At 45.5% G+C, this 72,089-nt stretch overlaps 1 protein-coding gene across 1 annotated transcript; it reads left to right on the forward strand.

Annotated features, from left to right (window-relative positions):
* The first annotated feature begins 3,117 nt into the window (after positions 1–3,117).
* LOC119970907 (probable G-protein coupled receptor 139) lies at positions 3,118–54,689 on the forward strand. The gene is made up of 2 exons (XM_038806016.1): positions 3,118–3,178; positions 53,764–54,689. The coding sequence occupies exons 1-2, from the start codon at positions 3,118–3,120 to the stop codon at positions 54,687–54,689; spliced, it is 987 nt and encodes a 328-aa protein (XP_038661944.1).
* Positions 54,690–72,089: the final 17,400 nt, after the last annotated feature.

The following is a 72,089-nucleotide window of genomic DNA, read 5'->3' on the forward strand; positions in this document are numbered from 1 at the left end:
CTCCCTATAACTCCTCTCAATAATCCCCTCCGCCTCCCGAATGATCCGAAGTTCTTCCAGCTCCAGCTCCAGGTCCCTAACGCGGTTCTCGAGGAGCTGGAGTTGGGTGCACTTTCCGCAGATGTAGTCAGCAGGGACACTCGAGGTGACCCTTTCCTCCCACATTCTGCAGGAGGAACATTCAACTGCCATAACCTCCATTCCCACTGGACTAACGTCCCAACTACTGAAAACGAAAATAAAATAAATAAAACTTGTTAGTTTAGCAATCCGACGGACAGAACTTTTTTTGGTTAGAGGAGGAGGATGGGTGGGAGACACTACATAAATAGTGTTTCGGGTTTCACTGTCACTTGACAACAGCCCCTTCACAAACCACCTTCAACTTACACTGACCATACTGCACGTATGCAAATCTCCCTGGAACAGCCAATCAGAAGCTCTGCTGCCCTCTGCTGGATGCTTGCCTTCACTTGACCCCCTCGGGTCACTTGTGCAGGTACACCTTCAACTTCCACTGACCGCACTGCACGTATGCAAATATCCCCAGAACAGCCAATCAGAAGCTCTGCTCTGCTGCCCTCTGCTGGATGTCTGCCTTCACTCGACCTCCTCGGGTCACTTGCGCAGGTACACCTTCAACTTACGATGACCGCACTGCACGTATGCAAATGTCCCCGGAACAGCCAATCAGAAGCTCTGCTCTGCTGCCCTCTGCTGGAGAACATTTGGAGAATCAGAGATTCGAATATTATAATGTTTAGGCTGTTTATGGAAAATGACAACAGGGCAATTTTGAGTATTGAAGAAGGACGATCTTTATTCGGATTTGAAAAGTTCTGGACCGGGGGTAACAATCGGATGAATGCTCCTTTTGAATTTCAAATTGACTGTGTAGCGGACTTCAGTGATTAGAATGTTATTTTATGAGCATAAATTTAATTGATGTTCTGTTTGGTTTCTATGTTGACACTTTCCGTGAACATTTGTGGCCTGGTTATTGTCAGTGCAGAAATTGTCAATTAGGTCTCTGGATTGCATTTTGACAGAACAAATTGTTATAAATTGAAAACAGAATTGTGTTTGCGTTGAGTATTAACAGTGTAGCTGAAATCAGTGATGGGTCTGTCTTGAGTTCTCATCTTTTGTCTCCAACAATCTGTTATTGTCTTATTTATTTCACTGTCTAACTTCTTCTCTCTACCTCATTCTGCGTCTGCTTATCTCTTTTCATCTAATCACCTCCACTACTACCTCCCTTCCGTCTTTCTCTCTCTGCATTTCTCTGTTTCTGGCACTCCATCTCTCCTACTCTCATGCATACTTCTCCCCTCTGTTTCTGGATCTTTCAATCACTTTCCCTCTTTTCTCCTTCTCCATCTCCCTCTCTTTATCTATCTTTCCCTTTGCCTCTCCATTCTCCACCCCTCCTCTGTCTGTCTGTCTGTCTCTCTGTCTATCTGTTTGTCTATCTATCTGTCTGGTCTGTCGGTGTGTTTCCCTTTCCCTCTCCATTCTCCACCCCTTCTCTCTCTCTCTATCTATATCTATCTATCTTTCTTTCTTTCTATCTATCCATTTCCCTCTCCGTTCTCCATCCCTTCTCTTTCTATTTATCTATCTATCATTCCATTTCCCTCTCCGTTCTCCCACTCTCTTTCTCTTTTCCTTTAATTTTCCGTCCTCCTCTCTCCCACTCTCTCTTTCCCTTTCCCTCCGCGTTCCCCTCCTCGCTCCCTCCTGCAGTGGTTCCTGTTCAATGAATTGCCGTTTCTGATTTTGTCACAGTTGTTCTCCTCTATCCAATTTCTCTCTCCATCTGTGGCTCTTTTCTGCTTTGCAATGATCCCTATGCAATGTCAGTTTGTGCCTGGGTCAATGTTAATGTTTCCCTATCTGGCCACTATTCTCTGCCCGACAATGTCTCGACACTCACCGGGGCTCCTGGTGAGTTAGTAACAGATTGTCTGAAAAGAAAGAATGTACAGAGCGACGGCAAGCGGCACAGGATCATTGGGAATGACAGCACTGTGGCTGAATGGCTTCCGGCTGTGCTGTAACCAGTCTGTGGTTCTGGAAGATGCTGGTGTGATCTGCTTGCTGAATTCAGGAGCTGGGCTGTGTTTGAACAACATATGTTTTAGGATCCTGTCACCATTCATAAGAACATAAGAACTAGGAGCAGGAGTAGGTCATCTGGCCCCTCGAGCCTGCTCTGGCATTCAATGAGATCATGGCTGATCTTTTGTGGACTCAGCTCCACTTTCCGGCCCGAACACCAGAACCCTTAATCCCTTTATTCTTCAAAAAACTATCTATCTTTATCTTAAAAACATTTAATGAAGGAGCCTCAACTGCTTCACTGGGCAAGGAATTCCATAGATTCCATAGAAGAAGTTCCCCCGAAGCTCAGTCCTAAATCTACTTCCCCTTATTTTGAGGCTATGCCCACTAGTTCTGCTTTCACCCGCCAGTGGAAACAACCTGCCCGCATCTATCCTATCTATTCCCTTCATAATTTTATATGTTTCTATAAGATCCCCCCTCACCCTTCTAAATTCCAATGAGTACAGTCCCTAGTCTACTCAACCTTTTCTCGTAATCCAACCCCCTCAACTCTGGGATTAACCTCGTGAATCTGGGTTAATTCCATTGAACAGGAATTCGCTGTGAGTGTCTTGCTGGCATCGTCCACCTGCCCAATGCTATTTGCATTTAGGAATATCTTTAATTCTTCCCACTCCATATTTCCATCCTCGCTAGTGAAATGTGCAATTTCTCATCACCTGGTGAAATATTGTTATTTTGAAGCTTAATTGACAGAATACAATGACTGAATTTCACAAGATTTACCCACCTGTGTTCCACCCACTTAAACATTGTGTTGTCTGTTATCCCCTTGACAGTAGCTGCCAATCTGCACCTGACTGTAAGTAATATGATGGATGTTGTAACCTTCCCCTCCCTCTCCCTGTCTCACTGGGCTTTGCTCTGCTTTAGAAATAGGAGCTGCCCTTAGTGAATCGCCTGAGAGGGGCTGGCAGTGGGAATGAAACGGGGACTGGGTGTGGGAATGCCAGTGCGTGTTACAGACTACAGCACCAAGCTATTCCCGACATGGAACTTACACAGGTTCGGAAGATTTTCTACCCTGTTCTTGCTGCTGTTGCTATACCAGGTAAGTGACTGTGTGTTGCTGCTCTTCCTGATGATGGAAGGATGTTGTCTTTATCTGTCAATTTCCTGCAGGTGATATTGGCTCAACGAATGTCACATTTCCAATTTTCACTCATCTCCTTTATACAAAAAATGATAATTTGAATCTGGACTGTAAGTTCCGCACCCATATATGTGCTAAATTGACATAGATCTGGCTGCGGGGGTCAGTTTAAGACTGGGGTTGAGAGCCACACTAAAAGCAACAAACTGCTCCTAATTACTAACTTTTTAGTAAGAAGTCTAGGAGCAGTGCTCCGAAAGCTCGTGTTTGAAACAAACCTGTTGGACTTTAACCTGGTGTTGTAAGACTTCTTACTGTGCTCACCCCAGTCCAACGCCTGCATCTCCACATCATGACTAACTTTTTATTCATTGCCGCTGCTCACTGAATTGTACCATATCAGCTGAATACATCCTGAATACCCCGCTCTGCACTCTAATGTTGAGTCGGATTCAGTTCTATCCTCAATCATTGCGTTAGAACTCCACAACACTGTGACCACTTGACGCTGCTCCGCATCTGCTCATCTCTGCAGATTGATTAGTACCTCCCATCTCTTTCTGTCTCTACCTCTGTCGCCATCTGTCGCCAAGAAAGACAATTGTCATTCTTCTTCACTGATATGTGTAATGTGTTCTCCGTCTCGCAAAGTCTCTCCCATCGTGTTACTCTGATTATCCACGTATGTGCCGTTCTCTGTCTTTCTCTCATTGTCTCATTGACACTCTGCCTCTTTTTTTATTCTGGTTCTCTCTTTGCTGTTATCTGTCTCCGTCTCTGTCCTGCCCTGCGAGAGTGTGTCTGAGTATTATTGTCAGTTAGTGTGAGTGTGAATATGTGTGCAACTCTATCATTCGCAACATGTCTTTTTTCTCTCGCTGTCGCTCTGTTATCATATTTTTGCCTCTCCATCGCACGCATTTTCTCTTTTCTCTTGCTCTCTGTGCCTCTGCCTTTTGTAATGTCTTTCTGACTCACTAATGTGTCGCTGTCTCCCTGCTTCGTCGCCTTGCCTCACGCTTGCAGAGTGATGTCCTTCAAGCTCTGCTTCATGGAGTGAGACGCCGCCGCTCTTTGCGGGCTATGGCTAATAACCTCAGGAAACCCGTCATTTTAGCTTGTTTGTGTTGTCCTGTGTATGTCACTCGGAAGCTGAAGCACAGAAAGTGAATGTGGGCATGATATTTGTGCTGCTACTGAGGGAGAAGCTGCCACTTTTTAGGCCACTGCCCCAGCAAGGAGGAAAGCAGCTGGCGATGCGTTGTTGAAAGCGGAAATCGGGATGCTGTCAGCGATTCTGGGTTTCTCCAGAGGGGGCTGTGCTGAGCTGCCTGCACACAACTAGTAATAGATAATCAATTGAATTTACCGGAGATTCAGGGTACTGTTAGTCATGTTACAAAATCCACGTGAAATTGTCAAATGTTATCAAATCAGATGAAACCGGGATTTTAATAGTGTAATAATTTCATAAATACTGCTAATCCTCTCACTAAACCTCAAGAATTAATTTTACATTTATGTAATGACACATCTCGCCTTAATGATAAAAATATCCGTATTGTTTTGAATAATACATTTTAAGTTTCATCTATTTTCACTAATCTTATATAGCATTTATCGTGCCCATTTATCTCACGACGTGAAATTTTAAATTTGAAGTGAAAGGTATGAAGCACTTTAAACGTCCTTGTTTGCTTTGTGTCAGTGCTTCAACGTGGTCAGCGGCGGCTGCCTTGGCAATAACCATCCAATCCTTGCCAATGTGTGGATTCCACTGTTTATCATTTTGTGCCGTGCCCTATTAAAGTGCTCCAGTGACCAAACATAATGGGTTCCCTACTTTTATCTGAACAGGTATAGAACATGTAAATCAGGATGATCCACACAACCGTCAGTTGGCGAACTGTCTGCAGTTGGTTGAGCAAGTTTGAAACCATTTGGATTAAGAGGCAGCTTGGATACAAATTTTACTGAGGAACAAAGATCAGTGGTGGACTATTGTTTTACAGACTGAAGGGAAGCATGTAATGGTGTGCCGGAGAGATTGGTATTAAGACGATTGATTCTTTTGATCTGCATACATGGAATTGTGTCCATGGGGAAACTTTAGAAAGTTTACAGATAAAGAGGGTTTGGGAAAAGATAATATCAGACTTCAAGAGGACATATGCAACCCTGCAAACTGTACAGATGGACTGCAGAGGAATTTTACTGCAGGGCCACGGGCAGAATTTCCGGTAATGCGGAGAATGGTTTAGTAAGAAGTCTTCCAACATCAGGTTAAAGTCCAACAGGTTTATTTGGAATCATTAGCTTTCAGAGCGTAGCTCCTTCATCAGGTGAGTGAAGAGGTAGGTTACATAAACACAGCATATAAAGAAAAAGCCAATGATACAAGATGATAATTTGAAAGCGGGTCTTTGCAGGTAATTAAATCTTTACAGGTCCAGACGATGTGACTGGATAGAGGGATAAACACAGGTTAAAGAGTTGTGAATTGTCTGAAGCCAGGACAATTGGTAGGATATTGCAAGCCCAGACCAGATGGTGGGGGGTTAAATGTAGTTAAATGTAGTGAGACATGAATCCAAGGTCTCAGTTGTGCCATGTGAGAGTACCTTTAAGAAATGGGTGTTTATTACCACAGTGATGTCAGAGAGTGGGTGGAGCTGGGCTGCCGGTCAGCGTTTTACTTTTGTTTTAGGTTGTTTGCTGCAGGGTGTGTTTTCATTTCGTTTTCAATGTTGGAGCTGAAGCCAGATAGAGCAGGTGTACTGTTGATCTCTCTGCCACAAAAACATTATTTCTTGATTATTTAGTGAATTCAGAATTATACATTTTCTCAGCAGTGAATGTAAAATTAATGTGCTTCTGTTAAATGGTGTTTCTTTTGTCTTCTGGATATTGTTTGGGAAGTTATTAAGAATTACTTAGTGTTGTATTCTTTGGGGGTTGTATTTGAATTGATGGTTGTTAAAATGTTCACTGTATGTTTTTAAAAGGTTAACTTGAGTTCATAGAATAAACATTGTTTTGTTTTTTAAAATACTTTTCCATTTCTGCTGTAACAAACCTGTAGAGTGGGCCGTGTGCTCCCCATACCACAATCTATTAAAAGTTGTGGGTCAGGTGAACTCCATGATACACTTTGGGGTTCTCTAAATCCTGGCCCATAACAAATTGGGGCTTGTCTGGGATAAAAGTCTATCTATTGGATTGGCTTAGTGAATGTAAAGACCGTGAGGGTTGAGCATATTGTGGTTGCTTTTCAGGTGTGGTATTCTAGTTTAAGTGGGGATGTGTTGTGGACAATGGCTCTTTCAAAGGCTGTGAAGTTTTTGGGGGTGGAGACGGTCACACGAAGTACCAGAGACTAAAAGCAAAAACATTGCAGTTAACATTACCAGAGTACCAGAAGTACACGAAGTACCAGAGACTAAAAGCAAACTGTTAAGATTTGGCAAAGACATTGCAGTTAACATTACCTGACAAAATGCGAAAAGATGAGGTAATTATGGCAGTGGCTAAGCATTTAAAGTTGCCTGAGATACAGTTTCACTCATTGGAAATTGCAAAAATTCAGTTACAAATTAAAGAAATAGAACATGAGAAAGATTTAAAGCAGCTTGAATACGAAGGAGAGGAAAAAGAAAGAGAGAGAGCGGAAAAAGAAAGAAAGAGAGAGGAAAAGGAAAAGGAGAGAGAAGAAAGGAGAAAATAAATAATAGCCCTAGCAGAACAAAAAGAAAGAGAAAGGGAGATACAGATCATGGAAAAAGATAAAGAAAGAGAGTTTGAACTTCAGAAAATGGCTATGAAACATGACAGTCAGTTAAAATTGGAAGACGTAAAGGGAAGCGTACAGTTCGTGGTCAGTGATGAGGATAGTGAGAAAGAGCATCATAATCGAAGGCTTGGTGAGAATCTATTTAAATATGTCCAAACATTGCCAAGGTTTGACTAGACGGAGATAGAAGCCTTTTTCATTTCATTTGAGAAGGCAGCTAAACAAATGAGATGGCCAAAGGACATGTGGGTATTATTAATTCAAACAAAGCTGGTAGGTAGGGCTAGTGAAGTGTTTGCATCACTTCCGGAGGAGGTATCTGGGACATATGAGGAAGTGAAAAAATCCATCTTAGGTGCATATGAATTAGTGCCTGAAGCCTACAGACAAAGGTTTAGAAATTTAAGGAAATAATTTGGTCAAACATACATGGAGTTTGAAAGGCTCAAACAGAATAATTTTGATAGATGGATAAGGGCTTTGAAAATAGGCCAAATGTATTAAGCCCTCAGAGAAATTTTACTTTTGGAGGAGTTTAAAAATTCAATTCTTGATGTAGTGAGAACTCATGTGGAAGAGCAGAGGGTTAAAACTGCGAGATTAGCAGCAGAAATGGCAGATGATTATGAATTAGTTAATCAATCAAAGCTTGGTTCCTAACATCAGTTTCAGCCTGTGAGGGATAGAAACTGGGGACATGAGAAATACTCACGTGGTAAAGGTAAAGGTGATCTGATGGGAGATAATAAGGAGAATGTACCTCAGATTAAAAAATAAATCCAGGCGGGTGGAAAAGAAATGAAAAGTTTCAAATGTTTTTACTGCAATAAACTAGGCCATGTAAAGTCACAGTGTTGGTGGTTGAAGGAAAGCCCTGGGAAGGCTGATGTGGTAAAACAGGATAACACAGTGGGGTTTGTTAAAGTGGTAAAGGAAAGCCCAAGCGAAGTGAAAGAGGTGCAAAAGATTGTACAGCCTAATCAAGAGGTGATTGCTAAGAAGGTGCCAAATCTCTTTAAAGAATGTACTTGTGTGGGTACAGTTTACTCATGTGTATCAGAAGGAGCAGGTAAATAAGTCACAATTTTAAGAGATACAGGATCTAGTCAATCCTTAATGGTAAGAGTTGAGGAGTTATGTAGTTTGGGAAGAATGTTGCCAGAAAAGGTGGTAATATGTGGAATTCAGGGTGAGAGGAGTAGTGTTCCATTATATAAGGTAAGGTTGGAAAGTCCAGTGAAGAGTGGTGTAGTGGTAGTAGGAGTAATAGAGAAACTATCTTGTCCAGGAATACAGTTTATCTTGTGTAATGATATAGCTGGATCGCAGGTGGGAGTGATGCCTACTCTGGTTGAGAAGCCAGTGGAAAATCAGTGAGAAATCGAAGAGTGAAGATGACATTGAAGTGCAATTATAGACATAGACATAGAACAGTACAGCACAGAACAGGCCCTTCGGCCCTCAATGTTGTGCCGAGCCATGATCACCCTACTCAAACCCACGTATCCACCCTATACCCGTAACCCAACAACCCCCCCTTATTTATCAGAAACGATTTTTGATCAGATGGTTTAAAAAGAACAACAACAGGTGGAGGATGAGGCGGATATTTTTAGTTCAGGAAAATTGGCGGAGTTACAACAGAAAGATGTAAAAATAAAACAGATGTATCAGAAAGCATACAAGGAAGAGGAATATGAATATATACCAGAGTGTTATTACCACAAAAGTAATGCCTTGATGAGAAAATGGAGACCTTTACATATGCAGGCGGATGAAAAGTGGGCAGAAGTTCATCAAGTAATATTGCTGGTAGGGTATAGAAAGGAGGTGTTGTGAGTTGAACATGAGGTACCAGTGGGAGGTCATTTGGGAATAAGAAAAATTCAAGCTAAAATCCAGAAACATTTTTATTGGTCTGGACTACATAAAGGTGTAGTTAAATTTTGTCAATCATGTCACACATGTCAAGTGATAGGGAAACCTCAAGCAGTGATAAAACAAGCGTCCTTAATACCCATTCCAGCATTTGAGGAACCTTTTACAAGGGTCCTAATTGATTGCGTAGGACCGCTTCCTAAAACAAAAAGTGGGAATCAATATCTTTTGACTATAATGGATGTGTCTACTAGGTTTACAGAAGCCATTCCAGTACGTAATATTACAACTAAAAAGATTGTGGAGGAGTTACTTAAATTCTTTCTAGATATGGACTACCCACAGAAACACAATCAGATCAAGGATCACATTTTACCTGCAGGTTATTCAAAGAAGTTATGGATAGCTTAGGAATAAAACAATTTAAATCAATTGCATACCATCCAGAATCGCAGGGAGCATCAGTGTGGCATCAGACATTAAAAACAATGTTGAGGGCTTATTGTCATGATTATCCAGAGGATTGGGATAAAGGCATTCCATTCATACTGTTTGCTATTAGGGATGCACCTAATGAGTCAACCAAATTTAATCCTTTTGAACTAATGTTAGTCATGAGGTAAGAGGACCACTTCTAAATTGATTAAGGAAAAAATGGTGAGTGAGAAATCAGAATTCAGAATTATAAATGTTCTCAGTAGGGAATGTAAACCTAACGTGCTTCTGTTAAAAAGTATTTCTTTTGTCTTCTGGATGTTGTTTGGGAAGTTATTAAGTTATTAACTTAGTGTTATATTGTTTGGGGGTTGTATTTGAATTGATGGTTGCTAAGATGTTCACTGTATGTTTTTAAAAAAGTTAACTTGAGTTCATGGAATAAACATTGTTTTGTTTTTAAAAATACTTTTCCATTTCTGCTCTATCATACCTGTAGAGTGGGCCGTGTGCTCCCCATACCACAATCTATTAAAAGTTATGGGGCAGGTGAACTCCATGATACACTTTGGGGTTCTCTAAACCCTGGCCCATAACAGTTGAGGCCATACTCATGCATGCGGAACTTGGCTATCAATTTCTGCTCGGCGATTCTGCGTTGTATTGCATCCTGAAGGATGCCTTGGAAAATGATTACCTGAAGATCAGAGGCTGAATGCCCTTGACTGCTGAAGTGTTCCCTGACTGGAGGGGATTTTCAAGAGGAAGAAGAAGGCTTATGTTAGGATGAGACATGAAGGCTCAGTTAGGGCACTTGAGAGTAACAAGTTAGCCAGGAAGGACCTAAAGGGAGAGTTAAGAAGAGTGAGGAGAGGACACGAAAAGTCATTGGCGGATAGGATCAAGGAAAACCCTAAGGCTTTCTATAGGTATATCAGGAACAAAAGAATGACTAGAGTAAGATTAGGGTCAATCAAGGATAGCAGTGGAAAGTTGTGTGTGGAATCAGAGGAGATAGGGGAAGCGTTAAATGGATATTTTTCATCAGTGGTTACACTGGAGAAAGACAATGTTGTCGAGGAGAACACTCAGGTTCAGTCGACCAGGCTAGATGAAATTGAGGTTCAGAAGGAGGAGGGGTTAGCAATTTTGGAGAATGTCAAAATAGATAAGTCCCCTGGGCCAGATGGGATTTATCCTAGTATTCTCTGGGAAGCCAGGGAGGAGATTTCAGAGCCTTTGTCCTTGATCTTTATGTCGTCTTTGTCGACAGGAATAGTGCCGGAAGACTGGAGGATAGCAAATGTTGTCCCCTTGTTCAAGAAGGGGAGTAGAGACAACCCTGGTAATTATAGACCTGTGAGCCTTACTTCGGTTGTGGGTAAAATGTTGGAAAAGGTTATAAGAGATAGGGTTTATAATCATCTTGAAAAGAACAAGTTGATTAGCGATAGTCAACACGGTTTTGTGAAGGGTATGTTTTTTAAATTCACCTATATGTTTTAGAATTCCCTTTATACCAAAGAACCTTAATGGCCAATATTCTAAAAACGGCGACCAGGGAACTTCCTCCCTGACTCCAGTACAGGCCTCTGAGAGTGCGATTCGGGTCAAACTCTCCTTTCAAGTTATCCCCCGGTATAACTCCTACCTTCACTGAAGAATTTTACTTACTTACCCCTTAATGGCATCGATGTCACGGGTCCTGCGTTCTTAAGGAAGTGAAGTAAGCTAATAACCACTTTTTCAGGTTAAATTATTTTATTATTAACATACTCTTTTTATCTCATTAAATTAAAAACATTATTTACTTTTTGATGTTGTCTGGTTGGTTGGTGAGGCCTTCAGACTCTCTCTCTCTCTCTTTCACTTTCAAGCCTCCTGGTCATCTCTCCTGGTGCAGTTTTCTCTTTTCCGGCTGCTGTGGCTGCTGCTGTCCTTCTTGCTTCTTCGGGTGCCGCTGGTGTTCTGCTCCTGGTGTCTTTGTTCTTGCTTCTTGCCTCGTGGGGAGAAAAAGGGGAGGAGTCTGAAGTCCACGCTGGTTTCTTTGTTTCAGCTGTTCTGATCGGGACCTCTGATAAGGATCGGACTTCGGGTCTTAAAGGGGCAGTCCATCACAATTTTCCAACAACACAAAGAGATTTTTTAAAACTTTTTTTCTGTTGCCTTTCTCCTGCTGCAGGTTGTAATAACCATTCTGATAGACTGAAATTGCTGCCCACAGTTTCTGTGCCCTTCAGCTGCCACCAACCTCTTGTGGGATCTTTCCCTGCACTCTCCTCGATCAGATGTTGGCAGACCTCTATGTTTCAAATGACACATTCTGTATTTTCCAGAACACCCCGTCTTGACATTTGAAACATTACTATAATTTGGTTTATTGTCCCCCCATCCAATTGTACTAACCTACATCCCTGATCATTGTCATTTGTATGCATATCACCGACCAGTGTCAATACGAGTCTTGTTTTCCGTTCCAGTCCAACTTGTTTTCCATTTCTGATTGGAATGTGGTAATTGTGATATCTTTTACCCCCCACTGATCCCCTAGTCTTATTAATTTAAAATGTTCAATTGATCCTGCTTGTATTCCTAACTTCCCCATTAATGTCTAACATTGTCGTGAATCATGTAAGTCTGCCAACCCCTGGTTTACATGAGAGAACATCTTTCTGACAACGTGTATATTTTTCATTTCAGCATTTACAAAACCGCATTGAACCGTCTCTTTTTTTTTCTTCCCAAACAAATTCTCCCTATTGTTCTATACATAGTAAAATTTTTATCTTATCTTAACACCTTATTCATTACCTAACCAATAGACTGTGTGTTACACTTTACATATTTTCAACTGTTAACAATTTAATATCAATATCGAAACATCGCTTCTTGGCTTTTGGAACAATCATTATTACATACTAACTAACCCTCTATTAAAACATTCACAGTTTAGAAATGCGGATCAAGTTATTTACCGACACACATACCCCCCTTCTCATATATATACAACAGTCCCTATCAATTTACATGAAAATAAAAAAATTTTTCTTATCAACGATTATAGCTCTTCAATGCAATATTGTTTTGTTGCATTGGTAACAATTTTCCCGCCGTAGTATCAAGCTACTGAAATTCTTAACCTATTATCATTGATCATATTGGGGTTCCTCGTCAGTCGCTGCTATCTGCTGCCGAGACCTTAATGATTCCACTGCGTAGTACATACCCCATGGAGACCACAGATCATCCATCAACTAATGTCCAGTTAGAGATGTCTGACCGGGGGTTTCACTGTCCAGTTATAATTTGATATTCTAATTTGCATTTAATTCCCTCAAATTTGTAGCCAATTATATCATTAGTTTCCCCCCAATCCTGTCGAACAGATTCTTCTCTGGAGTGTAGTTCTCTTCCTTCTTGCGACCTGGTTTGTTATTAATTTTTTCCACCTGAAAAAGCAAATGAACAGATCAAGGGTGGAGAGGGCCCTATTCTTTAATTCGGATTATCCCAGAAGTGCCCTCTCCAGGACTTCCGGATTCCTTTTGCCATCATTTCTTTTTGAACTGGTTTATATTCCATATCCTTGATGTAGTCAAGCCTCCTTCTGTCATTGCACCCCTGAGTGAGATTCGAAGAATCTCAAACTCCTCTGATGCTCACTGGGTCGTGTGTTTCAAGCGTGACACAATTTCTTTTGCTCCAGACACCATGCTTCTCTAATTCAATTGTATGTGTACCCAGAATCTGAACAATCTTGTCTTTACATTTTACAGTCTCGCGAATGATTTTCCCCGCAGTCTTAGTTGGTAACTTCACCCAAACTTCGTCTCCTACTTGATAATTCCCAGATTCACTTGGGTCTCCTTGTCCCTGGGGGACAGAGGTTCCAAGGTTGCTATTAAGATCAAATACTATTCTTTCAATGTCTTTATCCCAGCCTTTATTATTCTGATTCTTTATGATCCAATCCTTTACTTTTCTTACAGACCTCTCAGCCATTCCATTACTCTCAGGTGCATATTTCACGGCCCAATTGATTGTTATTCCTCTGTCAGCACAAAAGTTAATAACAGTATTGTTTCTAAAGTGTGGCGCGTTGTCCATTCGGATCGATTCTGGTCTACCCCTGGAGGTCATCATTTCTGCCAATACCCTTTTGGTTGTGGCTCCATTTGCTTTGCTGGTTGCTCTAAGGTCAATTTCTCCCGTGCAGCTATCAGCTTTGACTAAAAAATACAAATTACCTTTGCTGCTTCTGGGAAAAAGTGGTCCTGCATAATCTAATGACCATTCCTGCATTGGTTTCTCAGTTTTTATGCTCCCATATGTTTTATTTCCTCTCTGTCCTCCACAGGCCATACATCTCTCACATTTTCTCCTTACTGCAGTTAAATGTTGTCTCCAATAGGCTATTTTAAGTCCCAACTTCTTCAACTCCCTTGAGACTACAACATGACCCCCATGTCCTGTGGCTTCATGTACTTGCTTAATTATCATTTGATGGTCGGCTGCTGAGTTCCCAAGAGTCCCCAAGATTATTGTCCTAAGTCTGGCTAATTCATCCACTTCCTGATTCCCCTTACACAGTTCCCCAATTCCTTTTGTGTGTGCTTTTTGATGAATTGTCTGGATCTCCATATCGGCTAAAATTTTATCTATCTCTTCCCACTGTTCTTTCTGTTCCAGTAGTTTATTTCTACCGTTCGTCCAACCGTTTAGTTTCCAAAACTCCAAATCTTTCTCCAATCCTTGCTGCACGAAAAAGCTATCGGTTACAACGGTAACTTCCTGCAGCTTTCGCTGGTGACACTCCTTCAACCCTTGCAATACTCCCTCTACCTCAGCTGTCTGAGCTGATCCAATGATTACTCCCTGTTCCTCCACTACTATGTTTCCTGAATTTTTTAAAATGAATGCCCATCTGGCTTGTTCTTCGTCCTTCTTGACTTTACTACCATCAGTATATAATACCCAAGCATTCACCAACTCCGTTTTACTAACTGGCTCATCAAGTTTCTGTCCCTTTTGAATATTATGAACAAACATTAAGTCAGGGTTTAGAAGAATGGTTTCCCATCTTTCCCATCGAGCTGTATTCGCGCCTTGCTGGCAAATCTGTCTCTTGGTTAGCTCCTTTAACTCCAAAAACTCAGTGGTGACATAAATTTTCTTACCACCCGACAAGTTTTCTATCTCTGCTATTCTCTTTGTTATAGCTGCTAGACATTTCTCGATGTTTGAAAACTTTTGTTCAGCTCTCGACCAGTTTCCTGTCAGATGTTTGATAGGTGTCTGATTGCTAAGATTAGCAAGTACCATACCATATCCATTTTTATATATGTCTAATTTAATGCTTAAATCATCCTCTTCTTGTCTCCCAACTAATGACCCCGATATCGCAATTGCTGCCTTTAACTGATCTAACCCTCTCTGGGCCTCGCGGGTCCAAATAAAATCCCCTTTCAAGGTTTGATAAATGGCTTTAGCATAGAGACTGAAGTCCTTCACTACTGGCCTTAGATATCCCAACATTCCCATTATTTTTTGAACCCCTTTTTTCGAAACCGGCGCAGTAATTTCAGCTATCTTCTTCCTCATTTCAATACTGGCCTCTCTACCTTCCTTCGATACTGAATAACCCAAATAGTTGACTTCGCTTCTCCCAATTTGACATTTCTTTAGCCCTATTTTAAAGCCTGCTTCACCAAGTGTCTTAATGATCCTGGCCACTCTTTCCACATGTATGTCCTGATCGTCATCTCCAATTAATATATCATCGATATATACTAAGGCCAAATCATCTTGAATCAGCTCCCTGATTATTGCCTGAAAGTGATTTGGAGAATTAACATATCCCTGTGGAAGTCTACAATATACATAATGCTTAGTTCCAAAGGTGAATGCTGTTTTCTCCCTGCTGTCTGGGTCTAATGGAACACTCCAGAATCCATTCGCCAAATCTATACTAGTTAAGTAAGTTTTTCCCGCGACTTGCTCTAAGGTAGCTTGTGGATTTATTAAATATCTCTTGTCCTTCTTTGTGACTTTATTTAAAGCTTTGTAATTTGTTACCATTCTAAATGTACCATCTGGTTTTCTTACTACCTGAAGTGGACTATTTGTTGAGGCATATGTGACCCCTTGAATAATCCCCTGCTGCTCCAATTCCTTGATTATTATCTCCAGCTCGCTCTTAGCTCCTCTAGGCAAAGGATACTGTTTTTGAGGTCTGTGTTGTCCCCCGTGAATTGTGTGTTGAAATTGCTGGCTAAGCAAACCTGTGTCATTCTTACCTATCGCTAGGTTTGCTCCCATCAGTACTTCTTCCATCTTCTTCCAAGCTTCGTCATTTAAAATACTTTTCTCTTTCTGTTTCCTTATTTCCTCCATGTTATCAATTGGTTTTAATATCCTTATTTTTCCAGTATCTATTTTTATTAAATCTTTCCCTGCCATCAGATTATCAGTTCCTGATATTGCCAGTAATTCTCCCAATCTAACTTCTGGTCTAATATCCTTATTCCCTAATGCTCCTTCTACTATGTATTTCTTTCCTGTCGGATTTCCAGCTTCTTCCCTTATCATTGATATCTCAGCCCCTGTGTCCACTATACATCTTTCCCCCTTGTATACTACTACTAATTCTCCTTTGTCTGTTTCTGTTGTTAGATTTTGTATAGCCTGTTTAAGGGGAGAAGCCGAATCCTGTCCATATATACCGGGGCCTCCTCTGCCTCCTCCTCGGAATCCCCCTCGCGAGCGTCCCGGATACCCTTCTGGTGGTTGATATCTACCTTGCTCAATCCTCCCCTGACCAGCTGCTCTTCTTCTCCTATCCTCAATGAATCTGTCTCTTTCCTCCCGACTGAGGGCTAGGAATTGTCCCCTTGGTAAATAATCTAGATTTTGTGGTGGAGGTGGCCCTTGTGACCGCAAATTATACCCATGTTGTGGCATTGCTGGTTGTGCTGGATTTTGTTCCGATTTGTCAGGTATCTGTCGGTTTGGTGGTCTAATCTGAGCATTTTGTGTTGAAACATTATTTTGGGCAGCTGCTCTTTTTTGTTCCCCTTTTGTGTGTTTATCCTTAAATGCTTTGCCTGCCAAATCAAATTTAACCAGTTCTCTTCCTATTTCTCTTCTAGAGGTCGTTAACAGTATTATTGAGAGGCTTTTTCCTCCTGGAATCTTGGGTCCTAATTCCCTCAGGAATCTGACTACATCGACCCCCTCTTCCTTATTAACCTCATATATTCGGTCGATATATGGTGTGAGGTGTTCCCCTGCATATGCTGCCTCTGTCATCTCTTTCATTAAATTAGCTCTCTCATTTCCCAAATCTAACTCATTTATTAAATCTGCGACTTCGCCTGTAACTATTTCTCCCACTGTATGTAAATCAATCAATTTGGTGGATTCTCCTGATGCCCCCATTTTCTTCGCTAACTGTTTTAACCTCTGTGAATACTCAATTCTACTCTCCCCATGTTTCTTTGGGCCTGCTGTCTTCATTACGGCTGCTACTATTTTATACGGTACCATGCCTCCCTGTCCTTCCTCTGGACCTGGTGTAAATGACTGAACTATTTTCTCACTTCTGGGGCATGGTGTTCTCAAAGGGGCACCTCTATCTGGGTCCCTATATTCGGAGAAATGTATCCGTCGTCGTACCGGTTCTTCCTCAAAATAGGGGGTACCATGTTGTGCAAACTCTTCCACCGATTCTATATATTCTTCAAACCTTGCACTTGGTACCTGGCTATCTCGTGGAGCATAACTTGCCCTATCCATTGGAGTAGGAGCAGTTTTTTGGGGTCTTGGACGATTCTGTATCCTTTCCTGTGGTCTTAGTGCTGCTATTATCTGGCCTTGTGTTTCTGTGCTGTTCCTTACCCTACTCATGGCTCTTCCGAAACTGTCATACCCTTTGCTCATTTGCCAAATTTTAGCTTTGGGGGTAACGTTTGGTAATTCTAGTAATTTCGAAGAATCAATTTGTTGACTTCCGCCTAATATTTCTCCTATTTTAAGTCCCCTAGCTGTAACCTCTCTTTCCCATCCTTCCTGATCTCTATGGTGTACCATTTCTGCTTCTGGATTATACATATAATACGGTACATCCTTATTTACTGGTTGATAAGTGGAAGGTTGTTGGTGTTTCCAGTGATCGCTATAATCCCCTATTTCTAATGGTTTAGAATTTTTTCTATTCCCTATTCCTCTCTTTGGTTTGACTATTTCCTCATTCTCGGATGAGGATGATAATTCTTCCTGTCCCATCACAGGAGGCGCCATAATCCCAACTATGCCTTGTTCCTCTTCACTTTCTTGTGGTTCAACGAAATGATCGATAAACGCTTCTTTCTTATGTGTGGCAGATTGCTGAGGCCAATTTTCTTCCTGAAACAGACTTGGATCTGGGTATGGAAAATTGTATCCCGTTGGGAAATTTTCACAGGAGTCCGAATTCTCTCGGCTATCTGATTCTAGGCCTGATTCCTCGTCACTTTCCATTTCTAATGGTTCATTTTTCTGCAGTTGTTTTATATATTTGCCTACCACTTCAGAGTTAATTTTGTGTTTACTATGGATCTGTATTATTTCTGTCCTGTTTACTCCGTCAATGATTTTAATCAGTTTGGAACACACTTTGCCCACTTGAGCAGCTGCATGCTTCTGTCTGTGTCCAAATACGATTAGTGATTCAGCTCGCTTTTCAAATGCAAACTGACAAAGTGCTTTAAGGACCCTGACTGAATCTGTATATTGCAGGGCTTTTGGCACTCTAACAAAGAGGGAGATATCTCCGTCTGGATACATATCTCCTGTCCAGGATTTCTTTTGCTCTTTTAATTTCTTCCATTCCCTTTTCATTTCTACATTTCTCTTGACCGTATCCCAGGGCATGAGAATTACCCTAATTGCCATTTTCGGATTTTTAGTTCTGTTCCTGGTTGTCCCTTTCAGGTGCACTCTGAAATTAAGGATAAGTACCCTTTCTGGGCCCTATCCAAGGCTGACCAAGGCACTATCTTCCTGCTCTAGTTAAGGGTCGATTGATTATTGGTTTCTGAATATAAGCGTCCCTATTTTCCAGAAAATGTCCGCACAATCCGCCTTACTCTGAGGATGATTTATTCTTTAGCCCCTACTCTGCTTAACTAGAAACTTCTAATATTCTAGCCTCGCTTTACCTAGAAACTTCTAATATTCTAGCCTCGCTTTACCTAGAAACTTCTAATATTCTAGCCTCGCTTTACCTAGAAACTTCTAATATTCTAGGCTTTTCTTGGGAACTAGAAACTTCTAATATTCTAGCCCCTACTCTGCTTAACTAGAAACTTCTAATATTCTAGCCTCGCTTTACCTAGAAACTTCTAATATTCTAGGCCTCCACGCTGGGCGCCATGTTTTTTAAATTCACCTATATGTTTTAGAATTCCCTTTATACCAAAGAACCTTAATGGCCGATATTCTAAAAACGGCGACCAGGGAACTTCCTCCCTGACTCCAGTACAGGCCTCTGAGAGTGCGATTCGGGTCAAACTCTCCTTTCAAGTTATCCCCCAGTATAACTCCTACCTTCACTGAAGAATTTTACTTACTTACCCCTTAATGGCATCGATGTCACGGGTCCTGCGTTCTTAAGGAAGTGAAGTAAGCTAATAACCACTTTTTCAGGTTAAATTATTTTATTATTAACATACTCTTTTTATCTCATTAAATTAAAAACATTATTTACTTTTTGATGTTGTCTGGTTGGTTGGTGAGGCCTTCAGACTCTCTCTCTCTCTCTTTCACTTTCAAGCCTCCTGGTCATCTCTCCTGGTGCAGTTTTCTCTTTTCCGGCTGCTGTGGCTGCTGCTGTCCTTCTTGCTTCTTCGGGTGCCGCTGGTGTTCTGCTCCTGGTGTCTTTGTTCTTGCTTCTTGCCTCGTGGGGAGAAAAAGGGGAGGAGTCTGAAGTCCACGCTGGTTTCTTTGTTTCAGCTGTTCTGATCGGGACCTCTGATAAGGATCGGACTTCGGGTCTTAAAGGGGCAGTCCATCACAATTTTCCAACAACACAAAGAGATTTTTTAAAACTTTTTTTCTGTTGCCTTTCTCCTGCTGCAGGTTGTAATAACCATTCTGATAGACTGAAATTGCTGCCCACAGTTTCTGTGCCCTTCAGCTGCCACCAACCTCTTGTGGGATCTTTCCCTGCACTCTCCTCGATCAGATGTTGGCAGACCTCTATGTTTCAAATGACACATTCTGTATTTTCCAGAACAGGTAGGTCATGCCTCACAAACCTTATTGAGTTTTTTGAGAAGGTGACCAAACAGGTGGATCAGGGTAAAACGGTTGATGTGGTATATATGGATTTCAGTAAGGCGTTTGATAAGGTTCCCCACGGTAGGCTATTGCAGAAAATAAGGAAGTATGGGATTGAAGGTGATTTAGCGGTTTGGATCAGTAATTGGCTAGCTGATAGAAGACAGAGGGTGGTGGTTGATGGCAAATGTTCATCCTGGAGTTCAGGTACTAGTGGTGTACCGCAAGGATCTGTTTTGGGGCCATTGCTGTTTGTCATTTTTATAAATGACCTGGAAGAGGGTGTAGAAGGATGGGTTAGTAAATTTGCAGATGACACGAAGGTCGGTGGAGTTGTGGATAGTGCTGAAGGATGTTATAGGATACAGAGGGACATAGATAGGCTGCAGAGCTGGGCTGAGAGGTGGCAGATGGAGTTTAATGCGGAAAAGTGTGAGGTGGTTCACTTTGGAAGGATTAACAGGAATGCAGAGTACTGGGCTAATGGCAAGATTCCTGGTAGTGTTGATGAACAGAGAGATCTCGGCATCCAGGTACATAAATCCCTGAAAGTTGCCACCCAGGTTAATAGGGCTGTTAAGAAGGCATATGGTGTGCTAGCCTTTATCAGCAGGGGGATTGAGTTTCGGAGCCACAAGGTCATGCTGCAGCTGTACATAACTCTGGTGTGGCCGCACCTGGAGTACTGCGTGCAGTTCTGGTCACTACATTATAGGAAGGATGTGGAAGCTTTGGAAAGGGTTCAGAGGAGATTTACTAGGATGTTGCCTGGTATGGAGGGAAGGTCTTACGAGGAAAGGCTCAGGGACTTGAGGTTGTTTTCGTTAGAGAGGAGATGGCTGAGAGGTGACTTAATAGAGACATATAAGATAGTCAGAGGGTTAGATAAGGTGGACAGTGAGAGTCTTTTTCCTCGGATGGTGATGACCAACACGAGGGGACATAGCTTTAAATTGAGGGGTGACAGATATAGGACAGATATCAGAGGCAGTTTCTTTACTCAGAGAGTAGTAGGGGTGTGGAACGCCCTGCCTGCAACAGTAGTAGACTCGCCAACTTTAAGAGCATTTAAGTGGTCACTGGATAGACATATGGATGAAAATGGAATAGTGTAGGTCAGACAGGCTTCAGATGGTTTCACAGGTCGGCGCAACATCGAGGGCCGAAGGGCCTGTACTGCGCTGTATTGTTCTATGTTCTATGGGGTAGTTGATTCCGACATCAGGGTCCTGAAACTCAATAGAGGTAATGGTGATTGTATGAGACATGAATTAGCTATGATGGACTGAAAATCATTACTGAAAGGAAGGACAGTAGACCAGCATTGACAGGTATTCAAGGAGCAAATAGGAGAACTCCAAAAGTTGTTTGTTCCTATTTGGTGCAAGAGTAGAAAGGGAACCGTGGCCAAACCATGGCTTACAAAGGAAATCAGAGATATTGGATTCAAAGAAGAGGCATACAAATCAGTAAGAAAAAGAAATAGACCTGAGAATTGAGAGTAGTTAAAAATTCAGCTAAGACGGACCAAGGTATTGATTAAGAAGGGGAAAATACAATATGAAAGTAATCTAGTGGGGAACATAAATTTTAATGAAGAACTGAAGGAAATTACTATCAGTAGAGAGAGTATTTGGGGGAAATTAATGCGATTGAAGCTGGATAAATCCAGAGGGCCTCCTAATCTTCAACCCAGAGTTCTGAAGAAAGTGGCACTAGAAATAGTAGATCAATTGGTGGTCATTTTCTAAAATTCTTTGGACTCTGGAATGGTTTCTACAGATTAGATAATATTACCCCGCTATTCAAAAAGGAGGGTAGAGAGAAAACAGGGGCAGGGATTCTCCGAGCTTCCACGCCGCAATCGGGGGTGGAGAATGGGGCATCAGACCCTCGATTGGGTCCGACGCTTTCGCCGCCAATCGTGCGCGTGCAGTCGACGCGCGCCAGTCAGGGGCCATTGAAAGAGGCCCCTGTGCCAATCCTCCACCGGCAACTGGCCGGGTTTCCGCCAGTGTAGTTCATCCATGATTCCAACCGGCAGACACTCAGAGTGATCCGCAGCCGCACTGGGGGGGAGCAGCGAGATCTGTCACCGGTGGGGGAGTTCCAGGACGGCCAGGGTTCCGATGGGAGGCCACTACAATGAAGTTACTGTGAAAAGCCCCTAGTTGCCACACTCTGATGTCTGTTCGGGTACACAGAGGGAGAATTCAGAATGTCCAAATTACCTAACAACATGTCTTTTGGGACTTGGAGTGAGAATGAAAGATGAATCATAGCCACAGAAACCCAGGGAAACTGGATGCTAATGGCCACAGAAACCAAAGGGAAAGAGTGTTAATGAGTGTAATCGTACAATACGGTCCGCTGAACTGTCTGCATTTTATAGCAATGCCCAGGGCCCTAGATCAGTCTTCTTTAGATAACTCTGTCCAACTCCATTGATCAGTCTCTGTTTGATAGCACCTTCCAGCTTCATTGATTAATTCTGTTTGATAGCAATGTCCAGCTTCATTGATTAATTCTGTTTGATAGTCCTAACTATAATAAGAATAATAATCGCTTATTGTCACAAGAAAGCTTCAATGAAGTTGCTGTGAAAAGCCCCTAGTCACCAAATTCCAGCACCTGTTCAGGGTGGCCAGTATGGGAATTGAACCTGTGCTGCTGACCTTGCTCTGCATTAGAAGCCAGCTGTTTAGCCACTGTGCTAAAACACAGTCCAGCCATGTCTCTGTTTGAAAACACCTTCCAGCTTCATTGATCAGTCTCTGTTTGGTAACACCTTCCAGTTTTACTGATCAGTTTCTGTTTGATAGCCTATCCAACTTCACTGACCAGTCTCTGTTTTATTGCACTATCCAGGCCCAAAATTGCACATGTTTGGAAATTAGTGCCCATTTTTACAGAAAAAGGAAAACACTGTATACTGGAAATTAGAAATGAAAGCACAACTACAAAACGTTCTACAGGCTAGAGACTGTGAAAATGACGGGCCTCCCCAGATTTTTGTTTGTCTTCCAGTGCATACCCATCTTCATTCCTAAGGCCTTTATCAAGCGGGGCTTTGTGTGGGCAAACAAAACCCCGCGGGTGAAGAAAATGTTGTTGGAGCGCAGTCGGGGGGAGGGTGGGTTGGCGCTGCCGAACTTCTGCAATTACTACTGGGCGGCTAATATAGCCATGATTAGGAAGTGGGTAGTGGGGAGGGGTCAGCATGGGAGCGGATGGAGGCGACGTCATGCAAAGGCACCAGTTTGGGAGCACTGGTAACCGCATCTCTGCTGTTCTCGCCGGCCCATTACTCTACTAGCCCGGTGGTTGTGGCGGCATTGAGGATCTGGGGGCAATGGAGGAGGTATAAGAAGGTGGAGGGTGCATCAGTCTGGACCCCAATTTGCAATAACCACAGGTTCGTGCCGGGCAGGATAGATGGCGGGTTCCGAAGTTGGCAGAGAGCAGGAATTAGACGGATGGGAGATCTATTCATAGACTGGAGTTTTCCCAGTCTGAAGGCGCTGGAGGACAAGTTCAAGCTGCCGCCGGGGAATGGTTTCAGATATTTACAAGTCCAGGACTTTCTGAGGAAACAGTTGTTGGCTTTCCCACTGATCCTGCCACGGGGGATACAGGACAGAGTAGTGTCTGGAACCTGGGTGGGGGAGGGGATATCTATCAGGTGTTGTTGGAGGCGGAGGGATATCTATCAGGTGTTGTTGGAGGCGGAGGGGATATCTATCAGGTGTTGTTGGAGGCGGAGGAGACCCCAATGGAGGAGCTGAAGGGCAAGTGGGAGGAGGAACTAGGTGGGGAGTTAGAGATGGGTCTGTGGGCAGATGCCCTAAGCAGGGTTAATTCCTCCTCATCATGCGCTAGGTTCAGTCTAATACAGTTCAAGGTGGTACACCGGGCACACATGACGGCAGCGAGGATGAGTAAGTTTTTTGGGGTAGAAGATAGATGTGCGAGGCGTGCAGGAAGCCCAGCAAACCATGTCCATATGTTTTGGGCATGCCCGAAGCTTTGAGGATTCTGGCAGGGGTTTGTCCAATGTGCTGGGTGATGCTGAGTCCAGAAATGGTGATCTTCGGAGTGTCGGAAGAGCCGGGAGTTCAGGGAGTGAAAGAGGCCGACATTCTGGCCTCTGCCTCCCTGGTAGCCCGGAGATGGATCCTTTGAATGTGGAGAGTCTCGAAGCCCCTGATTGTAGAGACCTGGATTAGTGACATGGCTGTGTTTCTCAGGCTGGAGAAAATAAAGTTTGCCTTGAGAGGGTCAATGCTGGAGTTCTCTCGGAGGTGGCAGCAGCTCGTCGACTTACTCGGGGAAAGTTAAAATGTCAGCCAAAGCAGCATTCTGAAGTGGGGGCGGGTAGGTGCAATATGGTTAAGGGGTGGACAGAAAGGGTTGGGTGGGATATGTCCATTTTACCATGTTGATGTTTATGTTATTACTGTTTTGTTTTTATTGTTATAAAAATTTTGCTAATACTTCAATAAAAATATTTTTAAAACAAGTTCCAGGGGAGGAATACTCTTTTAGCCGAAGCTGAAATTGGAAACGCGATTGGTGGAGAATCATTTTTGACATAAAATCGCAGCAGACAGCGATTTGACGCCATATCGCAATTCTCCATCACCTCGGCAGTGGCGTCAATGTGTTTCGGAACGCATGTACAGTAGGCACCATTTGCATATCATTAGTGGGCCCAACCCGGTATTCTCCAAGGCCTCCATGATTCTCCTCCTCCGATGGCCCGAGTTCCCAACAGCGTGGTTCATTTGTGCCTTCAAAAATCGTGAAACCCACATGCAAGCTGCTGAGGGAAAGAGAGGGGGTGCAGAAGGTGTCCAACATTGCCATGGCTTGACAGTTGTGCCATTGGCCGGGGGCTTCTGCCAGAGGCGGGGGGGAGTACGAGGGGTGGCCAGGAGGTGGGCTGTGCTGTCGGGATGGACGGGTATGGAGCACCATTGTTACAGCTGGCAAGGACGGTAGCATGGTGGTTAGCATAAATGCTTCACAGCTCCAGGGTCCCAGGTTCGATTCCCGGCTGGGTCACTGTCTGTGCGGAGTCTGCACGTCCTCCCCGTGTGTGCGTGGGTTTCCTCCGGGTGCTCCGGTTTCGTCCCACAGTCCAAAGATGTGCGGGTTAGGTGGATTGGCCATGCTAAATTGCCCGTAGTGTCCTAAAAAGTAAGGTTAAGGGGGGGGGGGTTGTTGGGTTACGGGTATAGGGTGGATACGTGGGTTTGAGTAGGGTGATCATGGCCCGGCACAACATCGAGGGCCGAAGGGCCTGTTCTGTGCTGTACTGTTCTATGTTCTAAGGCAGCCGTGCTGCTGCGCACACTGCTGAAAGCCTATTATGAACTTAGTGCATGAGTCGTATAGCTGTTCCCCCAGGGCACCCCTCCAAGGTGCCCTATGGCCCCAGCCTATCCATCAGCTGGAGCACTCCAGCACAACCAATGCCATCTTGTTGGCTGAGGTAAGTGTGTGTGGGGAGTGTAATGTGTTTCTCCGACTGTAGCTTGTCAGCTGCCTGAGTGTCAATCACCGACTCCTGAATCCAGCACTGCTTTTCACTGCAATCGATTGCGGTACCAGTGCTCGCACCTCAATAGTAGCAGAATCAGTCCAGGTGTGGGGCCAGATTTTCTGTCGTGAAAGTCCACGAATTCTGCCTTGGCGTCCCATAAAAGGAGAATCCCGGCCCATATGTTTAAAGCAGGTTGTGAGTCAAAGTAGCCACAATGAGGAAGAAATAATAAAAGGGAGGAATTGTAGTCATGCGGATAGCAGAAATGATTAAATGCAACACGAATCATGCTGCAAGATGGAGTGAGATGGTATTGGGACAAGAAACAAAACAAAATTATGTTTTGATGCGTTTAAATGACAAGAGTAGTTTCATCACCAACAGCTGCTATCTGAAAGAAATGGGAGAATGGGCAAGGTGTGAACTAATTGTTAATTGGTAGATCATAGATCATAGAATTCATACAGTGCAGAAGGAGGCAATTCATCCCATTGAGACTGCACCGACCCTTCTGAAAACTACCCTACCAAGGCCCAGTCTCCAGCTCTATCCCTGGAACCCCAATCAAAGGGAAAATTTAGCCTGGCTAATCCATCTTTGGAATGTGGGAGGAAACCAGAGCACTGAGGAAACCCATGCAGACAAGAAGAGAATGTGCAAAGTCCACCCAAACAATCACCTGAGGCCGGAATCAAACTTGGATCCCTGGTGCGATGAGGTGCTCGTATGGCCTGGGGGACTGCAGTGTTGATCAACAAGAATGTGTCCTTTTCATCTTCTAAAATATTGGTGAACTCATCAGTTGGTGCTTTGCAGTGGTCCTGGTTAACATGTATTCACCAAACTGGGTTGATACGAGATTTATGAACAGGTTTCTGGCTTCTATCATGGACCTGAATTCACATCAGCAAGGGTGTTGACTTCAATTGTATTTTGGATCCCAGGTTGGATATTTCAAGTCCCAAGTCTCTAAGTCCATCAAGGGTAACAAAGACGATATTGGTCTTTACGGAACAGATGGGGGAGGGGGGACAGATCCATGGAAATTTATGTATCCAGGCAGAAAGAGTTTTCTTTTTTTCCCACATCCTTTTGGTCTACTCCCGGATTGAATTCTTCATCATGGATAGATCTCTTTTTCCTGGGGTGAAGGAGTGGGTTATTCATGATCTCGAAAAATGCAATCGTTACCTCAGAACATGCTCCATATTTGTGGAATTGATGTGGGAACTGGACCCCTCTCAACGACCTCATAGAGACTGGACACAGCTTTTCTGGTGGACAAGGGATTCTGTGAGCGTATATTTCCTGCCATCGGGGAGTACATTGCATTCAATAGGAGTGAGGCGGTCTCGTCTTCCACACTGTTGGAAGCTTTGAAGGCGGTTGTTAAGAGGGTGCTTTTGCTAACACTGTTGGGGAGGTTTTAAACTAATGTGGCAGGGGGATGGGAACCAGATTAGGAAGTTAGAGGTCAGTAAAGAGGCAGCAACTAAAGCCAGTAAGGTACTAGATAATAAACTCAATGTGACTAAGGGGAAGAGTAGACAGGGAAGAGATGATGAACACAAAGGGACAGGTGGTCTGAGGTGCATTTGTTTTAATGTGAGAAGTGTAGCAGGTAAGGCAGATGCATTTAGGGCTTGGATTAGTACCTGGGAATATGATGTTATTGATATTACTGAGACTTGATTGAGGGAAGGGCAAGATTGGCAACTAAATATCCCAGGGTATAGATGCTTCAGGAGGTATAGAGAGGGAGGTAGAAGGGGTGGAGGAGTTGCATTACTGGTCAGAGATGATATCACAGCTGTGATTAAGGAGGGCACGATGGAGGATTCGAGCACTGAGGCAATATGGGTAGAGCTAAGAAATAGGAAGGGTGCAGTACCATTGTTGGGACTTTACTCCCAAAAGCGAGTGGGAAATAGAGGTACAAATATGTATACAGATTATAGAAAAGTGTAGGAGCAATAGGGTGGTTGTGATGGGAGATTTTAACTTCCCCAACATTGAATGGGACTCATGTAGTGTTGGAGCAGAATTTGTAAAGCGCATCCTGGAGAGTTTTTTAGAGCAGTATGTAAATAGTCCAACTCGGGAGGGGGCCATACTGGGCCTGGTACTGGGGAATGATCCCGGCCAGGTGGTTGAAGTTTCAGTCGGTGATTACTTTGGGAATAGCGATCACAATTCTATAAGTTTTAAAATACTGATGGACAAGGACAAGAGTGGTCCTAAAGTAAGAGTGCTAAATTGGGGAAAGGCCAAGTATAACAAAATTCGGCAGGAGCTAGGGAATGTGGATTGGGAGCAGCTGTTTAAGGGTAAATCCATTTTGAAATGTGGGAGTCTTTTAAGGAAAGGTTGATTAGAGTGCAGGACAGACATGTCCCTGTCAAAATGAGGAATAGAAAGGGGAAACCATGGATGATGGGTGGAATTGTGAGACTAGCTGAGATGAAAAAGGAAGCATGCATAAGATCTGGGTGACTTAAATTGATGAAGCTTTGGATGAATATTGGGAAAGTAGGATAAATCTCAAACGCGCAATAAAGAGGGCTAAAAGCTGTCATGAATATCTTTGGATAACAGGGTTAAGGAAAAACAGGGAAAAGCCTTGTATTCATATATAAAAGGTAGCATATAAAAGGCAGCACGGTAGCATAGTGGTTAGCACAATTGCTTCACAGCTCCAGGTCCCAGGTTCGATTCCCGGCTTGGGTCACTGTCTGCACGTTCTCCCCGTGTGTGCGTGGGTTTCCTCTGGGCGCTCCGGTTTCCTCAAACAGTCCAAAGATGTGCAGGTTATGTGGATTGGCCATGCTGAATTACCCTTGGTGTCCGAAATTGCCCTTAGTGTTGGGTGGGATTATGAGGATAGGGTGGGTGTGTGGGCTTGGGTAAGGTGCTCTTTCCAAGACCCGGTGCAGACTCGATGGGCCGAATGGCCTACTTCTGCACTGTAAATTCTATGATGATAAGGAGCAATAGGGTAACTGGAGAAAGGATTGTCCCACTAAAAGACAAAAGAGGGAATTTATGCGTGGAGTCAGAGGAGATTCTTAATGAGTACTTTGCATCGGTATTCACCAAGGAGAGGGACATGACGGATGTTGAGGTTAGGGATGGATGTTTAAATACTCTAGGTCAAGTCGGCATAAGGAAGGGGGATGTGTTGGGTATTCTAAAAGGCATTAAGGTGGACAAGTCCCCAGGTCCAGATCAGATCTATCCCAGGTTACTGAGGGAAGTGAGGGATGAAATAGCTGGGGCCTTAACATACATCTTTGCAGCATCCTTGAGAACGGGTGAGGCCCCGGAGGACTGGAGAATTGCTAATGTTGTCCCTTTGTTTGAGAAGGGTAGCAGGGAAAATCCAGGGAATTATAGACCTGTGAGTTTGACGTCAGTGGTAGGCAAACTGTTGGAGAAGATACTGAGGGACAGGATCTATTCACATTTGGAAGAAAATAGACTTATCTGTGATAGGCAGCATGGTTTTGTGCAGGGAAGGTCATGTCTTACAAACCTAATAGAATTCTTTGAGGAAGTGACAAAGTTAATTGATGAGGGAAGGGCTGTAGATGTCATATACATGGACTTCAGTAAGGTGTTTGATAAAGTTTCCCATGGCAGGTTGATGGAAAAAGTGAAGTTACATGAGGTTCTGGGTGTACTAGCTAGATGGATAAAGAACTGGCTGGGCAACAGGAGACAGAGAGTAGTGGTGGAAGGGAGTGTCTCAATATGGAGAAAGGTGACTAGTGGTGTTCCACAGGGATCCATGCTAAGGCTACTGTTGTCTGTGATATATATAAATGATGTGGACGAAGGTGGTCTGATTAGCTCGGACCACTGTTTGTGATACATAAATGATCTGGATGAAGGTATAAGTGGTCTGATGAGCAAGTTTGCAGATGATACGAAGATTGGTGGAGTTGCAGATAGCGAGGCGGACTGTCAGAGAATACAGCAAAATATAGATAGATTGGACAGTTGGGCAGAGAAATGGCAGATGGAGTTCAATCCAGGCAAATGCAAGGTGATGCATTTTGGAAGATCTAACTCAAGAGCAGACTATATGGTCAATGGAAGAGTCCTGGGGAAAATTGATGTACAGAGAGATCTGGGAGTTCAGGTCCATTGCACCCTGAAGGTGGCAACGCAGGTCGATAGAGTGGTCAAGAAGGCATACAGCATGCTTGCCTTCATCGGACGGGGTATTGAGTACAAGAGTTGGCAGGTCATGTTACAGTTGTATCTGACTTTGTTTAGGCCACATTTGGAATACTGCATGCAGTTCTGGTCGCCACAGTACCAGAAGGATGTAGATGCTTTAGAGAGGTTGCAGAGGAGGTTCACCAGGATGTTGCCTGGTATGGAGGGTGCTAGCTATGAAGAAAGGTTGAGTAGTTTTCATTGTTTTCATTGGAAAGACGGAGGTTGAGGGAGGACCTGATTGAGGTCTACAAAATTATGAGAGGTATGGACAGGGTGGATAGCAACAAGCTTTTTCCAAGAGTGGGGGTGTCAATTACAAGGGGTCACGATTTCAAGGTTAGAGGAGGAAAGTTTAAGGGAGATGTGCGTGGAACGTTTTTTTACGCAGAGGGTGGTGGGTGCCTGGAACACTTTGCCAGCGGAGGTGGTAGAGGCGGGCACGATATCATCATTTATGATGCATCTAGACAGATATATGAATGGGTGGGGAATAGAGGGCAGTAGATCCTTGGAAAATAGGTGACAGGTTTAGATAAAGGATCTGGTTCGGCGCAGGCTGGGAAGGTACATAGAACATAGAACATAGAACAGTACAGCACAGAACAGGCCCTTCGGCCCTCAATGTTGTGCCGAGCCATGATCACCCTACTCAAACCCACTTATCCACCCTATACCCGTAACCCAACAACCCCCCCCTTAACCTTACTTATTAAGGACACTACGGGCAATTTAGCATGGCCAATCCACCTAACCCGCACATCTTTGGACTGTGGGAGGAAACCGGAGCACCCGGAGGAAACCCACGCACACAGGGGGAGGACGTGCAGACTCCACACAGACAGTGACCCAGCCGGGAATCGAACCTGGGACCCTGGAGCTGTGAAGCATTTATGCTAACCACCATGCTACCCTGCTGCCCCTAATGTGTTGGATTTCGACTGTCAGTTGAGGGATTTTGAAACCATCATTCAATTCAAGGTTACCAGCTGCACTTGCGATTACTGGAACTCAGTAGAAATTTAAGTTAAAACTTGTCAGGTGCAAATAAGAATTGTTTTATTTGTCTTCTACTGATTACAACTTGAAAGTCATTTAAAAGGCAATTCGTAGACAATTTGAAGCTTTCAAAGAATCACAGGAATTATCTTCTTCGACAAACAGCTCGAAACATAACTTTTAAAAGTCAAAGTCTGAAGTCAAAGTCTGAAAATGAAATATGAATACAGAGAGACAGTGAATAATTCAGATCAAAGTATAGATGCTTCTAACCTACCAACAAAAACTATCCTAAAACTCTTTCTCTCTCTCCAACCCTCTCTCTAACCTAACCTAATATGGCGGCAAAGTCTTCTATTGTTATACTGTTCATATCTGTTTTAAGTAATCTGATCACACCCCAATATAATCCTAATTGGTTTGGGTTAGACTCAAACACATTTGATTTGATGGCAAGCTGTCCATCTTCAATATGTAACATTACTTCTAATTCTTGCCTGTCTGCCTACTTGTGCATGTTAAAAATGTGATATTGTGCTTTATCAAAGCCAGCAAAAACTGGTTTTATGCTGACCTGACTACTGCAACAATGGAGGCCTCATGCCATCTCGTCATGCCATGCTGGACATGACTCCAAAAATATAATTCAAACTGCCTATTTCAATCTAATAAAGTAAATGATGCTGCTTTTATAAAAATGTTGTTTTGAGAATGTTGGAATCAAATATATATTTGATTCGATGTTCAAACTGTCCATTTATTAAAAACAAGGCAACATAGTCGAAAATGTTTTAGCTTGTATAAGTCATGGGATGTGATTCACCCTAATCTCAAACCGTGTGAGAACAGTAGAACCTTCACTCCTGCCACCTCGTTGCCATGGATTCAGCCCTTGTCCTTGGAGAAATGTAATGAAAAGTGTTTGTCTTATCAGACTTCTGTGTTACTTTAAAATTATGACAATGAGTTTGCAAAATATGTGTTTTCTTTAATTTTAAAACTGGGGCTTAATATTCATGCTTAAACAGCTATCTTTTAACTATATTGGGTGTATTAGAAATGCCTGGCTTCTACAGAGGGCCGAAGAGCCTGTTCCTGTGCTGTCATTTTTTTTTCTTTGTTCTTTACAAAGGATAAATCTGGAAGGGTGGAGAGGCAGAGGCTGGTGGATTCCCTCCTCCGGTGGACCGCCAATACTCAGTTGCCCAGATTTTGAGCTGCTCTCGATGGGTAAGAGGGTGAAGCAGCTCTGGTACGCGAGATGGACCTTTTACAAAGGGAGAAGGCCAGTCGACTTTTAGCACACCAGCAGAGGTGGCAGGCTGCCTCCCGGGAGATAGTGCAGATAAAGGATTCGGGTGGTGGGTTGATATCCCACCAAGGAAAGGCTAATGCAGCATTTGAAGCCTTATATCTGGAGTGAAAAAGTCAGAGCCTCCAGAGGAGAGACAGTCAATGATACAGTGTTTGGTCGGGTTGCCCTTCCCGATGGTGAAGCGGGGGGCGGGGGGGGGGGGGGGGGGGGGGGGTGGGGGGGAGTTGGAGGTATGATGGGACCACAGGAGGTTACAAATTGTATTGGATTAATGCAATCAGGTGAAACTCCAGGTCTATATAAATTCCCTATTGAATTCTATAAAGATTTGTGGATCAGTTGATGTCAGTATTGCTGGATATGTTAAATGATTACTTGTCGGGGGAGGGAGGGGGGGCAGTGTAGGCATCGATTTTACTGATCCTGAAGAAGGATAAGTATCCTATGAGGTGTATGTTGCATCAACCCATTTTGTTGTTGAATTCTGATGCTACGTTGTTGGTGGAGGTGTTCGTAATGCGTTTGGTGTCCTGCCTTCCAGAGGTGACTTTGGAGGAGTATACTGATTTTGTTAAGGGCCGGCAGTTATCAGCCAACATACAGCGATTGTTAAATGAGGTTCTGACCCCCTCCCCAGTGTCCGAACCAGAGGTGATTATTTAAATTGCTGCTGAAAAAGCGTTTGATAGAGTTGAGTTGGGGCACCTACTTGAAATTCGTGGAAGGATTGGCTTTGGCCCAAAATTTATATAATGGATTCTGTTTTTGTACAGAGCCCCCACAGTTAATATGTCTAAGAATGTCTGAGTTCAGGTTACGTCCAATTGAACAGAGGTACAAGAGAGGGTTGTCCATTGTCTCCATTTATGTTTGCCTTGGCAATCAAGCCTCTGGCCATTGCATTGAGGTCATCCATTAGCTGGAGGCGGAAGCAGAATAGGATGTCTTTATAATTGGATTATCTGCTTATATATCATGGACCACTCTCCAACATACAGCAGACAATGAAACTACTTCATAGTTTTGTTCCTTCTCGGGCTATAAGCTGACTCTGGGCAAAAGTGAATATTTCCTGGTGAATACCCCAAGAAGGGCGACTGATCCTGGGAAGTTGCTGTTTCACCTGTCCAGAACTAGCTTCCATTATTTGATAATCCAGGTGGCCCATAATTGGGCCTCGCTCCACAAATTTAGTTTTGCTAGTCTGCTGAATGCAGTTAAGGCCGAATCAAAGGTGGGATGTCCCCCCTCTGTCCTTGGAAGGCAGGATGCAGATCGTGAAAATGAACATGTCTTTCTCTGACTCACAGTCTTTCTCCTGTTACGGGCCAGGGTTTAGAAAACTTCAGGGTAGCATAGTGGGGGGCAGCAGGGTAGCATGGTGGTTAGCATAAATGCTTCACAGCTCCAGGGTCCCAGGTTCGATTCCCGGCTGGGTCACTGTCTGTGTGGAGTCTGCACGTCCTCCCCCTGTGTGCGTGGGTTTCCTCCGGGTGCTCCGGTTTCCTCCCACAGTCCAAAGATGTGCGGGTTAGGTGGATTGGCAATGCTAAATTGCCCGTAGTGTCCTAAGGTTAAGGGGGGGGTTGTTGGGTTACAGGTATAGGGTGAATACGTGGGTTTGAGTGGGGTGATCATGGCTCGGCACAACATTGAGGGCCGAAGGGCCTGTTCTGTGCTGTACTGTTCTATGTTCTATGTTCTATCATGGAATTTACCTTACCTGACCTACAACTTTTAATAGATTTTGGTCATGAGGAACACAAGGGCCTACTTTCCAGGTGTTATGCAACAGAGACCTTAAGTATTTTTAAACAAAACAATGTTTATTCTATGCATTCAGTTAACATTTTATATGCACACAGTATACATTTCATCAACTACCAACACAACTACCCCCCACAGTTACAGTACTCGATATGTAACCCTTAATAACTTTCCCAACAACATCCATAAGCCAAACACCCTTTTTAATAAAGCAGCAGGTATAAATTCTTTACACAAGACAGCTATCACTTTTAAATTATCAAGTGATCTGGACACGTTTTAACATACAGAGAGGGAGACAAAATAAACCTTCCTTGTCCGAATTCAGCTTTCAACTGCCTAAAACGAAAGTGAAACACAAAGCTACAAACAGCTTCCAGCTCAGAACGAAAGTAAAAGCCAGAGACACAAACCAGTTCCACTCACACAATGGCATCACTTCAGCTATGTGATAAACACTCATTTCTTAAAGATACAGTCCCATGACACTCCCCAAATCTTGCTTTTGTACAGTCAACAGAATGGTATCCTCCTTTATTTGGGAGGGCAAGGATCCACGGAATCATAGGATGAATCGTAGGAGAGAGGGACAGCTGATGGACTTGGCGCTACCTAATTTGATATTTAATTATTGGGTTGCAAATATTTGAAGGGTGCAAGGGTGGCTGAGGGATTCAGATTTTATATGTGGGTCAGCGGGTGGTGGCAGGCTCACCTAGAGGTTCAAGTCTGGCGGTCCTGGTCACGACTCCCATTTCCATCTTTCCCTGCATAATTTACCTCGAGTCCGGTAGACATTTTGAGGATTTGAGGCAGTTTAAGCAGTATTTTAGCTGGGTTCCATGTTAATGTTGGCCCCTATTTACAGGAACCATCTGTTTGTGATGTCTGGCTTGGAGTCGGCATGGGGGAGGGAGGGTTGGAGACGTTTGGGGACATGCTTATTGAATGAACGTTCACTGGTATGAAGGAGTTATTGGAGAAGTTTCAACTCTCAAGAACAAATATATTTAGCTACTTGCACGTTTGCAAATTTTGTGTAGGGAGATTCCTTCATTTCCCCTGATGTGGAGATGCCGGCATTGGACTTGTGTGGGCACAGTAAGAAGTCTTACAACACCACGTTAAAGCCCAACGGGTTTGTTTGGAATAATTAACTTTCAGAGCGTAGCTGCTTCATCAGGTGAGTGAAGAGGTGGGTTACACAAACACATATATCGACAAAGTCAATGATACAAGATGATACTTTGAATGCGAGTCTTTGTATATTGTGAAAAGTTGTGGTCCCAACACAGACCCTAGAAGCACACCATTAGTCACCGGCAGCACAGACATGGGATACTGAATGGCTGTCACTTTAACTCTGTCCATGTTTCTGTGTCAGCATCATGTGTGGACGTTGTCGAAATGGTGCAGTGTGATCGGATTAGTGTAAAGGCTGTTGGGTGTAAGATCAGGAGAACTAAAATTCGACAGTTGTTCTTGGAGTAATGGGAAAGAACTGTGTGAAAAATGAGAAACAAGTATAATCTCAACCACATGTGCAGAGGAATCTTCACCTTGTAAGGGCCTCTTTCTTTCATTTTGTCATCCTTATGTTGATGCATGGATGATTAATGGACATATGTCTTTAAGCCTAGACCTTTATTTCAAGCAGAAGAATCCAGGAGCAGATCACTTTGCTGGTCAGTGCTGGTTTGAAAAGGAGACCAGAGACTTAGCAGCACCAGTGAGAAAGATGGGTTGAGATTCAGTTTGATTGAATTGGCTGAAAAGACTTCATATGCCCGGTAATGGGTGGTGATCCTATCCCAGTGAAATGCTTTTAAGAGAGCTGAAGGTTTCAGTTCTGGTTCTGCAGAATGGAGGGAAATATCCACTAACTAACTCCGGAAATGCTGCTGAGAGCCCTATCTCTCTCTCTGGGGACCAAGCTGGATCAAGCTAGGTCTACCAAAAGAGTTGGTGGAGTTGACCCTGTGAAGAGCCTTAGTCCACACCCACCCCCCGTCAAAAACAGTTCAGTCTCCCACTCCTCTTTGTTTTCTTCAACGAAGCCTACTCTGTTGACAGGATATGACCATAGATAGCTGAAATCTTCCCCTCACCCAACTGGGCCAGAGATGGGAACCTGTCCAAGCGTGAGGGTGACGTTGTCAGGGGAAATGAACAGTAATAAGTCTTACAACACCAGGTTAAAGACCAACAGGTTTGTTTGGAATCACCACCTTTCAGAGCGTAGCTCCTTCATCAGGTGAGTGAAGAGGTGCGTTACACAAACACATATATACACAAACACAAAGCCAATGATGCAAGACAATGGATGAATGGACATTGTGTGACAATCACCAGGCAAGAATGTTCCCTTCCAGTCGGGGAATATTTCAGCAGTCAACGGCATTCAGCCTCTGACCTTTGGGGAACCATTCTCTGAGGCGGCCTTCAGGATCCAAAACAACACACAATCGCCGGGCAGAAACTGATAGCCAAATTCCACACGTATGAATACGGCCTCAACTGGGACCTTGGATTCATGACTCACTCCATTTAGCCCCCACCATTTGGCCAGGGCTTGCAAAGTGCTACAAACTGTCCTGGCTTGAGACAAATCACACCACTTTAACCTGTGATTATCCCTCTCCCCACTGTCGCACTGTCTGGAACTGTAAAGACTTAATTACCTGCAAAGATTGAGGCGACTCAAAACTGATGAAGCTTTGGAGGAATATCGGGAAAGTAGGACAAATCTGAAACGCGCAATAAAGAGGGCTAAAAGGGGTCATGAAATATCTTTGGCTAACAGGGTTAAGGAAAATCCCAAGCCTTTTATTCGTATATAAGGAGCAAGAGGGTAACTAGAGAAAGGATTGGCCCACTCAAAGACAAAAGAGGGAATTTATGCATGGAGTCAGAGGAAATGAGTGAGCTTCTTAATGAGTACTTTGCATCGGTATTCACCAAGGAGAGGGACATGATGGATGTTGAGGCTAGGGATGGATGTTTAAATACTCTAGGTCATGTCGGCATAAGGAAGGGGGAGGCTTTGGGTATTCTAAAAGGCATTAAGGTGGACAGGTCCCCAGGACCGGATGGGATCTATCCCAGGTTACTGAGGGAAGCGAGGGTCAAAATAGCTGGGGCCTTAACATATATCTTTGCAGCATCCTTGAGAACGGGTGAGGTCCCGGAGGACTGGAGAATTGCTAATGTTGTTCCTTTGTTTAAGAAGGGTAGCAGGGATAATCCAGGGAATTATAGACCTGTGAGCTTGACGTCAGTGGTAGGCAAACTGTTGGAGAAGATACTGAGGGATAGGATCTATTCACAATTGGAAGAAAACAGACTTATCAGTGATCAGCAGCATGGTTTTGTGCAGGGAAGGTCATGTCTTACAAACCTAATAGAATTCTTTGAGGAAGTGACAAAGTTAATTGATGAGGGAAGGTCTGTAGATGTCATATACATGGACTTCAGTAAAGCATTTGATAAAGTTTCCCATGGCAGGTTGATGGGAAAAGTGAAGTCGTATGGGGTTCAGGGTGTACTAGCTAGAATGATAAAGAACTGGCGGTGTTCCACAGGGATCCGTGCTCGGACCACTGTTTGTGATACAGTATACATAAATGATCTGGACGAAGGTATAAGTGGTCTGATGAGCAAGTTTGCAGATGATACTAAGATTGGTGGAGTTGCAGATAGCGAGGCGGACTGTCAGAGAATACAGCAAAATATAGATAGTTTGGAGAGTTGGGCAGAGAAATGGCAGATGGAGTTCAATCCAGGCAAATGCAAGGTGATGCATTTTGGAAGATCTATCTCAAGAGCAGGCTATATGGTCAATGGAAGAGTCCTGGGGAAAATTGATGTACAGAGAGATCTGGGAGCTCAGGTCCATTGTACCCTGAAGGTGGCAACGCAGGTCGATAGAGTGGTCAAGAAGGCATACAGCATGCTTGCCTTCATCGAACGGGGTATTGAGTACAAGAGTCGACAGGTCATGTTGCAGTTGTATCGGACTTTGGTTAGGCCACATTTGGAATACTGCGTGCAGTTCTGGTCGCCACATTACCAGAAGGATGTGGATGCTTTAGAGAGGGTGCAGAGGAGGTTCACCAGGATGTTGCCTGGTATGGAGGGTGCTAGCTATGAAGAAAGGTTGAGTAGATTAGGATTGTTTTCATTGGAAAGACGGAGGTTGAGTGGAAACCTGATTGAGGTCTACAAAATTATGAGAGGTATGGAGAGTGTGGATAGCAACAAGCTTTTTCCAAGAGTGGGGGTGTCAATTACAAGGGGTCACGATTTCAAGGTGAGAGGGGAAAAGTTTAAGGGAGATGGGCGTGGAAAGTTTTTTACGCAGAGGGTGGTGGGTGCCTGGAATGCTTTGCCAGTGGAGGTGGTAGAGGCGGGTACGATAGCATCATTAAAGATGCATCTGGACAGATATATGAACGGGTGGGGAACAGAGAGCAGTAGACCTTGGAAATAGTCAACAGGTTTAGATAAAGGATCTGGATCGGCACAGGCTGGGAGGGCTGAAGGGCCTGTTCCTGACTGTAATTTTCTTTGTTCTTTGTTATTAATGATCTGGAAGAAATGAAATGAAAATCGCTTATTGTCACAAGTAGGCTTCAAATGAAGTTACTGTGAAAAGCCCCTCGTCGCCACATGGAAATAGAACATAGAACATAGAACATAGAACGATACAGCGCAGTACAGGCCCTTCGGCCCTCGATGTTGCACCGACATGGAAAAAAAAAACTAAAGGCCATCTAACCTACACTATGCCCTTATCATCCATATGCTTATCCAATAAATTTTTAAATGCCCTCAATGTTGGCGAGTTCACTACTGTTGCAGGTAGGGCATTCCACGGCCTCACCACTCTTTGCGTAAAAAACCCACCTCTGACCTCTGTCCTATATCTATTACCCCTCAATTTAAGGCTATGTCCCCTCGTGCTAGCCACCTCCATCCGCGGGAGAAGGCTCTCGCTGTCCACCCTATCTAACCCTCTGATCATTTTGTATGCCTCTATTAAGTCACCTCTTAACCTTCTTCTCTCTAACGAAAACAACCTCAAGTCCATCAGCCTTTCCTCATAAGATTTTCCCTCCATACCAGGCAACATCCTGGTAAATCTCCTCTGCACCCGTTCCAAAGCTTCCACGTCCTTCCTATAATGAGGCGACCAGAACTGTACGCAATACTCCAAATGCGGCCGTACCAGAGTTTGGTACAGCTGCATCATGACCTCATGGCTCCGGAACTCAATCCCTCTACCAATAAAGGCCAACACACCATAGGCCTTCTTCACAACCCTATCAACCTGGGTGACAACTTTCAGGGATCTATGTACATGGACACCGAGATCCCTCTGCTCATCCACACTACCAAGAATTTTACCATTAGCCAAATATTCCGCATTCCTGTTATTCTTTCCAAAGTGAATCACCTCACACTTCTCCACATTAAACTCCATTTGCCACCTCTCAGCCCAGCTCTGCAGCTTATCTATGTCCCTCTGTAACCTGCAACATCCTTCCGCACTGTCTACAACTCCACCGACTTTAGTGTCATCTGCAAATTTACTCACCCATCCTTCTGCGCCCTCCTCTAGGTCATTTATAAAAATGACAAACAGCAACGGCCCCAGAACAGATCCTTGTGGTACGCCACTCGTAACTGAACTCCATTCTGAACATTTCCCATCAACTACCACTCTCTGTCTTCTTTCAACTAGCCAATTTCTGATCCACATCTCTAAATCACCCTCAATCCCCAGCCTCCGTATTTTCTGCAATAGCCGACCGTGGGGAACCTTATCAAACGCTTTACTGAAGTCCATATACACCACATCAACTGCTCTACCCTCGTCTACCTGTTCAGTCACCTTCTCAAAGAACTCGATAAGGTTTGTGAGGCATGACCTACCCTTCACAAAACCATGCTGACTATCCCTAATCATATTATTCCTATCTAGATGATTATAAATCGTATCTTTTATAATCCTCTCCAAGACTTTACCCACCACAGACGTTAGGCTCACCGGCCTATAGTTACCGGGGTTATCTCTACTCCCCTTCTTGAACAAAGGGACCACATTTGCTATCCTCCAGTCCTCTGGCACTATTCCTGTAGCCAATGATGACCTAAAAATCAAAGCCAAAGGCTCAGCAATCTCTTCCCTGGCTTCCCAGAGAATCCTAGGATAAATCCCATCCGGCCCCGGGGACTTATCTATTTTCACCTTGTCCAGAATTGCCAACACTTCTTCCCTACGCACCTCAATGCCATCTATTCTAATAGCCTGGGTCTCAGCATTCTCCTCCACAATATTATCTTTTTCTTGAGTGAATACTGACGAAAAGTATTCATTTAGTATCTCGCTTATCTCCTCAGCCTCCACACACAACTTCCCACCACTGTCCTTGACTGGCCCTACTCTTACCTTAGTCATTCTTTTATTCCTGACATACCTATAGAAAGCTTTTGGGTTTTCCTTGATCCTACCTGCCAAAGACTTCTCATGTCCCCTCCTTGCTCGTCTCAGCTCTCTCTTTAGATCCTTCCTTGCTTCCTTGTAACTATCAAGCGCCCCAACTGAAACTTCACGCCTCATCTTCACATAGGCCTCCTTCTTCCTCTTAACAAGAGATTCCACTTCTTTGGTAAACCACGGTTCCCTCGCTCGACCCCTTCCTCCCTGCCTGACTGGTACGTACTTATCAAGAACATGCAATAGCTGTTCCTTGAACAAGCTCCACATATCCAGTGTGCCCAACCCTTGCAGCCTACTTCTCCAACCAACACATCCTAAGTCATGTCTAATGGCATCATAATTGCCCTTCCCCCAGCTATAACTCTTGCTCTGCGGGGTATACTTATCCCTTTCCATCACTAACGTAAAGGTCACCGAATTGTGGTCACTGTCTCCAAAGTGTTCACCTACCTCCAGATCTAACACCTGGCCTGGTTCATTACCCAAAACCAAATCCAAAGTGGCCTCACCTCTTGTTGGCCTGTCAACATATTGTGTCAGAAAACCCTCCTGCACACATTGTACAAAGAACGACCCATCCAATGTACTCGAACTATATCTTTTCCAGTCAATATTAGGAAAGTTAAAGTCTCCCATAACAACTACCCTGTTACTTTCGCTCTTTTCCAGAATCATCTTCGCCATCCTTTCCTCTACATCTCTAGAACTATTAGGTGGCCTATAGAAAACTCCCAACAGGGTGACCTCTCCTTTCCTGTTTCTAACCTCAGCCCATACTACCTCGGAAGAAGAGTCCCCATCTTGCATCCTTTCTACCACCGTAATACTGTCCTTGACTAGCAGCGCCACACCTCCCCCTCTTTTGCCCCCTTCTCTGACCTTACTAAAGCACCTAAACCCCGGAACCTGCAACAACCATTCCTGTCCCTGCTCTATCCATGTCTCTGAAATGGCCACAACATCGAAGTCCCAGGTACCAACCCATGCTGCCAGTTCCCCTACCTTATTTCGTATACTCCTGGCATTGAAATAGACACACTTCAACCCACAGACCTGAACACTGCCGCCCTCCTGCAAAGTCAAAACTGTGCTCCTGACCTCTCTACTCTCAATCTCTCGCACCCCAAAACTACAATCCAGGTTCCCATGCCCCTGCTGAATTAGTTTAAACCCCCCCAAAGAGTACTAACAAATCTCCCCCCCAGGATATTGGTGCCCCTCAGGTTCAGATGTAGACCATCCTGTCTATAGAGGTCCCACCTTCCCCAGAAAGAGCCCCAGTTATCCAGAAATCTGAATCCCTCCCGCCTGCACCATCCCTGTAGCCACGTGTTTAATTGCTCTCTCTCCCTATTCCTCATCTCACTATCACGTGGCACGGGCAACAACCCAGAGATAACAACTCTGTTTGTTCTCGCTCTGAGCTTCCATCCTAGCTCCCTAAAGGCCTGCCTGACATCCTTGTCCCCTTTCCTACCTATGTCGTTAGTGCCAATGTGGACTACGACTTGGGGCTGCTCCCCCTCCCCCTTAAGGACCCGGAAAACACGATCCGAGACATCACGTACCCTTGCACCTGGGAGGCAACATACCAAACGTGAGTCTCTCTCGCTCCCACAAAATCTCCTATCTGTGCCCCTGACTATTGAGTCCCCAATTACTAATGTTCTACTCCTTTCCCCCCTTCCCTTCTGAGCAACAGGGACAGACTCCGTGCCAGAGGCCCGTACCCCATGGCTTACCCCTGGTAAGTCGTCCCCCCCACAAGTATCCAAAACGGTATACTTGTTACTCAGGGGAACGACCGCAGGGGGTCCCTGCACTGACTGCTTCTTCCCAATCCCTCTTACAGTTACCCATCTATCTCCAGTCTTTGGTGTAACTACTTCCCTGAAGCTCCTATCTATGACCCCCTCTGCCTCCCGAATGATCCGAAGTTCATCCAGCTCAAGCTCCAGGTCCCTAACACGGTTTTTGAGGAGCTGGAGTTGGGTGCACTTCCCACAGATGAAATCAGCAGGGACACTGACGGCGTCCCTCACCTCAAACATTCTGCAGGAGGAGCATTGTACTGCCTTCCCTGACATCCCCTCTAGATTAAAAAAAAACAAGAAAAAGAAAAAGAACGGAAGAGCTTACCTGATATTACCTCAAACCCTGATCCCGCTGAAAGGTAAGCAAATTTAAAGGCACTCACTCACCTTCACGACAGGCCCCTGCTCCCGCTTCCCAACCACCGTGGGGTGGGGGGGTTGGTTAGAGGAGGAGGTAAGGTGGGAAACACTCACAAAGTGTTTCGGGTTTAACTGTCACTTGCCAACAGCCCCTCCACAAACCACCTTCAACTTAGGCTGACCGCACTGCACGTATGCAAATTTCCCCAGAACAGCTGATCAGTAGCTCTGCTCTGCTGCCCTCTGCTGGTTGCTTGCCTTTATTCAAACTCCTTGGGTCTTCTTCGCAGGTTCACCTTCAACTTAGGCTGACCGCACTGCACGTATGCAAATTTCCCCAGAACAGCTGATCAGTAGCTCTGCTCTGCTGCCCTCTGCTGGTTGCTTGCCTTTATTCAACCTCCTTGGGTCTTCTTCGCAGGTTCACCTTCAACTTAGGCTGACCGCACTGCACGTATGCAAATTTCCCCAGAACAGCTGATCAGTAGCTCTGCTCTGCTGCCCTCTGCTGGTTGCTTGCCTTTATTCAAACTCCTTGGGTCTTCTTCGCAGGTTCACCTTCAACTTAGGCTGACCGCACTGCACGTATGCAAATTTCCCCAGAACAGCTGATCAGTAGCTCTGCTCTGCTGCCCTCTGCTGGTTGCTTGCCTTTATTCAAACTCCTTGGGTCTTCTTCGCAGGTTCACCTTCAACTTAGGCTGACCGCACTGCACGTATGCAAATTTCCCCAGAACAGCTGATCAGTAGCTCTGCTCTGCTGCCCTCTGCTGGTTGCTTGCCTTTATTCAAACTCCTTGGGTCTTCTTCGCAGGTTCACCTTCAACTTAGGCTGACCGCACTGCACGTATGCAAATTTCCCCAGAACAGCTGATCAGTAGCTCTGCTCTGCTGCCCTCTGCTGGTTGCTTGCCTTTATTCAAACTCCTTGGGTCTTCTTCGCAGGTTCACCTTCAACTTAGGCTGACCGCACTGCACGTATGCAAATTTCCCCAGAACAGCTGCTCAGTAGCTCTGCTCTGCTGCCCTCTGCTGGTTGCTTGCCTTTATTCAAACTCCTTGGGTCTTCTTCGCAGGTTCACCTTCAACTTAGGCTGACCGCACTGCACGTATGCAAATTTCCCCAGAACAGCTAATCAGTAGCTCTGCTCTGCTGCCCTCTGCTGGTTGCTTGCCTTTATTCAAACTCCTTGGGTCTTCTTCGCAGGTTCACCTTCAACTTAGGCTGACCGCACTGCACGTATGCAAATTTCCCCAGAACAGCTGATCAGTAGCTCTGCTCTGCTGCCCTCTGCTGGTTGCTTGCCTTTATTCAAACTCCTTGGGTCTTCTTCGCAGGTTCACCTTCAACTTAGGCTGACCGCACTGCACGTATGCAAATTTCCCCAGAACAGCTGATCAGTAGCTCTGCTCTGCTGCCCTCTGCTGGTTGCTTGCCTTTATTCATACTCCTTGGGTCTTCTTCGCAGGTTCACCTTCAACTTAGGCTGACCGCACTGCACGTATGCAAATTTCCCCAGAACAGCTGATCAGTAGCTCTGCTCTGCTGCCCTCTGCTGGTTGCTTGCCTTTATTCAAACTCCTTGGGTCTTCTTCGCAGGTTCACCTTCAACTTAGGCTGACCGCACTGCACGTATGCAAATTTCCCCAGAACAGCTGATCAGTAGCTCTGCTCTGCTGCCCTCTGCTGGTTGCTTGCCTTTATTCAAACTCCTTGGGTCTTCTTCGCAGGTTCACCTTCAACTTAGGCTGACCGCACTGCACGTATGCAAATTTCCCCAGAACAGCTGATCAGTAGCTCTGCTCTGCTGCCCTCTGCTGGTTGCTTGCCTTTATTCAAACTCCTTGGGTCTTCTTCGCAGGTTCACCTTCAACTTAGGCTGACCGCACTGCACGTATGCAAATTTCCCCAGAACAGCTGATCAGTAGCTCTGCTCTGCTGCCCTCTGCTGGTTGCTTGCCTTTATTCAAACTCCTTGGGTCTTCTTCGCAGGTTCACCTTCAACTTAGGCTGACCGCACTGCACGTATGCAAATTTCCCCAGAACAGCTGATCAGTAGCTCTGCTCTGCTGCCCTCTGCTGGTTGCTTGCCTTTATTCAAACTCCTTGGGTCTTCTTCGCAGGTTCACCTTCAACTTAGGCTGACCGCACTGCACGTATGCAAATTTCCCCAGAACAGCTGATCAGTAGCTCTGCTCTGCTGCCCTCTGCTGGTTGCTTGCCTTTATTCAAACTCCTTGGGTCTTCTTCGCAGGTTCACCTTCAACTTAGGCTGACCGCACTGCACGTATGCAAATTTCCCCAGAACAGCTGATCAGTAGCTCTGCTCTGCTGCCCTCTGCTGGTTGCTTGCCTTTATTCAAACTCCTTGGGTCTTCTTCGCAGGTTCACCTTCAACTTAGGCTGACCGCACTGCACGTATGCAAATTTCCCCAGAACAGCTGATCAGTAGCTCTGCTCTGCTGCCCTCTGCTGGTTGCTTGCCTTTATTCAAACTCCTTGGGTCTTCTTCGCAGGTTCACCTTCAACTTAGGCTGACCGCACTGCACGTATGCAAATTTCCCCAGAACAGCTGATCAGTAGCTCTGCTCTGCTGCCCTCTGCTGGTTGCTTGCCTTTATTCAAACTCCTTGGGTCTTCTTCGCAGGTTCACCTTCAACTTAGGCTGACCGCACTGCACGTATGCAAATTTCCCCAGAACAGCTGATCAGTAGCTCTGCTCTGCTGCCCTCTGCTGGTTGCTTGCCTTTATTCAAACTCCTTGGGTCTTCTTCGCAGGTTCACCTTCAACTTAGGCTGACCGCACTGCACGTATGCAAATTTCCCCAGAACAGCTGATCAGTAGCTCTGCTCTGCTGCCCTCTGCTGGTTGCTTGCCTTTATTCAAACTCCTTGGGTCTTCTTCGCAGGTTCACCTTCAACTTAGGCTGACCGCACTGCACGTATGCAAATTTCCCCAGAACAGCTGATCAGTAGCTCTGCTCTGCTGCCCTCTGCTGGTTGCTTGCCTTTATTCAAACTCCTTGGGTCTTCTTCGCAGGTTCACCTTCAACTTAGGCTGACCGCACTGCACGTATGCAAATTTCCCCAGAACAGCTGATCAGTAGCTCTGCTCTGCTGCCCTCTGCTGGTTGCTTGCCTGTATTCAAACTCGTTGGGTCTTCTTCGCGGGTTCACCTTCATCTTAGGCTGACCGCACTGCACGTATGCAAATTTCCCCAGAACAGCTGATCAGTAGCTCTGCTCTGCTGCCCTCTGCTGGTTGCTTGCCTTTATTCAAACTCCTTGGGTCTTCTTCGCGGGTTCACCTTCAACTTAGGCTGACCGCACTGCACGTATGCAAATTTCCCCAGAACAGCTGATCAGTAGCTCTGCTCTGCTGCCCTCTGCTGGTTGCTTGCCTTTATTCAAACTCCTTGGGTCTTCTTCGCGGGTTCACCTTCAACTTAGGCTGACCGCACTGCACGTATGCAAATTTCCCCAGAACAGCTGATCAGTAGCTCTGCTCTGCTGCCCTCTGCTGGTTGCTTGCCTTTATTCAAACTCCTTGGGTCTTCTTCGCAGGTTCACCTTCAACTTAGGCTGACCGCACTGCACGTATGCAAATTTCCCCAGAACAGCTGATCAGTAGCTCTGCTCTGCTGTCCTCTGCTGGTTGCTTGCCTTTATTCAAACTCCTTGGGTCTTCTTCGCAGGTTCACCTTCAACTTAGGCTGACCGCACTGCACGTATGCAAATTTCCCCAGAACAGCTGATCAGTAGCTCTGCTCTGCTGCCCTCTGCTGGTTGCTTGCCTTTATTCAAACTCCTTGGGTCTTCTTCGCAGGTTCACCTTCAACTTAGGCTGACCGCACTGCACGTATGCAAATTTCCCCAGAACAGCTGATCAGTAGCTCTGCTCTGCTGCCCTCTGCTGGTTGCTTGCCTTTATTCAAACTCCTTGGGTCTTCTTCGCGGGTTCACCTTCAACTTAGGCTGACCGCACTGCACGTTTGCAAATTTCCCCAGAACAGCTGATCAGTAGCTCTGCTCTGCTGCCCTCTGCTGGTTGCTTGCCTTTATTCAAACTCCTTGGGTCTTCTTCGCAGGTTCACCTTCAACTTAGGCTGACCGCACTGCACGTATGCAAATTTCCCCAGAACAGCTGATCAGTAGCTCTGCTCTGCTGCCCTCTGCTGGTTGCTTGCCTTTATTCAAACTCCTTGGGTCTTCTTCGCAGGTTCACCTTCAACTTAGGCTGACCGCACTGCACGTATGCAAATTTCCCCAGAACAGCTGATCAGTAGCTCTGCTCTGCTGCCCTCTGCTGGTTGCTTGCCTTTATTCAAACTCCTTGGGTCTTCTTCGCAGGTTCACCTTCAACTTAGGCTGACCGCACTGCACGTATGCAAATTTCCCCAGAACAGCTGATCAGTAGCTCTGCTCTGCTGCCCTCTGCTGGTTGCTTGCCTTTATTCAAACTCCTTGGGTCTTCTTCGCAGGTTCACCTTCAACTTAGGCTGACCGCACTGCACGTATGCAAATTTCCCCAGAACAGCTGATCAGTAGCTCTGCTCTGCTGCCCTCTGCTGGTTGCTTGCCTTTATTCAAACTCCTTGGGTCTTCTTCGCAGGTTCACCTTCAATTTAGGCTGACCGCACTGCACGTATGCAAATTTCCCCAGAACAGCTGATCAGTAGCTCTGCTCTGCTGCCCTCTGCTGGTTGCTTGCCTTTATTCAAACTCCTTGGGTCTTCTTCGCGGGTTCACCTTCAACTTAGGCTGACCGCACTGCACGTATGCAAATTTCCCCAGAACAGCTGATCAGTAGCTCTGCTCTGCTGCCCTCTGCTGGTTGCTTGCCTTTATTCAAACTCCTTGGGTCTTCTTCACAGGTTCACCTTCAACTTAGGCTGACCGCACTGCACGTATGCAAATTTCCCCAGAACAGCTGATCAGTAGCTCTGCTCTGCTGCCCTCTGCTGGTTGCTTGCCTTTATTCAAACTCCTTGGGTCTTCTTCGCAGGTTCACCTTCAACTTAGGCTGACCGCACTGCACGTATGCAAATTTCCCCAGAACAGCTGATCAGTAGCTCTGCTCTGCTGCCCTCTGCTGGTTGCTTGCCTTTATTCAAACTCCTTGGGTCTTCTTCGCAGGTTCACCTTCAACTTAGGCTGACCGCACTGCACGTATGCAAATTTCCCCAGAACAGCTGATCAGTAGCTCTGCTCTGCTGCCCTCTGCTGGTTGCTTGCCTTTATTCAAACTCCTTGGGTCTTCTTCGCAGGTTCACCTTCAACTTAGGCTGACCGCACTGCACGTATGCAAATTTCCCCAGAACAGCTGATCAGTAGCTCTGCTCTGCTGCCCTCTGCTGGTTGCTTGCCTTTATTCAAACTCCTTGGGTCTTCTTCGCAGGTTCACCTTCAACTTAGGCTGACCGCACTGCACGTATGCAAATTTCCCCAGAACAGCTGATCAGTAGCTCTGCTCTGCTGCCCTCTGCTGGTTGCTTGCCTTTATTCAAACTCCTTGGGTCTTCTTCGCAGGTTCACCTTCAACTTAGGCTGACCGCACTGCACGTATGCAAATTTCCCCAGAACAGCTGATCAGTAGCTCTGCTCTGCTGCCCTCTGCTGGTTGCTTGCCTTTATTCAAACTCCTTGGGTCTTCTTCGCGGGTTCACCTTCAACTTAGGCTGACCGCACTGCACGTATGCAAATTTCCCCAGAACAGCTGATCAGTAGCTCTGCTCTGCTGCCCTCTGCTGGTTGCTTGCCTTTATTCAAACTCCTTGGGTCTTCTTCGCAGGTTCACCTTCAACTTCGGCTGACCGCACTGCACGTATGCAAATTTCCCCAGAACAGCTGATCAGTAGCTCTGCTCTGCTGCCCTCTGCTGGTTGCTTGCCTTTATTCAAACTCCTTGGGTCTTCTTCGCAGGTTCACCTTCAGCTTAGGCTGACCGCACTGCACGTATGCAAATTTCCCCAGAACAGCTGATCAGTAGCTCTGCTCTGCTGCCCTCTGCTGGTTGCTTGCCTTTATTCAAACTCCTTGGGTCTTCTTCGCAGGTTCACCTTCAACTTAGGCTGACCGCACTGCACGTATGCAAATTTCCCCAGAACAGCTGATCAGTAGCTCTGCTCTGCTGCCCTCTGCTGGTTGCTTGCCTTTATTCAAACTCCTTGGGTCTTCTTCGCAGGTTCACCTTCAACTTAGGCTGACCGCACTGCACGTATGCAAATTTCCCCAGAACAGCTGATCAGTAGCTCTGCTCTGCTGCCCTCTGCTGGTTGCTTGCCTTTATTCAAACTCCTTGGGTCTTCTTCGCAGGTTCACCTTCAACTTAGGCTGACCGCACTGCACGTATGCAAATTTCCCCAGAACAGCTGATCAGTAGCTCTGCTCTGCTGCCCTCTGCTGGAAATGGAAATCGCTTATTGTCACGAGTAGGCTTCAAATGAAGTTACTGTGAAAAGCCCCTAGTCGCCACATTCCGGCGCCTGTTCGGGGAGGCTGTTACGGGAATCGAACCGTGCTGTTGGCTTACCTTGGTCTGCTTTCAAAGCCAGCGATTTAGCCATGTGCTAAACTAGCCCAAGCAAAAGGAACTGAAGGCACTGTTGCTAAGTTTGCAGATGATACAAAGATCTGTAGAGGGGCAGGTAGTATTGAGGAAGTAAGGAGGCTGCAGAAGGATTTGGGCAGGCTCGGAGAGTGGGCAAAGAAGTGTCAGATGGAATACAATGTAGAAAAGTGTGAGTTTATGCACTTTGGAAGGAGAAATGGAGGCATACACTATTTTCTAAATGGGGAAATGCTTAGGAAATCAGAAGCACAAAGGGACTTGGGTGTCCTTGTTCATGATTCTCTTAAGGTTAACATGAAGGTTCAGTCGGCAATTAAGAAGGCAAATGCAATGTTAGCATTCATGTCAAGAGGGCTAGAATACAAGACCAGGGATGTACTTCTGAGGTTGTATAAGGCTCTGGTCAGACCCCATTTGGAGTATTGTGAGCAGATTCTTGCCCTGTATCCAAGGAAGGATGTGCTGGCCTTGGAGAGGGTCCAGTGGAGGTTCAAAGAATGATCCCTGGAATGAACAGCTTGTCATATGAGGGACAGTTGAGGACTCTGGGTCAGTACTTGTTGGAGTTTAGAAGGATCAAGGGGATCTTATTGAAACTTACAGGATATTGCGAGCCCTGGATAGGGAGGATGTGAAGAGGATGTTTCCACTTGTAGGAAAAACTAGAACCAGAGGGCACCATCTCAGACTAAAGGGACGTTCCTTTCAAACAGAGATGAGGAGGAATTTCTTCAGCCAAAGTGTGGTGAATCTGTGAAACTCTTTGCCGCAGAAGGCTGTGGAGGCCAAATTACTGAGTGTCTTTAAGACAAAGATAGATAGGTTCTTGATTAATAAGTGGACCAGGGATTATAGGGAGAAGGCAGGAGAATGGGGATGAGAAAAATATCGGCCATGATTGAATAGCGGAGCAGACTCAATGGGCCAAGTGGCCTAATTCTGCTCCTATGTCTTATGGTCTTTAGTCTTAAAAGTATTATCCATCCTAATCTTACTTTTCAGCTCCTAGTCCGTAGTTCCGTAGTTTGTGACAATTCAAATGTGAGGGGATTTTTGCTCCATCATGTTTCATGCATTGAGTTCCATCATCACCCTGTGGCTGAAAACCAAACCCTGCTCATTATGATTCTGCAAATGACGTTAAATATATTTATCCTATGGACTGGATATTCCAGTCGTGGGAGAGGGCAGAAAACAGGGCCTGGAAGCACCACTAGCACTGGGAGAGATCATGGACAGCATAAGCTCCATGCAGGCGGGGAAGACGCCGGGACCGGACGGATTCCCGGCGGACTTCTACAAAAGATTTGCAACAGCGCTGGCCCCGCACCTGCGGGAGATGTTCACAGACTCGCTAGCTAGGGACACACTGCCACCCACGTTAGCACAGGCCTCAATCTCGCTGATACCTAAGAAAGACAAAGACCCAACGGAATGTGGGTCATACAGACCCATCTCACTGCTGAACGCAGGCGCCAAAATACTGGCCAAAAGGCTAGAAGACTGTGTACCTGAGGTGGTCACAGAGGACCAGACGGGCTTCGTCAAAGGTAGACAGCTTACCTCGAACATCAGGCGCCTGATGAACGTGATAATGACCCCCTCCGGGGAGAGAACACAAGAGGTAATCGTCTCCCTAGACGCAGAAAAGGCCTTCGACAGAGTCGAATGGAAATACCTCATTGAGGTACTGGAGCGGTTCGGGCTTGGAACAGGGTTCACCTCCTGGGTAAAGCTCCTATACAACGCTCCCATGGTGAGTGTACGGACCAATAATACCAACTCCCAATACTTCCAGCTGCACAGGGGCACCAGACAAGGAGGCCCACTGTCCCCGCTGCTGTTCGCCCTAGCGATTGAACCGCTAGCAATCGTGCTCAGGGCAGCAAAAAGCTGGAGGAGGATCCGAAGGGGAGGCAGAGAGCACAGAGTCTCACTCTGTGCAGATGACCTACTCCTCTACATTTCGGACCCACAGAGCAGCATAGACGGAATCATTGCGCTCCTGAAAGAGTTTGGAGCCTTCTCGGGCTACAAACTCAACATGAGCAAAAGCGAGATCTTCCCAGTACACCCGCAAGTGGGGGGGGGGGGGGGCACTAAAGGGGCTGCCGTTTAAACAAGCCCAACACAAATTCCGCTACCTGGGGATCCAAATAGCCCATGACTGGAAAAGGATCCACAAATGGAACCTCACCAGTCTGACGGAGGAAGTAAAAAAGGACCTGCAAAGATAGAACACACTCCCACTCTCCCTCGCGGGGAGAGTCCATACGATCAAAATGAACGTACTGCCCAGGTTCCTCTTCCTGTTTAGATCCATCCCGATCTACATCCCCAAGGCCTTTTTCAAAGTGCTGGACAAACTAATCATGGCGTTCATATGGGGGGGGGGGGTAAAAATGCTAGGATCCCAAAGAAGGTCCTACAAAAAACAAAATCCAGGGTGGGGGGCTAGCCCTCCCAAACTTACAATTCTACCACTGGGCGGAGACAGCCGAGCGAATAAGGGGATGGATCCAGGAGCCAGAGGCCGAGTGGGTGCGCGCGGAGGAGGCCGCCTGCGTGGGGACCTCCCTCCGGGCCCTCGCCACGGCAGCACTCCCATCCCCACCCAAAAAACACTCCAGCAGCCCGGTGGTGATAGCCACCCTCCAATCCTGGAACCAACTGCGGCAGCAATTTGGCCTGACCAAAATGTCGGACAAAGCTCCCATCTGCAACAACCATAGGTTCACACCAGCACTGACTGACGCCGCCTTCAAAAGGTGGGGGCAGGACGGAGGGACACTGTCAGTCAGGGTCCTATACCCGGACGGCAGGGTCGCAACACTGGACGAACTGACAGAGAAATTTCAGCTAGCCAGGGGGAACGAGCTAAGGTATCTGCAGCTTAAAAACTTCCTACGAAAGGAGACAAGGACGTACCCACAACCGCCACGACAGACACTACTGGAAGAACTATGGACGCAAGCATACTAGATAAAGGGAAACTGTAATAACATGTACGACCGACTGACAGAAAGGGCCGACACCGTATTCAACGCAACACGAAAGAAATGGGAGGAGGACTGGGGATGGAGATCGGGTGGGGATTCTGGAGCGAAGCACTGCATTGGGTCAACTCCACCGCCACGTGCGCAAGGCTCAGCCTGACGCAGCTAAAAGTGGTACATAGAGCCCACTTAACAAGAACCCGTACGAGTAGGTTCTTCCCGGAGGTGGAGGATAGATGCCAAGGAGGCCTGGCCAACCACGCCCACATGTTCTGGTCTTGCCCAGACTTGCGGGGTACTGGACAGCCCTCTTCGAGGCAATGTCCAAAGTGGTGGGGATGAGGGTGGAGCCATGCCCGAAAGTGGCAGTCTTCGGGGTTTCAGACCAGCCAGAACTATTCCTGGGGAGGAGGGCGGATGCCCTTGCCTTTGCCTCCCTGATCGCCCGCCGTAGAATCCTGTTTGGCTGGCGGTCAGCAGCACCGCCCAGAGCTGCAGACTGGCTGTCCGACCTCTCGGAATCTCTCCAAATGGAGAAAATCAAATTCGCTATCCGAGGGTCAGACGACGGCTTCCACAGAACATGGGAGCCATTCACGCGAATGTTCCGGGACCTGTTTGTGGCCAACGAACAAGAGGAAGAATAGCCAAGTACCCAAGAATCAGGGGAAATTAGTCAAGAATCAGGGGAAGGTAGCCAAGGCATGAAAGGGAGAGATAGACTGGGAGGGAGGGAGGACGGGGGGACGGCTAAACCTGAGGAAAGAAAGGTGAACCACTGGGGGGGGGGGGGGGGGGGGGGAACAGCTAAACCTGAGGAAAGAAAGGCTCACCGTGGAGGGAGGGGGGGGGGCAAGAGAGGAGAACCAGCGGGGTGGGGCGGGGGGCAGGGAAACGGGAGCCGGAAGGAAGGCACGGGATGCCAAAACGTGCATGACATCTCCGGGAGCGGGGAACGAGGAGAATAAAGATGGAGGACTGGAGGAACAGCAGAAGCGGAGGCGAGCGCGGGACGGCAGCGAGACCCGTCCGGGAGAAGCAGGCGACGACAACACAAAACACAGCCTAGTATCGCACACTGTAATTATCTCCCCGGCACCCAAATGTATATTTGCCTCGCCAATCCCCGCCACACCCGCCCCACCCACCGCCCCCCCCCCCACCCCCCCACCCACCGCCCCCCCCCCCCCCCCCACCCACACCCCCAAACAGTCGCCTACTTACGTGGTGTAAATAATTTTGACAGGTGTACAGAGCTGCCGTTGTCGAGCTGGTGCACAATACCCTACCAGTAATTTTATTTCATATTTTATTGTATTTTATGTTGGGGTGTGCCCTTCTCTTCTAAATATGTATGTATATACATATATGTTTCTTATTCGGTGTACATAACGGTGATTATACCTTGTTCAAAAACCCAATAAAAAAACATTTATAAAATATATTTATCCTGTTTATTAATCTCTCTGTCCGGTTACTGTGTTCTTCCAATGCATTCCATCTTGCACCATTTACTTCATGTCTTGGGAGAAGATTCAAAATGCGATCAAAGTTTTGGCCTGGAGATCAGACTCCGTTTGATAACATTTTCCAATTTGAGCCACATGACAAAGCAGCCGACTATCTATACTTAAGCGTGCGTTTGATAAAACGGATCGTGCTATCCAAGGTCTCCATATAACCATCCAAATTTGACACTTAGTTTCCATATGTTGGCATTGTGCAGGGACAAAGACTGTGTTTAAATTCACAGCACTGTTCACATTTAGCACCAGTTTCCATTCAATAGCGCAAAGCCATTTCTTAACTAGTCACCATTCCATTGACACGTTCCAGAAATGAGTTTCACATTAATTGCACTGCCCAGGTCCAGAACTCAGTTTCCATTTGGTAGCAATGCTTAGCCAGTAATTAACCCATTTTTGCTGAATGCAGGAAGAAAACTATAAACTATTCGCAAAGTCTTATCCAATTTTGTTACCAGTCTGATGATTAATTCTCTTGATCTTTTTGATCTCATTTCTTCTGACAGTTAACCTGCTGGTGATCCTGATCTTAATGCGAGGAAGGTGTGGTTTGTCCCGATGTATCACCTGCTACCTCACGGCAATGGCTTCAGCTGATCTAACTGTTATTTTCACTGATGTGATCATGAACCACATTATTCCACTTTATTCTACAACGCTATTCTCAAACAACATCACCCTGTGCGGTCTCATTGACTGTCTCACTCATGCAGCCAAAGACCTTTCTGTTTGGTTCACAGTTGCTTTTACCTTTGATCGATTTGTGGTCATTTGTTGTCAGAAGCTGAAAATTAAATATTGCACCTGGAGAACTGCAGTGATCATTATTGGAGCAGTGACTGTGCTGAGCTGTCTGAAGAACATTCCTTGGTATTTCCGATATAAAGCTGTCTATCTTGTTTACATACCATTGTTCTGCATGGTGAAACCCAGCTATTATACCTCATCCCTGTGGAAAGCATTTAGTTTCTTTCACCATGCATCAACCCCACTGCTCCCATTTGTTCTGATCCTGCTCCTCAATGCTCTCACTGTCAGGAACATTTCATTGGCGAACAGAGCCCGAAGGAGGCTCCTGGTGGACTGTGACAGGGACAGGAACAAGGATCCAGAGATGGAGAACCGCAGGAAGTCCATCATCCTGCTCTTCAGCATATCGACAAGCTTCATATTGCTCTGGATGACAGAAGCTGTGTACACCATCCATGAACGAATCACATTAAATCACATCACTGATCGACTGTTCAAAACCCGCCTTCCATTCATTATTGGTTACATTGGGCCGATGCTCCAGCTCCTCAGTTCCTGCAGCAACACGTGTATTTATGTCACGACCCAGAATAAATTTAGAGAGGAATTTAAGAATGTGCTCACTTACCCCTTTGTTGTTATTATTGAGTTTATTAACAAAGGCGACTACAGTGACAACTGACCACCGTTCTGCCAGAAGTAGTTCTGCTTGATACACCCTCTCTGAAATTCCACTCAAGATTATTACTGAAAGTACAAATAACCACTGAACCACAATTCCAATGCTGTGCCATCTTAAAGATGCTGCAATGATATTTGGCTTGGAGTTCATGTAATTCTGACTGACGCAGTTGTGGAAATAAGGGGCAGCAGGGTAGCATGGTGGTTAGCATAAATGCTTCACAGCTCCAGGGTCCCAGGTTCGATTCCCGGCTGGGTCACTGTCTGTGTGGAGTCTGCACGTCCTCCCCCTGTGTGCGTGGGTTTCCTCCGGGTGCTCCGGTTTCCTCCCACAGTCCAAAGATGTGCGGGTTAGGTGGATTGGCCATGCTAAATTGCCCGTAGTGTCCTAATAAAAGTAAGGTTAAGGGGGGGTTGTTGGGTTACGGGTGTGGGGTGGATACGTGGGTTGAGTTGGGTGATCATGGCTCGGCACAACATTGAGGGCCGAAGGGCCTGTTCTGTGCTGTACTGTTCTATGTTCTAATAGTGAGCATAATTCTTAGTTTCAATATTTCTATCAAATAAAGAAAATGAAATAAAATGAAAACTAAGATGGACAATTATACAAAAGACAGCGTATCTTCAGCTTGAGTGCCACCATTAATGAGTCCTCTCTATGGCCTGTAAGCCGCTCAGCAGTCCAGTAGGTTGCAATGTGGCCCTTCTGTGGTCAATCACATCCTTTTCAATTTATTAGGTCCATTAATCAATCAGCAATTGTTAATCCCGCAGCCTCTAGTGAGGGCATTTGCTCCTCTGCAGTCTATCTTTTCTAATGAATGGTTCATACAGATGCACATGTTTAATGTTGCTAACCTGTGCACTTTGACAGTATTAAAGAAAGGAATTGACTCAAGTAAGCTGATTAAATGAGCTCCATAAAGCTGCTCATCTTTATTAACCAATGGTAATTTTGATGCATTTTTGCTCACTTCAATGTTTCCTTTCTGGTTTTCTGTCGATGTATGTTCATCTCAATTTTTGCCAAAGTGTGCCACCAGCCACTGTGCTCCAACAAGCATTGTTTGTGAGATCAGTGTGTTACATCATGATGAGTATTATTTATTTATTATTTGGATTTGTACTTAGATTATTTCTCAGAAAATTAATCATTGGGACAAAGGTGAAAGGCCCACACATACGCGTGTGTTAAAAGCGCATCTTATTGCACAGAACCAATAAAGCAGATGGATCTGACCACAAAACATTGAACGCTCTGAATCAATAACAATAGAAGTTCAAAGAAATCTGCCAAACGGTTATTATCCATAAAACTGCGATGAGATCTGAGTATACACCCGAGACCCGTCCACTACAGACTATTCGATGAATAATAGGTTACAAATGGTAAAATGGAGAAATAAATCTTTTCTCATCCAAATTAAAGGTGTTTATGTGGCTCCAATCACTGTGAGAGGGCATTCGGATCCATTCCGCTGCACATCCATGAGCTCCCTGCCTTGTCTTTCTTGTATTTGTCAAGATGCCCCTGAAACGTCACTATCGTCCCTGCTTCCATCACTGTGCTTTCTCTGCTTGGATTTTTCAGTTCTGTCTGGCTCCTCTCAGTTTCGTCCAGATTCACTGAATACTTTGTATTTCTGAGACATATATATATAAATATATACTGGAAGCTTCTAGTAATTAACTACGGGTGGCACGGTCACACAGTCGTTAGCACTATTGCTCAGAACATAGAACATAGAACATTACAGCGCAGTACGGGCCCTTCGGCCCTCGATGTTGCGCCGACCCGTGAAACCATCTGAAGCCTATCTGACCTACACGACTCCATTTTCATCCATATGCTGGGGCAGCACGGTAGCATGGTGGTTAACATAAATGCTTCACAGCTCCAGGGTCCCAGGTTCTGGCTTGGGTCACTGTCTGTGTGGAGTCTGCACGTCCTCCCCGTGTGTGCGTGGGTTTCCTCCGGGTGCTCCGGTTTCCTCCCACAGTCCAAAGCTTCCACATCCTTCCTATAATGTAGTGACCAGAACTGCACGCAGTACTCCAGATGCGGCCGCACCAGAGGTTTGTACAGCTGCAGCATGACCTCGTGGCTCCGAAACTCAATCCCCTACTGATAAAGGCTAGCACACCATATGCCTTCTTAACAGCCCTATTAACCTGGGTGGCAACTTTCAGGGATTTATGTACCTGGATGCCGAGTTCTCTCTGTTCATCTACACTACCAAGAACCTTGCCATTAGCCCAGTACTCTGCATTCCTGTTACTCCTTCCAAAGTGAACCACCTCACACTTTTCCGCATTAAACTCCATCTGCCACCTCTCAGCCCAGCTCTGCAGTTTAGCTATGTCCCTCTGTTTGCACTGAGTGCTGAGCTTGTAGCATTTGAGTGCTACAGTGAGAGTTTGGTGACTGAGGGAGTATAAGGGTTATTTAAAGTCTAGTATTTCTTTTATTTAGTTAATTAACTTAAAAGTTGCTGTTTGGTCTATAAGAAGGTGAATTTTGAATCAGCTTTAAACAAGGTTCTACTTGGACTTACTTGCAGCTGGAGCTTGTTAATTAGTTAATTGCATTAGGCCAGTTTTTAGAAGCTAGAGTCACAGTATAAATAGGGGCTAGATACAGTGCAGACTTTGTTTGCACTGAGTGCTGAGCTTGTGGCATTTGAGTGCTACAGTGAGAGTTTGGTGACTGAGGGAGTATAAGGGTTATTTAAAGTCTAGTATTTCTTTTATTTAGTTAATTAACTTAAAAGTTGCTGTTTGGTCTATAAGAAGGTGAATTTTGAATCAGCTTTAAACAAAGTTCTACTTGGACTTACTTGCAGCTGGAGCTTGTTAATTAGTTAATTGCATTAGGCCAGTTTTTAGAAGCTAGAGTCACAGTATAAATAGGGGCTAGATACAGTGCAGACTTTGTTTGCACTGAGTGCTGAGCTTGTGGCATTTGAGTGCTACAGTGAGAGTTTGGTGACTGAGGGAGTTAGGTGAGGAGGGAGTAAGGTGCTCCTGACATTTAATTTCATATATTTATCAAAGAGCGTGAAGGGAGCCAGGAGTTTAGAGTACAGCTGACTGGAAGTAGAGTCGGAGGGCGGAGGTCCAGTTGGTCCACGGGGCAGCTAATTCTGTAAAGTAAGAGGGGATGGAGGCTAGGGCAGTTGCATGCTCCTCCTGTAGGATGTGGGTGGTGAGGGATACCACCGGTGTCCCCGCTGACTATACCTGCGGGAAGTGCACCCAACTCCAGCTCCTCAGAGACCGTGTTAAGGTACTGGAGCTGGAGCTGGATGAACTTCGGATCATCCGGGAGGCAGAGGGGGTCATAGAGAAGAGTTACAGGGAGGTAGCCACACCAAAGGTACTGGACAAGAGTAGCTGGGTTACAGTCAGGGGAAAGAAAACTAACAGGCAGACAGTGCAGGGATCCCTCGTGGCCATTCCCCTTCAAAACAAGTATACCATTTTGGATGCTGTTGGGGGGGATGACCTACCGGGGGAAGGCCCCAGCGGCCAGGTCTCTGGCACTGAGTCTGGCTCTGGGGCTCAGAAGGGAAGGGGGGAGCATAGAAAAGCAATAGTAATAGGAGATTCAATGGTTAGGGGAATAGATAGGAGATTCTGTGGTCGCGAGCGAGACTCCCGAAACGTATGTTGCCTCCCGGGTGCCAGGGCCAGGGATGTCTCTGATCGTGTCTTCAGGATCCTGAAGGGGGAGGGTGAGCAGCCAGAAGTCGTGGTGCACATTGGTACCAACGATGTAGGTAGGAAAAAGGGTGTGGAGGTAATAAACAAGTTTAGGGAGTTAGGCTGGAAGTTAAGGGCCAGGACAGACAGAGTTGTCATCTCTGGTTTGTTGCCGGTGCCACGTGATAGCGAGGCTAGGAATAGGGAGAGAGTGCAGTTGAACACGTGGCTGCAGGAATGGTGTAGGAGGGAGGGCTTCAGGTATTTGGATAATTGGAGCGCATTCTGGGGAAGGTGGGACCTGTACAAGCAGGACGGGTTGCATCTGAACCAGAGGGGCACCAATATCCTGGGGGGGAGGTTTTCTAGTACTCTTCGGGAGGGTTTAAACTAATTTGGCAGGGGAATGGGAACCGGATCTGTAGTCCAGCAACTAAGGTAGACGATAGTCAGGACGCCAAAGCACGTAGTGATGCAGTGGGGAAGGTAACAATGACAAAGGAGAGTACTTGCAGGCAAGGAGATGGGTTGAAGTGTGTATACTTTAATGCAAGAAGCATCAGGAATAAGGTGGGTGAACTTAATGCATGGATCGGTACTTGGGACTACGATGTGGTGGCCATCACGGAAACTTGGATAGAAGAGGGGCAGAAATGGTTGTTGGAGGTCCCTGGTTATAGATGTTTCAACAAGATTAGGGAGGATGGTAAAAGAGGTGGGGGGGTGGCATTGTTAATTAGAGATAGTATAACAGCTGCAGAAAGACAGTTCGAGGGGGATCTGCCTACTGAGGTAATATGGGTTGAAGTTAGAAATAGGAAAGGAGCAGTCACCTTGTTGGGAGTGTTCTATAGGCCCCCCAATAGCAGCAGAGATGTGGAGGAACAGATTGGGAAACAGATTCTGGAAAGGTGCAGAAGTCACAGGGTAGTAGTCATGGGCGACTTCAACTTCCCAAACATTGAGTGGAAACTCTTTAGATCAAATAGTTTGGATGGGGTAGTGTTTGTGCAGTGTGTCCAGGAAGCTTTTCTAACACAGTATGTAGATTGTCCGACCAGAGGGGAGGCCATATTGGATTTAGTACTTGGTAATGAACCAGGGCAGGTGATAGATTTGTTAGTGGGGGAGCATTTTGGAGGTAGTGACCACAATTCTGTGACTTTCACTTTAGTAATGGAGAGGGATAGGTGCGAGCAACAGGGCAAGGTTTATAATTGGGGGAAGGGTAAATACAATGCTGTCAGACAGGAATTGAAGTGCAGAAGTTGGGAACATAGGCTGTCAGGGAAGGACACAAGTGAAATGTGGAACTTGTTCAAGGATCAGGTACTGCGTGTCTTTGATATGTATGTCCCTGTCAGGCAGGGAAGAGATGGTCGAGTGAGGGAACCATGGTTGACAAGAGAGGTTGAATGTCTTGTTAAGAGGAAGAAGGAGACTTATGTAAGGCTGAAGAAACAAGGTTCAGACAGGGCGCTGGAGGGATACAAGATAGCCAGGAGGGAACTGAAGAAAGGGATTAGGAGAGCTAAGAGAGGGCATGAAAAATCTTTGGCGGGTAGGATCAAGGAAAACCCCAAGGCCTTTTACACATACGTGAGAAATATGAGAATGACTAGAGTGAGAGTAGGTCCGATTAAGGACAGTAGCGGGAGATTGTGTATTGAGTCTGAAGAGATAGGAGAGGTCTTGAACAAGTATTTTTCTTCAGTATTTACAAATGAGAGGGGCCATATTGTTGGAGAGGACAGCGTGAAGCAGACTGATAAGCTTGAGGAGATACTTGTCAGGAAGGAAGATGTGTTGCGCGTTTTGAAAAACTTGAGGATAGACAAGTCCCCCGGGCCTGACGGGATATATCCAAGGATTCTATGGGAAGCAAGAAATGAAATTGCAGAGCCGTTGGCAATGATCTTTTCGTCCTCGCTGTCAACAGGGGTGGTACCAGAGGATTGGAGAGTGGCGAATGTCGTGCCCCTGTTCAAAAAAGGGAATAGGGATAACCCTGGGAATTACAGGCCAGTTAGTCTTACTTCGGTGGTAGGCAAAGTAATGGAAAGGGTACTGAGGGATAGGATTTCTGAGCATCTGGAAAGGCATTGCTTGATTAGGGATAGTCAGCACGGATTTGTGAGGGGTAGGTCTTGCCTTACAAGTCTTATTGAATTCTTTGAGGAGGTGACCAAGCATGTGGATGAAGGTAAAGCAGTGGATGTAGTGTACATGGATTTTAGTAAGGCATTTGATAAGGTTCCCCATGGTAGGCTTATGCAGAAAGTAAGGAGGCATGGGATAGTGGGAAATTTGGCCAGTTGGATAACAAACTGGCTAACCGATAGAAGACAGAGAGTTGTGGTGGATGGCAAATATTCAGCCTGGAGCCCAGTTATCAGTGGCATACCGCAGGGATCAGTTCTGGGTCCTCTGCTGTTTGTGATTTTCATTAACGACTTGGATGAGGGAGTTGAAGGGTGGGTCAGTAAATTTGCAGATGATACGAAGATTGGTGGAGTTGTGGATAGTGAGGAGGGCTGTTGTCGGCTTCAAAGAGACATAGATAGAATGCAGAGCTGGGCTGAGAAGTGGCAGATGGAGTTTAACCCTGACAAGTGTGGGGTAGAATAAGGGAGTGTAGGTTAACTTCTTAAGGGCAGCACGGTAGCATTGTGGATAGCACAATTGCTTCACAGCTCCAGGGTCCCAAGTTCGATTTCGACTTGGGTCACTGTCTGTGTGGAGTCTGCACATCCTCCCCGTGACTGCGTGGGTTTCCTCCGGGTACTCCGGTTTCCTCCCACAGTCCAAAGATGTGCAGGTTGGGTGGATTGGCCATGACAAATTGTCCAAAATTCTATGATTAACCTAGGACAAAAGTTCGGCGCAACATCGTGGGCCGAAGGGCCTGTTCTGTGCTGTATTTCTCTATCTATCTATCCTATAACATCCTTCAGCACTATCCACAACTCCACCGACCTTCGTGCCATCTGCAAATTTACTAACCCATCCTTCTACACCCTCTTCCAGGTCATTTATAAAAATGACAAAGAGCAGTGGCCCCAAAACAGATCCTTGCGGTACACCACTAGTAACTGAACTCCAGGATGAACATTTGCCATCAACCACCACCCTCTGTCTTCTATCAGCTAGCCAATTACTGATCCAAACCGCTAAATCACCTTCAATCCCATACTTCCTTATTTTCTGCAATAGCCTACCGTGTGGAACCTTATCAAACGCCTTACTGAAATCCATATACACCACTTCAACCGCTTTACCCTCATCCACCTGTTTGGTCAACTTCTCAAAAAACTCAATAAGGTAACTCAATAAGGTTTGTGAAGCATGACCTACCCTTCACAAAACCGTGTTGACTATCGCTAATCAACTTGTTCTTTTCAAGATGATTATAAACCCTATCTCTTATAACCTTTTCCAACATTTTACCCACAACCGAAGTAAGGCTCACAGGTCTATAATTACCAGGGTTGTCTCTACTCCCCTTCTTGAACAAGGGGACAACATTTGCTATCCTCCAGTCTTCCGGCACTATTCCTGTCGACAAAGATGACATAAAGATCAAGGACAAAGGCTCTGCAATCTCCTCCCTGGCTTCCCAGAGAATCCTAGGATAAATCCCATCTGGCCCAGGGGACTTATCTATTTTTACACTTTCCAAAATTGCTAACACCTCCTCCTTGTGAACCTCAATTCCATCTAGCCTTGTCGACTGAACCTGAGTATTCCCCTCAACAACATTGTCTTTCTCCAGTGTAAACACTGACGAAAAATATCCATTTAACGCTTCCCCTATCTCCTCTGATTCCACACACAACTTTCCACTACTATCCTTGATTGGCCCTAATCTTACTCTAGTCATTCTTTTGTTCCTGATATACCTATAGAAAGCCTTAGGGTTTTCCTTGATCCTATCCGCTAACGGCTTTTCGTGTCCTCTCCTCGCTCTTCTTAACTCTCCCTTTAGGTCCTTCCTGGCTAACTTGCTTCAAAGCTCCAGGGTCCTAGATTCAATTCCCGGCTTGGGTCACTGTCTGTGCGGAGTTTAAACTTTCTCCACAAGTCTGCGTGGGTTTCCTCCGCATGCTCCGGTTTGTATATAGAAATGATTTGGAGGAAAATGTAACTGGTCTGATCAGTGATTTTGCGGACGACACAAAGGTTGGTGGAATTGCGCATGGCGATGAAAAATGTCAGAGGATACATCAGGATTTAGATCATTTGGACACTTGGGCGGAGAAATGGCAGATGGAGTTTAATCCGGCCAAATGTGAGGTAATGCATTTTGGAAGGTCTAATACAGGTAGGGAATATACAGTGAATGGTAGAACCCTCAAGAGTATTGACAGTCAGAGAGATATAGGTGTACAGGTCCACAGGTCACTGAAAGGGGCAACACCGATGGAGAAGACAGTCAAGAAGGCATACGGCATGCTTTCCTTCATTGGCCGGGGCATTGAGTATGGAAATTGGCAAGTCATGTTGCAGCTGTATAGAACCTTAGTTTGGGCACACTTGGAGTATGGTGTTCATTTCTGGTTGCCACACTGCCAGAAGGATGTGGAGGCTTTTGAGAGGGTGCAGATTTAGAGAGGGTGCAGATTCACCAAGATGTTGCCTCGTATGGAGGGCATTAGCTATGAGGAGAGGTTGAATAAACTCATTTTTTTCTCACTGGAACAACGGAGGTTGAGGGGCGACCTGATAGAGGTCTACAAAATTATGAGGGGCATAGACAAAGTGAGAGACTTTTTTCCCAGGGTAGAGGGGTCAATTACTCGGGGGCAAAGGTTTGAGGTGCGCGGGGCAAGGTTTAGAGGGTTTTTATCACAGAGGGTTGTGGGTGCCTGGAACTCGCTGCTGGAGGAGGTGGTGGAAGCAGGGATGATAGTGATATTTAAGGGGCATCTGGACAAATACATGAATAGGATGGGAAGAGAGCTTTACGGACGCCGGAAGTGTAGAAGATTTTAGTTTAGACGGGCATCATGGTTGGCACAGGCTTGGAGGGCTGAAGGGCTTGTTCCTGTGTTGTGCCTCTCTTTGTTCTTTGTTCCTCCCACAGTCCAAAGATGTGCAGGTTAGGTGGATTGGCCATGCTAAATTGCCGGTAGTGTCCAAAAGGTTTGGGTTAGGTGAGGTTACAGGGATAGGGTGGAAGTTTCTTTTTTAAATTTAGAGTACCCAATTCATTTCCTTTTCCAATTAAGGGTAATTTAGTGTGGCCAATCCACCTACCCAGTACATCTTTGGGTTGTGGGGGCGAAACCCACGCAAACACGGGGAGAATGTGAAAACTCTAAACGGACAGTGACCCAGGGCCAGGATCGAACCTGGGACCTCGGCGCCATGAGGCAGCAGGGCTAACCCACTGCGCCACCGTGCTACCCTGAGGTGTGGGCCGATGCAGACTTAATGGGCCAAATGGCCTCCTTCGGCACTGTAAATGCTATGATCTGTGAACTGGGGCTGGTTTAGCACACAGGGCTAAAGAGTTGGCTTTTAAAGCAGACCAAGGCAGGCCAGCAGCATGGTTCAATTCCCGTACCAGCCTCCCTGAACAGGCGCCGGAATGTGCCGACTAGGGGCTTTTCACAGTAACTTCATTTGAAGCCTACTTGTGACAATAAGCAATTTTCATTTTTTCATTCATTTCATTTCATCAAGGGGTTATAGATACATCGAGTTATACAACACCAAAAATGGTGCTATGGCCCATCATGTCTGCGATGGTCAAAAACATAATATAATCCCAATTCTGAGCACTTGGCCCATAGCCTTGTATGCCTTGGGCTCGCATGTGCAAATCGAAATACTTCTTAAATGTTAGGAGGGTCTCTGCCTCCACCAACCTTTCAGACAGCGAGTTCCAAACTCCCACCATTCTCTGGGTAAAAATGTTTTTCCTCCCATTCCCTCGAAACATCCTACCCCTTACCTTAAACCTATGTCCCCTGGTCATTGATTACTCCACCAAGGGGAAAATATCCTTCCTCTTTATCTATGCCCCTCATTATTGTATACATCTCAATCACCATTCCACCCCCCCCCCCCCCCCCCCCCCCCCTCCCATCCCATCTCTTCTGTTCCAAGGAAAAGAATCCAAGTCTATCCAATCTCCCTTCATAACTAAAACTCTCCAGCCCAGGCATTATCCTGGTCAATCCCTATGTGGATTCCGGAATTAGACGCAATACTCCGGCTCTGGCCTAACCAACGTTTTATACAGTTCCAACATAACCTCCCTGCCTTTAACCACTTTACCTCAGCTTAAAAAGGCAAAAATGCCATATGCCTTCTTAACCACTGTATCCACCTGCTGTGCTACCTTAAGGGATGGTGTACATGCACAGCAAGGTGCCTCTAATCCTCAGTGCTTCCCAGGGTCCTGCTATTTATCATTTATTCCGCTGCCTTGTTTGTGCTGCCCAAGTGCATCACCTCACATTTATCCGGATTTAATTTCATTTGCCACTGATCAGCCCATCTGAACAGCCCTTCTATATTCTCCTGCAATCGAAGGCTATCCTCCTCACTATTTACCACCTCACTAATTTTCATATCACCTACAAAATTACTGATCAACCCTCCAACATTCATATCTAAGTCATTTATAAAGACCACAAACTTCAAGGCCCCCAGCACTGATCACTGTGGGTCCCCACTGGACACAGGTTTCCGGTCATAAAAACACTCACCATTATTGAAAATTATTGCCAGGGCCCTGCTATTTCCTCCACTGCCTCACTCAATAGCCTGGGGATCATTTCATCTGGTCCTGGATACCTATCTAATTTCTAGCCTGCCTGACCACTCAGAACATCCTCTCTGTCTATGTTAATCTCTTTAATTTCATTATAGTCCTCCCTGATCACTATACACACATGACCCCTCTCACAAGTGAACACTGACACAAAGTATTTATTTAGAACCATACCTACATCATTCAGCTCCACACACCAATTACCACTGTGATCCTTCCTGGGTCTGACTCTTTTTTCTAGTTATCCTTTCACCCTTAATCGCAAAACAATTTACAATTGTTGTTTATTTTAGCTGCCTGTAATTTTTCATGTCCCCATTTTGCTCTCCTAATTTCCTTCTTAAGTTCTCTCTTGCACATTCTAAATGCCTCAAGGGCTTCTGCTGTTTTGAGCCCTTGATATCTACTTTTTCTCCTGATCCAATGTTGTATATCCCCCGATATCCAGGGTTCACTGGATTTTTTGGTCCCACCCCTTTTTCTTGGTTGGAACATGTTGGCCCTGCACAGTCACTATTTCCTTCTTGAATATGCCCCACTATTCTGTCACAGATTTACATAAAAGTGTCTCCTCCAGTCCACTCTGGACAAATCATATCTGATCGTATTAAAATCGGCCTTCGCCCAATTTAGAACTTTTATCTCCGGTCCATCATTGTCCTTTTCCATCAAAATTTTGAATCTAACAGAGTTATGATCAATGTCTGCAAAATTCTCTCCCACTGATACTTCAACCACTTGTCCAGCTTCATGACCTGCAGGTCCTTCTATGCACTGGCTTAAAAAGTTCTCCTGGATGCATTTTAATATTCCGCTCCATCTAAACCTTTCACACTATGGCTACCCCAGTTAATATTGAGGAATTTGAAATCCCCCACTATCACTAACTTATCACATTTATGCTCCTGCATCTTTGTGGCCTTTAGATCCTGTGGCACAACCCTGTGCTGCACCATGTGATGGATGCGGGATAACTGAGAGTCAGGTCCACCTGCGGATGACGGATGCTGTGACAGTAGCAAGTCCATAAGATGGAGGGCGGCAATGACCTCACCGGCTTTCGTTGGTGAGGTGGCCTGGTCAGCAGGGTCAGATGCCTTAACATGTCGGCTTGGAGAATCTTGGTCCCAGAGCTGTGCTCCAACACATGCATTGTGAGCCCATCACTGGATGTAGACGGAAGCAATGGGGGGAAATCTCCCGACCCTCGAAGAGTTCTAGAAGGGGTTTGTGGTCCGTGAGAACAGTAAAGCGAAGTCCATAGACCTATTGATGGAATTTCTTGACCCGAATATGACAGCCAAAGCCTCCTTCTCGATCTGGGCATACCACTTCTCTGCATCATCAAACTTACTTAAGGCGTAGGCAATGGGACCATTGTCCATTTCATGGGCCAGCACAGTCAACTAGATTGGCCAGGATGGGTCGAAGTGTGTCAGCAGTCTTGATGAGCTGAGTTGTTGTTTCACCTCGACGAAAGCTGTTTGCTCCTCTCCCAGTGTTGCCTCTTCTTCGACAGATGGTGAGTGGTGGCCAGGTTTGGGAGGAACTTGCTATAATAGTTTACCATGCCCAGGAACGAACAGAGTTCCATTGGGCCATCTGATACTGGGGCCTGCCGAATTGCTTGTAACTTCTCTTCCACCATGGAGATAGACGTGGTAGCCGAGGTACATTACTTCGGTGGCATTCAATACACATTTCTCCCACCGTAGGCAGACGCCGGCATCCTCAAAACACTCCAGTACCTTTGCCAGGTTTTGTAGGTTCTCCTGGTTGGATGAGCCCGTGATCAGAACATCATCAAGATAGACCGCCATATGGGCAGGATATTCTCCATTACTCGCTGGAGTATCGCACACGTGGAGGAAACCCCAAAGGGTAGGCCAGTGTATTCATGTAGCTCCCTGTGCTATAATTCTCCCTCTGTGTACCCAAACAGGTGCTCGAATGTGGCAACTAGGGGCTTTTAACAGTAACCTCATTGCAGTGTTAATGTAAGCCTACTTGTGACAATAAAGATTATAATTATCATTATCCTTGTGAAGGGGAAACCCCACCTCCTTAAAGGGGAAGTTCATATTCCGGGGAGGTCACGAAAATCATATAGTCATGATCAAAAATGAAGAGATTTAATCATTAAAATGTAGAACAAAGGAAGAACTTTGGAAGAAGGATGAAGAATCTGAATTACTAAATTTAAGAGTTGAGAATGAGCTTCGAAGTAAAGATGAAGAAATCATGTTGTTAATGGCGGAAATTAAGACACTTAATGCTGATGTAATAAAGTCCCTTAATTGAGCTCACTGGGCTGACCAGTTTCAACAATAATGTGAGCTAGATTATAGGGAAAGAGACTGTGCCAAACAGGATGTGGAAGGGAAGATAAACAAATCAGATTATTTAAGGAAAACTGGGATAATTTACAGCCGGCCCTGAAGGTCTTCCATCAGATGACACTCGACAATCCCAATGGTCGTACCAACCATTCCAAATGACAGAAAGAGATTGATAGGTTAAGACAGGGGTGGGCAAACTTTTCCGTGCAAGGGCCACATTCAGAAATTCACAATTTTAAAGGGCCGCATAGTATATTAAGTAAAATAATTACTTTCACCCGGTTATGATTCTGGGCGCCTCATATAGAACATAGAACATAGAACAGTACAGCACAGAACAGGCCCTTCGGCCCTCGATGTTGTGCCGAGCAATAATCACCCTACTCAAGTCAACGCATCCATCCTATACCAGTAACCCAACAGCACCCCCCCCCCCCCCATTAACCTTAAAAAAAAGTTTTAAAAAAAGAAAAAAGTTTTTGTTAAAAAAAATTATTATTTTTTTTTTTAAATGACTTGGTGGGCCGCATAAAGACCTTTGGCGGGCCGCATGCGGCCCGTGAGCCGTAGTTTGCCCACCCCTGGGTTAAGACATCAAATGTCAGTCAAGGAACGGGTGATTTGTGTTTTTACTACCCAACAGGAGTCCGCAGATGTTGAGGGCTGATGGAGTAAACTGGGCTTCCTGGACGATGCCAGGCGTAAGTATGGGGAAACAGAGGAGGATTATGGACAATGGGATCCCTGCCCCCCCCCCCCATCCTATTATGAATCCCCCACCCCCACAGCCTCTGTGCCCAAAAAACCCATAACCACCCAAATCACTAACCCAAATACAGGTGCTGCGGGGAATCTAATAAACACTTTGGCCCAAATTTGTAGTAACCCAAATATTAGAAACTTCAAATCTGTCATCCCGGATCAGACCCCAACGGGTTGTTTGATCGGATCCACCAGCAGAGGACTCTGCATGGTTCGGACAATCAGAGGAGGTGAAACTAATATTTGGTATACATTGATCACGTTATATACTCGGCTCTCTCGACTGCTGTGAGTGCGGGAGGCGGAGCCCTCCCATAGTTAAACCCTGAAATCCTAACATGCTTGGGTCACTGCCGGGGAGATCCACTTGCCGGCCTTGATGTGCGCAGGCAGAAGAAAGGTGAGCATCCTACGACATTTGCAAACCACCTGTGGAACCATTTCGATGGGATTCTAGTCAACACAAACTCCATTATGTGGACTTGCGCATCAGTGTCCCAGGAAACACAAGAGCATTGTGGTGATATCATGGTTGTGTTGTAATTCGCTGAATGACCACTAGGAGTCGCATTAATATGTAAGTAAATGCTAGAGTCAGGTGTGCTCAGACTGGCTGGAGAGAACTGGAAGAGAGAGATTGCTTGTGCATGATCATACTGTTATTCATTATTCATCTGTTGCTTTCTATCGAATTTACCCACAGTTAATGTTAATGTAGCTTTAGCTACAAGTTTTCTTGTAATATAAATCAGGCCATCCAACAAGAACATTATATGGCACAAGAGCTGGATGGTTTTAAACACTGGGAAAAAAAACTATCAGCCTGCCACGAGGTCCACAGAGATTTGAAGATTTTGCAGACTGCTCGAATTAATAACATGGAGTCGTTGAAGCCACCAATGAGTCTCAGATTTCATGGTAATGTGTACAGCAACTGGTGTGTGTTTAAACAACAATTTAATCTGTTTCTTGCTGCAGTAAATTTAGGTGATTGGTCAGATTCGCATAAGGTAGCAGGCCCAAAGCAATTGCTGTGTTTAATATGTTTAAATTTGCAAATGATGAAAATAGTAAAAATGTTAACAAAGTAATTCGAAGATTTGATGCACATTGCACTCCCAGAAATAATTACATTTATGAACGCTATATGTTTAAATCAAGTTTACAGAGGCAGAAAAGTCCATAAATCATTTCATTACTGATTTAAAGTTAAAAGATGAGACCTGTACTTCTTCTGTGGTGGAATCTTCTATGATTCGGGACCAGATTGTGTTTGGTATGAATGAAAGTAAGCTGAGGGAACGGTTGCTGAGGGAACGGTTACTGAGGGAACGGTTGCTGAGGGAATCGGAGCTGTCTTTGGAACAAACAATTAAGATTTGTCAGACTCAGAATTCTAAAATGTTTCTCAGTAATGGTGGCGTCTTCTTGGAATAAAGCACTTTCCAAAAAGGCGGGAAACTTCCGAAAAAAGGCAGGAAAGTTCCTGCAGCTCCTCGCACTCCAACAGGTTAAAAGTCCGGGACAAAATATTTCTGTGTAAAAGATGGAGTCAAATAAGGCAGTGTCCAGCGTTTGGCAAGTTTTATTTCAGATGCAAAAGGAAAAATCACGTTGCTCAGAATTGTTACTCTAAGCTCAACCCCAGATCAGTCAACACAGGGGAACACACAGTTTCCAGTGATGAAACATTTTTGTTGGAGTAATAACAGAGAAGAATGTTTTTGGAGACATCAAAAAATTCTCCAGCACTTAAAAAAATGCAAACTGATGCTCCATTTAAAATAAATGTGGTTGATTCGGACAAATGGCTGCTTCCACTTGAAGCGATTGGTACAGTGGCCCAATTGAGGTTACACACTAGTGCCAAAGCAAATATAATCAGCATGACTGACTTAGACTTAGACTTAGAACAGTACAGCACAGAACAGGCCCTTCGGCCCTCAATGCTGTGCCGAGCAATGATCACCCTACTCAAACCCACGTAACCCAACAACCCCTCCCCCTTAACCTTACTTTTTAGGACACTACGGTCAATTTAGCATGGCCAATCCACCTGACCCGCACATCTTTGGACTGTGGGAGGAAACCGGAGCACCCGGAGGAAACCCACGCACACATGGGGAGGACGTGCAGACTCCACACAGACAGTGACCCAGCCGGGAATCGAACCTGGGACCCTGGAGCTGTGAAGCATTTATGCTAACCACCATGCTACCATGCTGCCCCTAAAAAATCTAAAAATTCAGTCGATTAGAAGAAATCACAAAATGGGGGGGTTTCCCCAGTCTCCAACGCAGAAATCGCATTTGGCGATCGGCCAGAGAATCCAAGTTGGGACCGATAACGGGTACAGTGCAGCTTTTGTAATGCTCCGCACCCTCCAAAATGGCGTACGCCACGCGCCGTCGGGATGGCCTCAGGGTGTTACCTAAGGCCCACCCTCGATGCTCCGCCCCCGATTGGCCGAGTTCCCGATGGCGTGTCCATTTGTTTCGGGAACTCGGCATGGAGGCTGCAGACTAAGTCCAACACGTCCCCAGTCGGAGGGAGCCGATCCATGGGCAGTGGGGTCCTTGCCGGGGGCTGGAGGCAATGGTGGGGGTTGGTCCAGGGCTGGTGAACCTGGCCAATGGGGGACACGACTTGACAGGCCGGGTCCGCGCGCAACCAGTGCCATGTTTCACGGTGGGGCCGCTGCAGGCTGCAGCCGTGCGCATGCGCAGCCTCGAACCCGGCAATTCTCTGGCAGTATTCGTAGCTAGAGCAGGGGCTCTACTGCGCGGTTGCTAGCCCCCCCCCCCCCCACCAGATGGAAGATTGATGGCCGTTTAGCACCATTGTTTTGGTCGTAAGAGGCCACCGTTCCCATGCTGGCGTCAGGACATAGTCTCCAGAATGGAGAATCCAGCCCAATATCTCTGAGAGATTATAATGGTTCAAGTGGTTAATGCAATGGTGCCTGTGGCCTGAGTGTGGTGGTGAAGAACACAGTTTATTCTGTCCCATTCAATATTGTATTCGAGGGCTTGGATTCATTATTAGCTGATCAGTCCTGTGAAGGATTACGTCTGGTTCAGTTGGTATATAGCATTCACAAAGGATTAGATCATCACTCTTGTGGTGATTGTAGATCTGTGTAGATGCAATACAACTGAGCAAACACTAGAGGGAGCACGGGAGAGCTATAAATACAGAGGAACAGGAAGTGAGGACACTTCACAGAAGGGAGAACTGGTAGCAAGACACAAGCAGACAAGCAGCATTTGAGGTAGCTGTAAGTTAAGCACTGAAGACAGAACAAACTCACAATAAAGTATCTACTCCAACTTTGAGACTACGAGCTTTATTAAGACACAATCTGACGATTCGGAGAACATTATTAGCAAATTCAGCGATGTGTGCACAGGTTTTGGTGCACTACCATTCACCTACAAGATACAACTCAAAGAGGATGTAAAACCTGTGATACAGGCACCAAGAAGTGTACCTGCACCACTTCGGGAGCATCTCAAAAAGGAGCGAGACAGAATCACAAAATTAAATGAAAAGATAAAAGAAACTACCAACTGGGTAAACTCCCTGGTTTGTGTAAAGAAAAGGATTGGTGATATTTGCATGTGCATGGATCCTAAAGATCTTAACGAGAATATCAAAAGAAAACATTACCAAATAGCACAGCGTGAGGAAATCACTTCTGAGATTGCTGGTGCACAATTCTTTTTGAAACTTGACACATCTCAAGGTTTCTGGCAACTAAAGCTAGAGGAACAAAGTATAATATACTGCACTTTTAATGCGCCATTTGGATGGTACA

This window comes from Scyliorhinus canicula, chromosome 9 (genome assembly GCF_902713615.1).
Source record: "Scyliorhinus canicula chromosome 9, sScyCan1.1, whole genome shotgun sequence".
Lineage (NCBI taxonomy): Eukaryota > Metazoa > Chordata > Chondrichthyes > Carcharhiniformes > Scyliorhinidae > Scyliorhinus > Scyliorhinus canicula.

Coding starts and splice junctions, on each gene's coding strand:
- LOC119970907 (XM_038806016.1), top strand. CDS start 3,118: ATGGAACTTACACAGGTTCGGAAGATTTTCTACCCTGTTCTTGCTGCT. Junction 3,179..53,763: donor TGCTGCTGTTGCTATACCAG/GTAAGTGACTGT, acceptor TTCTTCTGACAG/TTAACCTGCTGGTGATCCTG.